Source organism: Colias croceus, chromosome 7, assembly GCF_905220415.1.
Source record: "Colias croceus chromosome 7, ilColCroc2.1".
Taxonomy (NCBI): Eukaryota; Metazoa; Arthropoda; class Insecta; order Lepidoptera; family Pieridae; genus Colias; species Colias croceus.
The window spans coordinates 4,516,693-4,588,781 of NC_059543.1; the positions used below are offsets into that span (position 1 = coordinate 4,516,693).

Below are 72,089 nucleotides of genomic sequence, written 5' to 3' on the forward strand. Positions count from 1 at the left end.
AAAAAAAAGGAGGAGGTTATCAATTCGGCCGGTATATTTTTTTTTTTTTTTTTTTATGTATGTACACCGATTACTCCGAGGTTTCTGAACCGATTTACGTGATTCTTTTTTTGTTCGATGCGGGATGGTGTCGAATTGGTCCCATAAAAATTTTATTCGGATAGGCCCAGTAGTTTTTATTTTATGAGCATTTTTGTCTGTAGGTATTTGTAAATTTTGCAAGTGCAAGTTTGAAGTCGGTTGTTTTTAACGCAGTTATCACTTGTGATTTAATATTTATGTGGATGAGTAGTAATTGTATACTATAAATTGCCGCGTTCCTTTGTCTCGTGGCGCAATCGTACGGATCGTGCCTAGGGGCTCGGACGTTGTTTATACGACGTTTGACCCAACTACCTTCACTTTGCTAATAGTCGTTGACTTGCTGCGTTTTGTTATCAACTACCTACATCGAATACGTAGCTGTGTGGAATCTCAGTACATTCTTGTTACATTCAAACTAATATTTAACCCGGTCGAAAGACCCAACTCTGTGTAACCATTAACTAAGGCCTGATAACGAAACCCAAGGCGCTTCACTTAGCAATAGTAATAGATGTTCTGCCTAGTTACCTACCAATAAACATCCCGCTCCCAAGAGAATAATGCCTACGTGTCCGATTCAGTCGTTTGTCAAATAGATCATCAATCTTCGTTCGTCAACGTATCACGCCTTGGCTGTGTAATTGTGTATATGTATAGTCAAATACATGTAATGGCAATTGTTCGATCGATAGAAAGCTCTCTGTTTAGGTTTAATTGTGTTTTGTATAACGAAAATTGAAATATTTATTTTTTCAATCCATACTTTTAATACCTAATATAGATGCGAAAGTAACTCTGTCTGTTTGTCTGTTACTCAATCACGCCTTAACTACTGAACCAATTTGCATGAAATTTGGTATAGAGATATTTTGATACCCGAGAAAGGACATAGGCTACTTTTTAACCCGGAAAATAGGATAGGTTTATCGGAAATCCCACGGGAACGGGAACTATGCGGGTTTTTCTTTGACTGCGCGGGCGAAGCTGCGGGTGGAAAGCTAGTAATACTATAATAATATATCTTTCCTATTTACTTTATTAAAGAAATCTTGATATCTAGTACCTACCTATATACATTTTATTTTTGAATAAATTATTGTATCCGCTTAAAATTTCGTTAAAAAAGCTTGAGTTATAAATACTACGATTTACAGTTTACAAAATATAATACAATAACACAATATTGGTAATGAAAAACTTATAACTTGAAAAAGAAATTGTTCCTTCTTGTTAGTGTTTAATTTTTAAGTACAGGTACTTCTTGTAAATGTGAAGAAATTTCCCTACAAGGAAAATCTTAAGATCGTTGATTTCTTATAAGATGTCAAATTAGAAGTACTTATTGTGAATGAATGAACTCAACTGCTGAGTCTCCGCCCTTCACAGGGCTTTAACACAAAAGCGATTAGAATGGAAAATAAATATACAAAAAGAAAAAGAAAATATATTATGTATTGGTGTTGTATCTATTGATATAATACATTATATCCAATAAAATGTAATTAGTATAAAAAGAGACATACGTTTTTTAAATCACTTCAATGTGAATTTATATCTAGGTAAATAAATGTTGATCTTTTTTTGTTTAGATTTAGAGAAAGCTAACAAAAAAAAAGAAACACAATTTTAAATCAATAACCAATCCTTATGGGACAAAAAAGAAGGCTCTCTCTCATTAATTGTAGAGCATCTACAATTAATGTAACAATATACTGGAGTTCTTTAACTAACTTAAAACAACAATATTTAAAAATATGACATCACGTTAGTATTCATAAATGAAAGGAACATCATTCCCTAAATGATCCTGTAATACCGGCCAATGCAAGTATTCAAAATGGATGTCATCACAAAGGATTCCAATGTTACCTCAATAGATTGCTTTGTGGATGTCAAATGCAAAATTCAAATTGCAATTTTGTCAATGCAAATCAATGCAACGGTAGGTAACATTACCAATGAAACTCGCTCTATTGTAGATTTGTTCTTTCATTTATATTTTAAACCGCGAGTTTTTGTTTGCTTTTTTGCTTAAAAATTGAAAATATTTCAAAAAGTATCAAGATTAATTTTCATCTAAATTTTCTGTTTGGAAATTATTTGTATGAATATAATATTATAATAGCTTCCCAATAGTGTATAGTCAAAGGTTGCGGTTATTTCTGACAGCGAAAATATTTTTATTTTAGATTACTTGATTGATATAATATGTATACAATAAGTTGTGTTTACAACTTAATGTATTTCATTCGCATGTAATTCTTAATTGCGAAATTTTATCTCATTATTTATCAACGGGAAGTAGCACACTTAAAGAAAGATAAATGACCGTATGTTTGGAAGAAGTAATTTTTATTCACATCACTAAGAAATAGCGGAGTTGCTTATTTTATTTTCCTTTAAACTATATAATAAAACGCAACAATTAAATACGGTTTGAAGAAAAAGGTCCTTGACAGATAGGCAGATAGAAAATTTCCTTTCTCCCCTTTCGAGGAATAGATTAACGTAAAAGCCAAAAAAGAAAAAGTTCCTTTCATTTTATTGAAAATATTATTATAAATAGGAGGTGACGTGACGAGTAATACGTGACCAAACTCGATAAAAGACCAAAATGTCGGCTTAAATCATATATTAAATAATATAATAATTCATAGAAATAATTACTTATATATTCAGTATGCTTAGCTTAAATATTCGGTATTAATTATAATTATGATATAAGTCAAGTAAAAGCTAACTTATTCACTCTGCAAAGATTTAAATACATTATAGGTATCAAGCATTGAAGTTTATACCAGTATAATAATTATTACGTACTTCTGTTTTATATACAGTCATTTAAATATCAAAGGAAAAACATCAAGGACAACAAATACGCTTATAGCTTCCAATTTTTGTGACATTAGTAATGGTAGGGATATATAATAGTATTCACAATCACAGAGTTGATAGGCTTACTGTAGGCATTTCTCTGCACTTGACTTACCAATCAGAGTGGGTATTACACACAATAATAAATTCTATCTCAATTCTATCTTGTTACCAGCTTGGACGTTATGTAGAAGTCATCGTTAATTTATGAAGATAAACTCGCTCCGGCCTTTGATTTAGTTGAGGCGGACAGTTTGTAGTTGGTAATCTTGTTAAAAGTAAATTGGTATGGTAAATTAAGTTGATTACAATATTATCATTACAGTATTTTTGATACGTTTAAAGGTAAATTTAAGGTAATTACAACAACAATTTATTAATAAATAAGTTAACAATTTATTAATTTCTTCACTGACTGATTGACGTTTAAGTGGATTGGACTTCTTAAAAGGCTCGTCATCTTGGAGCGATACATTACATACGATTCTAAAAAAAAACGTTAAAAATTTTTTTTCTTATTGATATTTTAGTAACGTATGGCAAATGATCATACACGTCGCTTCATATTAAGCGATGTCACATCCATTATGTGTCTGCAATTGAAAATTGTTGACGCGCTCCCAAGCATTGTCACTGGGGAATATTTGCTCACGTACTGAAAGTATGCTATACTACTTATAAGTAATATTTCTTTCACCTTATATCGGGAAGTTACCTCAGAATATTATGTCGAAATTGTAAGTGGCATAAAATAAAATATAGATAGTTAGGGCCGTTCTCAGAGCTACTGCTTATAATCTGTTGAGATTACCTGTCAGTTAAAATGAATATTATTCAATGTAGGAAAATGGACATCAAAAAGTATTAATCATCTGCCCATCAATCAACTAGCAGGGACATTATCAGCAAATAGAGCCGCGCAAATAAAAATACTGGTCAAGTCAACAATATTGAACAAGTGTCGCAAACCCAATAAAAAGGCACACGTAAAACATAAGGCACTATAACATGAATACGTTTTGGTATAATCTGAGAAAATGGGAAAACAAAGAACAAAGAAGGTTGCGTAAACCGTTTTAGTGTTCCTGTAGATTGAGTGTCTGAGCAATATTGTTACTTGCGGGATGTTTGTTTGATCTGCCTGTTTGTTGAGGTTTGGGACACGGTTGTGTACGAGCTTTTCATTGGTCAATCATTTTAAGAAACCTTGTAGACGCCGTTTGGTATGACGATTGATTGTTGTAGTCTTAGACAAATAATATGTTAGAATGAATTGTTCAGTGGCTAATAAATTATGAAATGTAATTGAACTATGCAGTTATGCGGTTTTTTTAACATGTAATTGAATAACAATGAAATAAAGAACTGCGTGAGCTTTTTTAACTTCATTTTAACACCGATTAATTACTTTAAATGACGGTTCTTAAAAAATACATCCCCAAACCACAAATCTTTACATTATTCATTAGCCATTAGATGAGGTATGATGGTTAATAATACATCTATTGATCCAAAGAATAAAACTTTAATTCATGCATAATTCTCTCTTTAATTCTTTTAATTCATTTTTCTCTCCTAATCTCAGCCAAGCTAATCTTATACAACAGTAAAAACCGCTCGTTTGCCCATGTAAAGGTTTACGACACTACTAGAACAAATAGTGGCCAGATCGATGTTTATTCGGGACACTTGTGCACCCCTTGTCCGTTGTTACAACATGAGGGACGAAGTTAAGCTGTGCAAATATTAAATTGACTTCTTGTGAGTTCGTTAGTTGACCAAACTTTCAAGTGCCAATCTGTTTTGATTTTTCATAAAATGGCGAATTGTTTAATATTATAATATTATAATTGTCAAGGCTTAATTTGGTATTTCATCAATTTTCTTTCGGTGAGTGCACTATTATCCAGATTATTGACGCGTAATACGAAACGAATCGCAGTTTGAAATGCTTTACATGACCAATGTGCTTGCATTTTATTATTTGCGCACGTTAAAGCATTAAGTTTTTTTGAATAATTTATTTCTTCAACGCAGTTGATCCTGCGAATGTGTGTGCGTGCTCTCCTGAACTTTATTAGGCGCGTTCGGCTCGGATATGTGTGTGTTTACTTTTTAAGCTTTAGCAAAATCGCGCAAATCTGAAATACTTTCGTATTACTTTCAGCTGACAAATGTGTATTTAAAACACTCTATAGGCATTAAATAAACGGGATATAATTGAAAACACGGTTTAATCTTTTAATCGCATCAAAAGGGTTCATAAGTCGCGGCTGAGAAAGTAATAAAGTGTAGCCCTTTAGTGTAAAAGTTATAACGGAATAAGTACAATGCCCAAGGTTAGATTTGTGTTGGAACAGGGCAGTTATTAGCTAATAAATTTACCCTGTTTACTTTTGAACTGAGGCGAAAGATTAAGGAAACTTTTGAAGTGATTTCAGAATTGTTTGCTTGTAAATATTTGAGTTGATTCATTTTATAACTCTTTATTTCCTCATTTTGTTTATATTTTATAAAAATTTAAGGTTTCTTTTACAGATTGCATATAACTTTAGATTCATTGTTAATTTTTATTAATTTATGTTCATAATAAATTAGGAAATAAAGAATTGACAGGTATTCAAGTTTACGAGTACCCGAGAGTTTACTCACATATGTACAGAAATAAAATTTTGCAACTAAATTGAAATACTGAGAACAACTGAGAAGAAATAATGTACAAATGATTTCACATTACGCTGTCAAACGTAGACGCCATTGTTGTAAAAAATTAAAATGTACATTTTATTTTGCTCAGCGAGTAAAAAGAAATGAACACAATGAAGATGTTCTATTCACTTGGAAAACAAAGAGCCTGTTAATTCAATGAAAAATCCGGAAATCGGATTCTTAATGAAGTGCTTAAATGTTCTATTGTTTTTACAAGTGAAGCTTTTTCTTTATAGCTTTTCCAATGAATCAAATATAGAACAAGGAATTTACGTTATAATTAATGGCTTCGTAAATATTTAAATAAAGTTAAACAGAAACTGTGATCTAAACTCTAAAGTTCATTCAGGGGTTTAAATGATACACGAATATATTTATTGCGTTTCTTTTTACCAATTTTCTTATATATAGCGGATGCAGAAATGCGTAGAAGACTATGATACCAGTACAGTATAAAATATACAGTATAAAAATAACAGCCTACAAATATACTGTTCCAATTATATGCCTTAAAAAGTGTTCCCTGTGTTCCCTGTGTTCCCCGACGAGTACAATATGGGGGTCTTCAAGCGTAGAGTGAACAGGTACCTTCTAGGGAAGCGCGTTCCATCTAACACCACATCTCAGCTTAACATCAGGCGAGATTGTGGTCAAGCGCTTCCCTATTCCCAATTAAAAAAAAATACGTGTGGCACTCGGGGACTGCCGCGGTAAAGCTATTATTGCCACACCTCCGTGCCTGTCGGAGTGGGGAGCGTGAGGTTTTTCGTTACGCAATTTCTGGATTCGGTCCCCGCGCTCAAGGCCCGCGATAGAAGCTATGCAATTGCTTAAAAAAAAAGAAGTAAAACACAAGCTCTATTGATTTCTAGCGTGCGAGTATATTAGCTATACTGTGGCATTACCTATCTCATTGATATGCTAATGTAGGTATAATATTATGCAGGTCACACCTGACGTCCACTATCACAAATATTTTGCTCGAAATTTCCAAACCGCTTTATGTCTAAATTATGAAAACTTTATCGTTTGATTTGATACGTAACTTCACAATAATTTCATTATTTTACAGATTAGATAAAGGTATCAGCTTTTAATATATTATTATAAACAAAAAAGATTTTATTCATATTTATACTTTTTGTTTCAACGAACTAAACTCAGGAACTACTGGGGCCGTAGACAAAGTAACAATTACAAAACGATAACGAAGTTAGAAATCGCAAAAATGTATGGGATTGACATACGCCGCGTTAGATCACGTAGTCTATCTAATGAAAAATGTCAGATTTGAAAAATTCTTTCAGTGTTAGATAGCCTATTTATTGAGGGAGACTGTAGGCTATATATAATCAGGCATAGACTTAAAAGGAAGAATAGGAATGAGAGCAATGCATGTTTAACAGCGGGGCACAGCTAGTATATATTTTTAAGAAATAGGTAGTTAGGTATCCCTACGTATAACGTTATGAATAAATTTATTTCTAAAAACACAAACTGCAGCTTTCAATGGGAAACCCTTTTGCCTGGTTTATCAACTACAATTACTGTCTATTTTGTATTTATATAAACTAGGTCGTGCTACAGTATGTAGATAACTTACGCATGGTCTTAAAGAAAATGGAAACGTAAGTAATAACAATGCGTGTTGTGTGAATGATATAGTGATTACTAACGGCCTATAGCAGTTTATTTTATTTTACTTTACCGATGTAAAAACAATCCTGATGCTATTAAAAAAGTTCATAAACATACAAAGTGACAAAATCTTTTATTGAATATAATATACGACTAAATCACAACCTATTATAAAAAATCATCCGTAAGTCTGTTCGCAATAAACTCAAAAACTGATGCATCGATTTTCATTCCGATTTCACTAATGGATAGCGTGTTTCTTGAAATAAGTTTTAGTATAATAATTATAATTTGTTAAGTTTTGAGCACGCAGGTGAAGCTGCGGGCGAAAGCTAGTACACATTAAAATTGAAAGCAACGCGTAGTAAATCCAACAAATATTTAATAATTAAATAAAAAAATTAAATAAAATAAATAAATAATTTCATAAAAAATATATCAAAAATACTAATAAAATAAATATTATGATACATGACGAGGGAGCTTATTCATGGAGAAACGATAATTGCCTATCACATATAATCAACCAATCAATGTTATGTCAACAATTACTAGAGCATACAGTCTGCTCTAATATTAATGATTTGGTAGTTATTCCAGTTGCCTTCTTCATTTATTACTGTATATCTCCTTAGTATTTGTAAGAAATAATAACAAAAATGGTAACTTGTAACACGTCAATATTTTAGATCGATATTATTATTTATTTTTATTTATTTATTTATAATTCTTTATTGTGCAAAATATGTGAAAACAATAGTATGCAAAAGGAAGTAATAATACAAAAGCATAATTTGCCCAAAAGGCGGCCTTATTGCTAAACAGCAATCTCTACCAGGCAACTTGGCGGGAGAGGAAATGCAAAAACCAGCTGTTGGCAATATATTTCTTTATTAGATTTATATTATAATGCATTACTCACTGTTTCTTCCCTTCTATATAATATATTATCAGTATTTTTAATGAAATAAATGAGATAATAATTAATACAATATGCTCTACATGAAAGAAAAGGCTCTTCAAAAGTTTAGTGGTATACGACTAGATTGAATTTATTGAGCTTTTACTTACAATTAATTATTTTTGTACATTTTCTTTATAATAATTATGATATTTACTCATAATGTACATACATATATTATATTTTATCAATAAAAAGCTGTTATTCTTACTTTACAAACAATAAATAGTTGTTAATTGAACATTACGGAGTTAACATTATAACTATTCATTGACTTAAATATTAAGTACAGGAAACAGCCGGCTTTAAATCGTCTGTTTAATAAACAGTTAAAACGGATTTCTACCTCATAATATACATTATTCACTTGCATTCGGATATCGAATTCAAACCGCTAGGGTCAGAACGGACATATAAATTATCCCAACCTAACATAGGTAACCTTTACTCTAACATAAATTCTTGATAAATAATACCCCCTTTTAACTAATGTAAGTTTGAGGTATGAGATTTTTTTATTTGGAAAATGTATTAGTTTTTCGTTCTGAGGATATAATAAAGTTAAGGTAAACGCAGGTATTAACGACCCCTCTAAGGCAATTTCAAAATCAATCATATTTTTTAAGTATACTGGTTCTTCTAAAGATTTATAATTTCATTTTATATGCTAGTGTTATGTATAAAAAATGTATTTATTGAAGCAAATACATTCTAATAAAGGATTATCTTGTAAAAAATAATTTACAATGTGACTTAGTCGATTGTTGCTATTACCGACCCATAAAAACGGCTGTGAAGCTATTAACGATTTTTATGCAGCTATTCCCGATCGTATGTGAGAGGAAGCCTTTTTCCAGCAATGGAATGTATAGAAGCTAGTGATGATGATGATTACCGATCTTAATAAAATGAAATAAAAATGCAAATATATTCGTATTTTTTAATTGTAGTTATTTTTAATAAAACAAATGAGTACTTTTTAGTAATGAACTAAATAATTATAAACTTTTAAATTAATCAACATAATACTATTAATATATGTACATATATATTAAATTAAGGATTTCAAACTCTAGGATATTTCGTTATGCTATTAGATTGATTGCTTCGGCGAGTTGTGTTTTACTGAATACTTTTCGCCGCTTTCGTGGCTCCATATTTCTGGAAAAAATATACCTAATTATATGTTTTATGTTAATTTAACCTAAAAACCTAAAAATATAATTTTTTTTAATTTTTTAAATTTAACCTAAAAATATAATTTTTAATAGGCACCTATTATGTCATAAAAGTAATAAAAATATATTTGCACGCTCAATTACGAGCAGAATGTTTAAGGATCAATATAATCTGTATATACAAACATCTTTATTCTACATTCTGCAAATAAAGCAATTTGAATTTGAATTTGTAGATGAGAAACTAAACAATCTATATTCGATCGGTAATAGCTTCCTATAGTTGCTATTGCCGACCCACATGGGTCGGTATTAAAGTATGTAAGTATAACCCTAAATTGTATTACCGACCCATAAAAAAATGGTTATTTTAATTCATTTGATCATCAGACTATAAAATAGATTATAATTGATTAATGTCATACAAAATATGAACAAATGCATATTGTTTAAACAAAAAAAAAACAATGATTTACTTCTGTAACTATTCGATAGGGATCCTCGAAAATATCATAACTTTGTATAAATTGACAACGCTAAAAGACACAACACTAGACAAAAAAGTTTAGTCGCTAATAGATTTTTATGAAGACTCATAGCTTAGATTTAAACTGGTCCATAAAACCACTTGTGTTAGTGTGATATAATAACATAAAAGAAAATAAAACAAAAAGTTACGTTGCTGCCATTGCCGACTTACGGGTCGTTGATACCTGCCGCGGCTTAAACTGGTGAAGCTAACACCGTCCCATTTTAATTTTAAGTTTTATCGTTTCAAATTACTTTTTATTAATAAAATGTTGTAAGAAATGAAAAGTTGACACTTAAATGCATTGACATTTAGTAATATAAATTAAAGTATAGATGTCATTTGTTTGTAAATGTCTTAAAAAGATACTCACAGTACTTACCCGAAGGAACAACGGAACAGTACGACACGTCCTGCTTCCACGCTACCCCGCAGCAACTTACGCATTTTAACTCTTTTTTGCTCAGTTACTCACTCTAACGTTAAAGTATACGATGCTCAAGTAATACATTCGTGTATAACTTTGCCTACCTATAGCTAGAATAGTTCTGGAAACGTTTAAATTTCGAATTACTTTTATAGGTCGGTAATACCTTCAGATTTTCGATGGGTCGTTGATAGCTGCGTTTACCCTAAACGATGTAGCAAATATTTACGTATTAAGTAAATGGATTTTTTTATTTTTAAGGACTTTATTCCATTTACCAGATATTTAAGATAAATCTATAATATAAAAATGAATCCCAAAATGTGTTGGTAAGCGCATAACTTTAGAACAGCTGAACCGATTTCTTTAATGCTTTTTTTATTATATTCCTTGAAGTACAAGGATGGTTCTTATGTAGAGAAAACGTGAATATGTACTACGGGCGAAGCCGGGGCGGACCGCTAGTAATCTATATTTTTAGAATCACCCCAGACAGAGCCAGGATTAAGAGATAGTATCATATATTCAAAATGAATATTGAATAACACTTATTTTTAAGATAAAATTTAATAGTAATTAGTGTGAAAGTAATTACTATTTTTTTGTATGTATACTTGCAGTAAATGAAAGAATTTACATTAATTGATTTATTACTGCGTGACTGCAATTAACGGCAGGTGCAATTCTTATAAATTACTGAATTCATACTACTTTAACGATAAAATTAAAAATATAAAGCATATTTCGCTGGTTAATGAATATTTACTCATATTATAAAGCTAAATAGTTCGTTTGCTTGTTTGCTTAAACGCGCTTATCTCAGGAACCACTGGTCAGTTTTGAAAAATTATTTCATTGTTAGATAGTAATTTATCGAGGAAGGCTATTTATATCATTGCGCTGAGGCCAATTATAGGAACTTTTTATTTATAAATACAGATATAATAACATGCAATGCAGTTTTAAAACATACTTATAATATTGTAGATCATACGTATTATCTATGTTCAATCCATTACACTAACAAAATATTATCATCTCTTTGTAGGTTATCAATTATATTATTGACTTCTATCTTAATTTATATGACGATATTAAATCCATTCGGATATCCAATTTTAGCATTATTGAACCCGCAACCTATATTTAACATATAAAGAGGAACACTCATTACACTGTCGTTATAAAGGATTGAATGAAACATTGAATCCATAAATCAGGGAAAGGCACGATAAAGAATTTTACAAATAAATACGGTTCAGTGAGCTACCTATATCATGAAAGGTACCAAGCCTTTTATACTCAATGCGGGCCGTAGAACGTTTGCTTTCAATTTATTAGCATCTGTGCATTATTATATTGACTGGAATAAATGCATATTAGTTCATTTTAATGCTTCACATAATGTGGTTAAAGTACCACTAGACTACGTTTTATTACTGTTTACTTAAAGTTTTTTATATTGTAAGAAAAACATACACTTCGTTAACAAGGTTGCATCTTTTTTATGCGTCTTATCGACGCCTGAAGTACGTAATCCATACTAATATTATATGTAAATGCGAAAGTAACACTGTCTGTATGTCTGTTACTCGATCACGCCTAAACTACTAAACCAATTTTGATGAAATTTGGTATGGAGATATTTTGATACCCGAGAAAGGACATGGGCTACTTTTTACCCGGGGAAAATGTCGCGATCCCGGAAATCCCACGGGAACGGGAACTATGCGGGTTTTTGATTGCGTGGGCGAAGCCGGGGCGTACCGCTAGTAGCCAATAACTTTTAATTTTCTAATATTATTACAAAATTTATTTCAATATTGATAGTAGATATTCTAATTATTATAATATTCCAATTAGACAAACTTATAACGACTTGTGACATTTGTTAAAGAACGCCACGGGATTCACTAGTATTCATATAAAATCTCACGTGCTATCAAAACGTGAGCATTTCTAAAGGGTATCCTGATTTCAGATATATTCAATCCCTTTGTTATGTTCAATATTAGATGGATAAATCTATTTCTGAAGAGTATTGTTAAATGTTATCGTATATGAATATATTATTAATATTAAACTTTTGTAAGCTTCGATAACTTGTATCTATTTAATATACATTATTTTTTTGGAACTATCTGTATTCATATACTTACTAGCTGCCCCAACAAAGACAGTTGTTTTGCCCTAATGCCCTTTTTTATTTAACTCCATAAGAACCTTCCTTGTGTATTAAAAAATACTTTTAAGAATTAGGTAAGCTGAATTAAATCGAGCTTTTTCGAGATTTTCACTTACCAACACATTTGTGGTTCATATGTATACATTTTATATAATAAAAGAATTTACGAAATCGGTTCATCATTTCTCGAGTTTTGCGCTGACCAACACATAATTTTTCATATTGAAGCTTAATGTCAGAATGGTTTCAATTTATCAATATTACTTGAGCTTTATGCAAACAAACCTATATCCGAAACAAAACGAATGTAAAAATGCAAATTAAGCACAATGCAAAGTGTCCCTTTCATTTTTGTGTTAACGGTTTTTTAACTTGTGGCTTATATTTTATTCCTAAAGAAAATCGATCAGTGAAACAGATGTATCTGCCCCTTACCCCACTAAGGGGACACGGGACTTCACTTTATTTATTTCAGATAATAAAATGCTTAATGGTTTGCTATGAAACAATTATTATTAAGAAACAGAAATAAGAAATTGATATGCTTTTTATTAATTTTGTTCAAGTAATAACATCGTTACGTAATTCACTTAAATTTACTAATTCTTCATTTATCCATCCATTGTCTGGAGGACTGTAAATGCTTGGTAACTTATTTTTAAAACCTGAAAACAAAGTGCGTAATAAACTAAATAAAACGACAATTGACTTTTCTTCTTCTTCTTCTCTTAAATAATGGCTTCATCCAATAAAAAGGGACTTCGCCAATGTCCAGTATATACGACAATTGACATTATACATTATAGTAAAAGTCCAGTGAATGCTTTTTCCGGTAAATTGCAAGAAAATCATTATCCATTCGTCATAATATTTAAAAGTTTAATGCTTGTTGTAACAAACCAGATTAGGACGGCAATGAAACTTGACAAAAAGGCCGAAAAAATAGAAAACATTTTTAACACGCAACACCTGTTCCTAATTCTTATCATCGGACATTAGTAGATTTTTCAATAACGTTTAATATAATTGTTATAATAAAATTTCACAATTTCACAATAATTTATACTCATGTAAAAATATATACGGCCATATTGAATAGTCGGTAAATATAACAGGATGGGATTACACGGATACAAAGTTTTTTAACAATCTGTCGCCATCGGTTATTAAACTTGTCTTTTGGTCGTAACTCTTAATTCCTCTTCGTTTAACTTTAAATGATTTTAAAGAAGGAAAACAGAAAATCAATCATCAATTTAAACTCTCACGCAATAAATCAAAAATCTAGACAACATATTACAGATCATTTTAAAAATTTTTGAGGATATAGTTTGTTATGAACACGGAAAAATAAATTATTTAAACCCAACACTTACAGCAGTCATAGTAATTAAAGACAAATCCTTTCCACTTATAGTCTTGATACCAAAATCTTTCGTCATATACGTCACTATAATATAGTATGATTTCTTGTCCTTAGCCTTTAAATTAGTCCAATCGAAGTATAATAATGCCAACCGCACATCGTTCATCTGTATTAGATAATCAGGATTAATATTAGTTTAAAAAATATTTTTAAACGGGTTTTAAACGCAATCTATTCACTATATTCTTCATTACAGACTTACCGTAACAACACTCGCTGTAAAAACTGTACGAAACGTCCTACATAAACAAAGTCGCTTTCTCTGTCCCTATGTCCCTATATATGCTTAAATCTTTTAAACTACGCAACGGATTTGGATGCGTTTTTGTAATAGATAGAGTGGTTGAAGAGGAAGGTTTTAGTATGTTTATAATTTATTAGGTTTTAGTCAAGGCGGGCGAAGCCGCGGGCGGAAAGCTAGTTTAATAATAAAATGAATAAATCACATTTAAAATCCGTTAATAAGGCTAATTTCTAAATGTATGCTCGCGTAATATCAAACAAGAATATACAATTAATATTACTTAATTAATATCGATATTCATACAGTAAATTCGAAAACCGACCTTCGTTTTAATCTGTTCCCCAAACCAGTTGTAAGCGAAAATTTCCGCAAACATTGGCAGCATATGAGGCGCAAATCGCCAATTTACTTCCTGAAATAATAACAACGTATTAAATTGTTAAGGGTAGGCGAATTCGCCGTTAATTTTCAATAGAGTGTATTATTATTTTACATCCGCTTATTGCGTTGTAAAATAGGCAAGTAATGAAGGTAGTTCAACAAAGGCTTAGTACTTACCACTAGGTATATTATAGTTATTAATTATTATATCAAAACCATAATAATGTAGTATGTACCTATGTGAACAATACATAATATGGTACACTGATACAGGTAAAAAATTATATACTCTTTGTATTTATGATAATAATTAAAACTGTATACCTACTGTAAGACATCATTATAATATTATACTCTAGACGAAATATAATATTGTTGATCTTTATCAATAACTTTAATTACCACATTACTTACCTTGCTCATGAGCAACAAAATCAAACAAATACAGATAGCCGCATTGCATAAAGGTATAAATGCGGAAACTTTATACATTTCACATAATGTTATCAAGAACCTGTAAATGAATATCCTCTTACATATTTAGTATTTAAGTAAGTACATAAAGCGTTACTCAATCAGGCCAGAAAAAGCCTTATGTTATTTGAAAAGATATAAAATGTTTTTATATTCATCCTATGAAGCACGCTTTATGCTTGATAGGTTTTAGATATTTTCACCTCACCATATTATTATCAAGGATTAAAAAGTTAATTAGAATATAACGAAATGTTTTATTAATTATTGCTAATTAAAAATTGAGGATGCTAATAAATTAATATAACTCTCAAGACTTATTATTTAAAATATAATATTATGAAGTTATACATACTTGTTCAACTTCAAATGAGTCCTGTTAAAAGTCCGTAGCGCATTTTCCAATCGATCAGCATAGTCTTCATTACTCTCCTGATAACGTTTTTGCTCAATTTTTAACATATTAGCTAAGCTCTTTAAAGCAGAGCACATGAAATAGATCAAAACTACAAACCACATGTCCAGTATTATCGTACTGCTAATTTCAAATAAAAATATCGTATGTAAGAACCAAGCGATTTCGAAGTATGGCGTAGTCATTGGCATTAAAATCATTGTCGATCTTGAAAGTAGTGTTCGATTTCCAGATATGTAATTCCATAAAGTAGTCAACTCATATACGCAACAAGGCGTTATAACCATACAAAATAATGTTAAAACAATTTTATTCCCATATCTTAGTATACCATTTATATCTACACTACTATCGCTGCGTATTACATTTATAAGGGTAGTTTTTGTAGAAACGTAGAGACTGCGAAATATCAACCTATTCTTTATAAAAAGCCCCATTTTTACGGGAAATATTACGATCATTATAATAGTGTAACAGGCTTCGGCTAGCAATTCCGCATCGTTATTTATTTTCAAACATTGTAACGTGCCTAAAAAAACATAAATGAACAGAAACAACATGAGTAGTTGGCGAACGAAATATTTCTTCCAAGTCCAATTAGGATCTAATATTTGCTGTCCAAATATTTGTTGGTAAAATAAAGCCGAAGTAAATATGTCGTCCACAACATTGTTTTTCCCAACGGTTTTAATGTGTTTTTTGATAATGTTTTCGAATTTCATATTTACTGTATGTTTATTCTTATATTTACACAGGATACTTTTAATCAATTTCTCACTGAAACATTGTCTTATATCGTTTGATCGTATCATTGCGAGCAAAAGTTGTTTCATTCAGGCGTACATTATGTAATATTGTTGTTTATATAAACGCAGAGATATTAATATGACATTCATTTTGAAAATGAATTTATTAGTACGAATTGTTGTTTAAAGCTAATATTCCATTCGGTAATAGAGTTATATTTAGATAAAATTCCCTTGAATTCGAAGATTAAATCGCGAGCAAATCTCAATAAAGCTTTTTGTGGAACATAAATGTTCTTCTAATTAACGTAACGTAAAATATATGTTTATATGAGAATATATTATAATGATAAACATAATATAATGAATAAATTAACTTATCTTCACTGAGAGCTTTAAATAATTCCATTTTAAACCTTTATTTTTCATCAACAGTAATTCGTAGTAGAAGTTATCTGCTCCTGTTCTTGACTGTACTTATTAACCGAGCGTTATAATTATTGGATAAGACTAATTAAACTTTTCCCGCCTTGTCGCTGTTACAAAACGATGAAAGAGTCACCTATTACAATTATGTAATTAACGTTTTTGTGACAAAATTCATTCAAAAACTGCTCTTATTCTTAAGCCAATAAGAACGATGTTTTGTATATATTTCATAACTTTTTAATACGAAAGAAATTAAAATCTATTCCACTAATTGAACGCTACCGTTTAAGTTCTGCAATGATATTTTATGGCCAATAAAATACTCATTTGCAAAAGTGATTTATGAAAGGCGAGTGCTTTCAAAGTCATTTGGGAAATTGTTTTTCGTTAAAAGGCTACAGTTTTTAAATAACCTTTACGATCAACGTATATTAAATAGTATAATCTTTAGGTAGAAAATTATACTATTATCTACTATTTTGGGCGAAGTTAGTATTAAGTACGTATTATTTTTAAAACTAGTTATAGGACCGCTTTGGTATTATTATATAATAAATCTCGTCGATATTATTTTTTATTTCCTTTTTATAATTATTTACCTTCAGCTTCTTTTCAATTTATGATCTTACAGTAGTAAAAAGTAGCCTTCACCATTCTCTAGCCTCCCGACCTATTTCCAGATATAAAAATCACGAAATCAGCCTTGCATCGTAAAAAAAGACAAACAAACAAACACATTGTCACAATCATATTAGTATTATAGGTATAACTGAGATTTATTTAATATCACAGCTATGAGTTACTAGCAACTTTCTCGGAATGTTAAATATGTGATTGCTACATACATCTCGTTTACAAATTATTTTACATATTACAACCCGCAAAAACATATCCCCCTTAATAAATAAAATGGTTCCAAATCATTAAAGAGCCTTTTCCATTTGAGTCCTTAAATCTGTACAGTAATTATTATTTGAATATTGTTATTGGCTCGTATTTGTTTCTTACTTCGCTTTTATTTTACCTGCAGCATAATACGTATAATATACTTACATTTCGTTATTCTGTCTTTGTTCTTTATTTAAGTGAATAAAAGGGATAAGATTCTTACTGATTAAATAAAACACGTTTCAGAAGTATAATAAAAGTTTATATAAGTAAATCATAGCATTTCGTAGATATATAACTAGCACAGTGTTCGAAGTATATAATTTTATTGTGAGCATATTATAAAGGTACATCTAGCTTATTATTTTATTACCAAAATGAATTTATGATTTATATGTACGGCCGATATGTCAATTCTTCCCCTTATTGACGCATCGGCCGTACGCGATGACACGATGTTCCACATTTATCAGTTCAAGTTCATTAAAAATATTCATTACAATAAATATCTAATTTGTTTTCAAAGTCGCTTGTGCGTCTGCGAATTTTTCTAAGCTCCCAATGTGCAACAAAGCCTTATCTTACGATGTGTAAATTTCCCCAATTTTACACATTACATTAAAAGTAGAGAGATTGAAGAAAAGACTAAACCCTTACCATCGATCACAACTCTCCCACACTATTTCAAAACATTCTAATTTAAATTTATTATCTATTATTATTCTACGTTTGAAAGCGGATAGCAGCTTTCTCTATTTCGATCGAATTCATTCCACAAAAAGTAAAATTCAGATCACTCCTGAAAGGAGGTGGTCCCCATAAATTAGTAAAGATCTATGTATCCACGAGTAACCGTGAGCTAAATATAGAACTCTAAGGCATGTCACAAAATCTAGCGTACACTTATGAGAGATTCAAAGATTCATATTTCTGGTACTTAAATATTTTTATCCTATTAACTAATAATAGACTTTATTCAAACTATAATTATATTTAACTACGTAAAATGCTAAAAAGCGATAACCTTTACGCTAAAAAAGCTAAAACATTAATCTAATTCTATAATACCATCGGATAATATGTTCGTGCTCTACGCATACTTATAAAGTGATATTTAAATTGTAAATGTGTTTATAATAATTTATTAAATACTTTATTTATATTATTGTGTGCTAAATCTTATTTTGTATCATATTTATCAGAGACTTTAAGCTTTTCTTTAGAGGCACTTTATAGAGCTGATTCATCGAGTCATTATCAGTGCAGATATTATTGCTACGGATGCAAATCTTAATTTTAGAGACACATTTAAATAGCTTTATATAAATTTAAGCATCTGATAAATTTTATCACAAACATTGAATATCATGGACATATATTTTAATAAATTGATGTGTACGACATCATTTCATTATTGCGATTAGCAGTTTGTACTAAGTGTTTGTAATAAACTTCGAATTGTTGTATAAATTGTGTTTATTATACTAAGGTTTACGCGTCCGGGGGGCGTATTTCGACAGTGACCGATGTCGGCCCCGGAGCATTCGGCGAACGAAGCGTGGCAGATCTCAAAGAGGTACCAGAGTGACCACTGCTGGCCTTCGATCCCCGCCGAGAACCTATTTTAGAAAACCATCATGTTAATACACATTACATAACATTCGTACCAGTTCATGCCAAAACTTCAAAATGTTCAAAAAGAAAACCTTATCATGCAGTGTTATCCTTGCAGTTTTTACTTTCCTACTATTTACATGTTTTCTAGTAATTTTATTCTCTATTTTTAGATCATAAGATTAGTCTATAAAGCAAGCAATTTCAGTTGGCAGTCATAGTTGTATCCTAGAAAAATTATTATTGAAGCTATATGTTACCAGACAAATTTAATTTAAAGAGAAAAGTCATTTTACAATAGTGGATAAATATGTGATTTTTCTACTTGTCTAAGTTTTATCATACATTTCATATTATCAATCAAAATTTCAGAACGAGCACTAAGTAAATCAATACTTTATTATTTGAAAAAGTTGCTACCTACCTACATATTTGTGTTAACATGCCAGTCGATAGGTAGTATAACTAAAATTTCTGTAATACTTCGAAATTATCTTTAACAAAGTATGGATTCGGCCTCAACTGAATTTTGATTCTGCGTTAATTCAATCAGTGAAAATAATACTTATCTTAGAGAAGCTTCAAATTTGTATGTGTATGCACTCTTGCACATCTACCTCTCCATGCCTGTCTATGTGTCTAGCAAAATTGTCTCTATTAAGAAGCCAAAAGTTTTAATATATTTCAAAGTAACCTGAGTGTTTTCGGTGTAGCTGATGGCTTTGGTGAGGGCGTGCTGTTGGTAGATGAAATAATGTATGAATTTCATAATGACACCAATGATCGCCAATAGTGTTGGAGAAAGAAAGAGAAAGGTGCGGTTAGACAAAGAAGGAATACATGTACTGAGCAAAGCGAACAAGGTAATTATTAGAAATGAAAGGCAGCGGAAGAGAATTGAGTATGTATATCGTCATTTTAAATAATTTTAATTTACAATTACATTCTCTACCACATTTTGCTTTAACTGTTAATATATTATGGCAATTAAAACTAAACAATTGTAACTTTAAAACTGACACTGTTCTAGAAAAATCACAAGAACCATTTTTTAACACTCGTCATCTATTTTTATATGAAGCTATTTACTTTTTCTCTTTTTAAGTAAATCTCTATATTACTAAGCACTCTACAACTATTCCAATTTATTTTTAACTATTCATTATATAATATCTAGACTTTGTTCATAATTTTTGTATCTTCTAATAACACAACAGCAATATCTAGTAAGGGCACGTAAGGGGCTAACATTTAAGGCGTTGAAGCATACAGCAAGATGAAAATAGGGAAACATCGAGAACAGAAGGAATAATTAGTATAGAATCATAATTACTTAATTGTTACCTGGACTTGGTGAGTGTGGTCTGAGTTCTTGTTGACTCGCTTGTCGTGAAGGGGGTCGAACGCTTACTCGAGATCCACGACGATCCTAAATATTTATCAAATTTTTTTATTGTAAATTATTTAGAAATTTATATCGTGTGGTAAATTAATTAGAATTCAGATACGGTGATAGAATTTGCTGATTACAAAATTCATCAATGTTATCAAAATTTTTCCGCTTTCCGTTGCCATACGTTTTAAGAAATATCAAAAAAATAAATAAAAAAAAATGTTCCCTAAAATACCATCATACTAAAGTGTTGTATTGTTTATAAAACCGTAAAAGTTTTATTAAAAGATAATGTGTGCTGTGATTTTTAAATATTTTTTTTTTATATAGCGCCATCTAGTATTGTGCGTCAAATTGTACACAACAATTACTTGTTCACTACCCGCCACAGTGGCGATCGATAGCATCTAAAACACGCACAAACTATATAGCTGTTCTAGACGCAATTTGTTAAATACATGATAAACAAGCTAAATGGCCACTTTTTATTTAATTGAATCGAAAAGAAAGTGTAAAAACTACTCTACAAAAGTGATTATAATTTAGTCCTTTGCTTAAGCCGCAAAACCACAATTATTTGATGATATTTCCGGACACTTTACTATGTTATGTATGTTATCTATTTATTCAAAAATAATAATTTTAATTTACTGAAAGTCACATGAAGTTTACCTGCGAATGCAAAAGTTTGGAATCTCGGAGTAGAGACACATTCATCAATCGAGGATTGGGCGTGTTGAAGATGGTTCTATTTTCCCTCCATCGTGCTCTGAAAGATTTTATCAAATTTTTTATTATTTTAAATAATATTATATATTAAGACCATGTGTTGTATAAATCGTTTAAGTTAAGCAGAATTCACTACAAATTGGATCAATCTTTTTATTTTTTATTTGTTGTAATATGTATGGATCAAACTAATGCATTTAACTTGTCTGAAATTACAAGTGAAATGCATTAGTTTGATCCATCCCCATAAATTATATTTAATCATTATTCATTGCGTAATAATTTGCATAAAAACAAAAAAAACCTTATAACTATAATTTATTTGTTAATAATTTGTTATCAGTGTCGGGCAAATATTAGCAGTATTGACAATGATGTTTTTCTAAGGAGATTTAATTAATATTCTTGGTTATAACTAACCTGCTAAACAAACGCAAAACAACACAGATGATGACGAACATCAGAGCCATGCCAACCAACACGCCTATCATTGCCGGGTCCAAGGTTTTGGTCGAGATTTCTACTTCTTTTTCGGCTGAAATCATTATAAAAGTTGGTATTAATTTTGTGTAAGTATTACAATTTAATGTATTACCTATTCCTCTATCACTAATATCACTAATCGATGTTAATAAATCGTCCATTTTTATAACACTCACTATCCCTGTAAGTATGACATTTAAAAAATTCAGGATTCACAATTTCTGAGATATTTCCTGAAACAGGAACGGCTTGCTGGCAACGTCATTAGATATTTGATGATAAACACATTATTAATTATGCATTATAAGCCATTTTATCTTACAGATTACAAATATTGCCCAGAAGCTGCACCACTCTCACTTTAATATCTTATTAGTTATTACTTGCTTACCGCCCGCGGCTTCGCCCGCTTTGTCTAAAACCTAATAAGTAAATTATATACTAAAACCTTCCTCTTGAATCACTATCTATTAAAAAAACCGCATCAAAATCAAGATTTAAGCATACAAATGGACATAGGGACAGAGAAAGCGACTTTGTTCTATACTATGTAGTTATTAACGATAAATTATAATTACTTACGATTGCAAACAATTCCCCCGTCCACGGACACCTCTGCGACCAACTCATACTTGCAGACGCACCGCTCGTTCCGACATTCTGTTTTGAAAACAACATCTTCGCATTGTTCATTAAATGAACAGGTCTCGTTGATTCCCGCAGCTGAAATTATTAAGAAAATTGTATTTAGATACTTATACTTTTAAAATAGAGGTCTTACTATTGTAATTGATGAGAGAGTAAGTCTGTCTGGGTATTAGGCATTTAGGTAAGCCTTAACCAATAAATTGATGTAGATTTTATAGTGTTTTTGATTTTAGTACTATATTCATTAAATGTGATATTTAATGATAAAATATTTGTATAAATCGCGTTAAGAATTCAAGAAAAATGTCTTTTTTGTCGAAATTGATTTTGATGTAATTTCAATCAAAGACACAGACAAGAAATGTCGATTTATCACGCGATAACTATAAAAATGTGAAGCAAGTCGCGGGCGTAAATCGCTTTTGTAAGCTTCAAAATTATACCTATATAAGAACTTAATTCAAAAAGTTTTGTGTCGATTAATCCAATTTTTTCACGATACATGCAACCTTTTTCATCCTTTAAAAGTTTTTATATTTTCTTCATTACTCATGCATGAAACAACAATATGCCACAGTGAAGCGTAGCAAAGTATAGTTAGCTATTTATAACATAAAAAACGAAGTTTAAAATATGTATTTCGATCAGAAATTATAGCTGATTCTACTGAAAATTTATCTTGAAAGAACAGAGTTATGATTTCGTAATTTATATTTTATATATTAAAATGTATAAAAACTTCTCTATTTACTTTTACGACTTAACTTGTGCACAATCTACGCATTTCATTCAACTTTCTTATAATTTGTCAAGCCTCTTATGAAGTGAAAAATTAGGGAAACAGCGCAGAAAATTGGATATTTTCAGAGAAATAAGGCTATCAAAATGTTCGCGAGAAGAGGCTTACGAGTTAAAGTATTCCATTAAGGTAAAAACGACCCTATAGATAATAACTTTAGTGTCTTAAATGCATGACGTAGTGACTAAAAAAAAAAATATTCAATACGTCATGCATATTATGGAGTTCAAGCGAACGTGAGCCAATTTTAGTTTTTCCTCTATTTGTTTATTTTAATAGCTAAATTAATAGCATAATTACGTGTACAACACTATAATGCATTTCCAGTATACAGCCCTGTGCATGTAATTAATTGTCCAAACGCTGGTGGTGACGACACGCGATTTCAAACTTTGGGGCTCATCGATCCAATGCAGTCACGTCCCTTGGGCCGTGAAAATTAATATTATATACTAACGCAAACAAAGGAAATTGCTTTATTGCATACTATGCTTTCTATTTTTAATTATGCAGGCGTGCCGAGTCATCTTTAGCCTTTAAATAGTGTGTTTGAGCTATTTAAAGACTATGTAATGTCATGTAATGTCATGTATGTTATGTATTAAGGCTAACTTACTTATCAATTCCACAATCAATCAAATCAAATAATTTATCCCAGATACTTTTCATTAATTATAACCTTTCATAAACAATGTAAATTTATTTGTGAGTTATTCGGGATTGTCTATGTGAGACATGTGAAGACGAAGGTTGAATTTTAAAATATCTGACTCCATACGATCCCTCGTACAAGAGTTTCGATCATATAAACATCAATCTAAATTCAAAATAACTTCTAAGTAATCAAAATATCATAATTAAATTTTGGAGTTATGAGAATAACGTGAAAATTAAAGGCTTCTTACGTATATTACTGAAATATCCAGAAAAACTTTACTCGTGATAATAACAAGATACTTTGCAATTTGTATGTAAAATTGCGGATACGTCAAGAGAAAGAAGGAGTTATATGAAATTTAAAGTTAGAACTGACGTGAATTATAATGGTATCACGTCTTCAGAGCGAAAACTTTAACGTAGAATTTAGTTAAAGACTGTTTTTGCCATTTTCATAATACAGAATGTATTTTATTGTACACAAATTTTATAAAATTATTGTTAACTTCGTTATCTTTATTACCATGTGACGTATTAACTTAAAGGAAAGTTGAAAGCATTGCAAGCTTCAGCGATATCCAACCATTAGCATAAAAATTATAGAGGTCAATAAAATGTAAGTTGCTCAATAACTATTAATTTTTCATAACTTCTATTTACTGTATAACGTAGATATTCTTTTCTTTTATGTTTTTCATTAGTACCACGAAAGAATATAATCCTGCTTTCATTAGCCAGAACATAATCTAATAGATTTACGGTCTACAAAACTTGTATAGAAAAAGCTGATACAATCAAAAGAAATGTTTTCAACTTATACGTGCATTGCGTCGAAAATGATCTATTAGCATTTACGCTATCAGTAGAAGCACTCTATTCACGATTGAATAGCAACAACCACATAAATTACTCATAGATTTATATTCGTATTGCTTTTCACAATGTACTAAATACGTTTTGGTTCTTCTGGAATATCATGAGATTATTATACACAATACAGCCTGGATTGGGGGTTTTTTTTGTGACTTCCTACTAGAAAATATTGAGCAAATATAAATCTTCAGAATCTACGTGGCTGTTTAAAATGCTTCATCGCTGCATAGTATTAAATTGTCTGTCCGTTCCGTATGCTTAAATCTTAAAAATTAGTCAAATAATTTTGAAGCGTTGTTTTTATAAGATGGAGTGATTCAAGAGGAAGGTTTTAGTAAGTATATAATTTGTTAAGGCTTACACAACGCGAGTGAAGTCGCGGGTGGAAAGCTAAAATACAACCTAATATTCTATAGACGTGCAGGGTTACATTATTTTTACGTATGACAATTCTATCATTTTACCTTTTTTGAAATAAAAATGGTCCCACTAGAGTACCTCTATTATTTAGAAACATATTTGGCTTCGCCTTTTCCAACTTGAATTGAATTATTTATTTGGGGTTCGACTTCAACTGTATATGCAATTGCTCACCTGAGGTTTCCTTGTTTTTTTTACGTTTTCCTCTATAAATATTGTATGTACTAAATGCGACTGGCAGTATAAGAATGCAAGGGAAAGGAAAATGTAAGTTGATAGCTGAATTTATTTTTGTCCAATTTCAAACAAAAATAAACAGAAAGTAAGAATTCTTTTCGTTTGAAATTGGACAAAAATAAACGTAAACGATCATTTCATAAATTATCCCTGCTACATTAAAAATACTAAATCTGTCGAAAACAAGAACTATTTTAAATATAATATTATGCATTGTTTTCGTAGACTGCATTGCAGTGTTTACGATAGTCGGAACTAATTGTGCAATATCTTATTTAAATTGTTTCTTGATATTGAATTAATGAACACATAAACTAAGATACTTACAACAAATTACTTACTAAATCACAAAACATATATCAATAATATTACAAAAGGATGAAATTAGATATTTATCTAGGTTTAAACCAGTTTGTACTAGGTTGAATATACCGGCTGTTTGAATGAAATTGAATTAAAAATCGTGTACCAATTGGAAAAAGTTCAACAATATACTTATAGCATTATAACAAACTAGCGGTCCGCCCCGGCTTCGCCCGTGGTACATATTTCGCAATAAAAGGTAGCCTATGTTCTTCCTCAGGATCTAAAGATTGTCTGTGCCAAATTTCATCAAAATCGGTCCAGTAGTTTATGAGCCTATTCATTACAATCAAACAAACACACAAAGTTTTCCTCTTTATAATATTAGTGTAGATAAAGTTTGAACTGTAAACTATCCTAATGGATTTGAGACAGAAAGTTCCTGGTGTGGCTCCATTTATCCAATTTGGACCCGAAATCTGATATATTTGACAACCCTCTACACAACTCAAACAATGTTCGGATACATTGATCAAAAGCCCGAACAAAAACATTTAGTCCAACATTGATTATTTTTGATTCTTAGTTTGTGTACTTTGTCAGATAGTTCTGTATAAAGATGAATCTTTGTTATCGCTAATACCGTAATTATCACGATCAACGAACATACAAATATTGTATAGGTAATAGTCCTATACTGTATAACCTATTGAGCCTCGAGCGGCCCGATCTGACCTCGACACAATAGATTTTCTACTGTGTCTGTGATTCCGGGGGCTGAGTTAATAATAATTTAAGTCATAGAAAGATGAAATTATAAGTTTATAAGTTTGTTATCTTCTCCGTTACTATAAAACAAATTTGAAAACGTTTTTAATATTCGTGCTGTTCCAGTTTTTCAACATTTTGGGACGTGAAGGGCAGTTTATCTTACGTTTATTATTATTTTTCCATTAAAGAGCTGGAAGCCAACAGTTTTAATTAGAGTGAAACTGAAAACCTGCGGCGTTTTACCCCCTTCGCAGGTCAGTGAACTAATGTAACAACTAACAAGCTATGTTAGTCTCTAAGGAGATGTCGGAAAAAGATATACTGAGCTAAAACATGACCAAGATATAGGTACATCATTAATTAAAGTCATGTATTTAATATGATATTTTTCTATGATGACTTGGTGAAATCAGATACTAATTTCCTTGCACAGCCTTTTTTTCAATGTAATTTATCTAATCTAATATTCATCATTTATGTTCATATTGAATTTCATGTATTGTCCTTTATCTAGCCCAAAAGACTATTGCCTGCCCCAATCTTCCAGAAAAAAAAACTTTTATGAATAGTTTTCTAAACGTACATTTGTTATTCAAAGTTGTTACAAAGTAAACATGATTATGGCTTAACAAATTTCAATTTGTAAGTAAAACGTACGTCGTGTACGTCTTACAGGTACGTACGTTCGTACAGATATAGCTATATAGATATAGCAACAACTAAAAATAGATTAAAGAAAACATCAACCATCCTCCTCCATATTAGGATCAGAAACATACTTTGACACAGGGTAGCGTAAATAAATAATGGCTTGCCCAAATAATTGTAACGCCATTATCCAAAAAGAATCTAAAAATAGGAACACATGGAAGTTATTTCCTCAAGGAAGAAATAACAATGAAGCAGAAAAAAGAAACAAACAAAGCAGATAGATAGATATCTATCTATCTATCTATCTAACTATCTAGATAACATTTAGGCGTAGAATGGAACTCCATCCCTTCACAGTCGATATACCGCACACACGCACTTAGTGTTATGCGAATGCATTTTTTATTCGAACTGCGAAGGTGTGGAATTCTCTTCCATCGTCGGTATTCCCGGACAATTATAATCTGCAGCTCTTCAAGTCTAGAGTGAATAGGCTTCTTCTAGGCAGACGTGCTCCTTTATATATCTCATCACCGCTTTAAATCAGGCGGGATAGTGGTCAAACGCCTGCCTATCATGTATAAAAAAAAGATAGAAGAATCAAAGGAAAAAGAAAGGATGATTTTAGGACGATGGGACAAGAAAGAACGAATAAGAAGACTTAATTCGCTAACGTATTACACAATTATCCACATGGGTAATAATTACTGGAACATCGGAGGGAACATAATATGAAAAGTTCATAAATAAGAAGAAAGAAAGAAAGCAGAAAGAAGATGCAAGAAAAATAACGTTAAATTTACTTACGTTTGCCACACTTATCAACATGGTTAGTAACTGGCACATCAGGATGACACCGGCAGATCTTATGCACCTCGTCGCACACGGAGTCCGGGTACCCACACTCCATCACCGTGGAACATGTGTCCCCGTACATCATCTTACCCCGCTTCGAAGGATCTGAAATGTTTTAGAAATTATATTAAACACTGTCTGACGTTTATGCGGCGTGTAACTAGCGCCAGTTAAAAATGTTTCTGTAAACAAAATTTGGAATATTTTCACCCGTACAAACAGTTTAGGAGTACAAGTATAAATCACGTTTAAAGTTTTGTTTAAATCTGTTACTGTTTTAAAATATTTAATTCATTATAATTACTATAATGGGAATGGTTTCATGTAGGAACTAGAAAAGAAGAAGTACAAAATCACAAAACAAACAAGTATGTGGAAGCATAAACATGTTGAAGTAGACAAAGTGAAGATTTTATAAGAAATTGCTACCACATTAAAATCACAATGGAGTCGTTTAAAATAATTTTATTTTAATGCATGTGAACAACTGAGTCATTAAAATGCATGCAGCACAGATCGCATTAATTCATTAAAATGAACATGCAAGCATTCGGGTTCAATTAACGAGAAAACTGATCCGAGAATTTTATTAAAATATTTCTGCGCTGTTGTTTTACATTTCTGCAATGTTTTTAAAAACTCAAATAGGAGTGATAAAAACATTTATAAAACATATTTCTTGGTGAGCCACATTGCGAAATTTTCTAAAGAAATAATGTTATTTAATATCAAATGTATTTGAAAAGACGAGTGATAAAGACATAATATTTTATAAGACGTCTTTCTCGGTGAGCCACATTGCAAAAGTTTCTGAAGAAATTGCTAGAATTGACATTGTCAGGGATTGCGCACAAACCGCACCTTTATAGAGAAACCCAATAAATTTAAGCCCGAGAATACCGTAATGTCCACAGACCAGAAAATAACAAACTGTTGTTTTTCATTTTGGCCCGTCGACCTATGTTGGCTTTGCCAAATTTTAATTGAACCTATCTGTAACTGTGAAAAAATTGACCGACTACCGAATGCAATTACATTTATAACAGAAAGCTAAATTACTCCCACAAACATTGAAAGATGAAATTTTACGTAAAGGTACACGTACTAAAAATAATACAAATTATAATATTATTATGTTTGCAAATAATAAGATGGTGAAAAATTGGAACATGTGCTGAAAATAAGATAACACAAATAACAATATTAAAGCGAAGAAGAACCAAATGTCACAAGGCAATAAGCTCTTATCTAAAGCATTCACGCTGTGTGCCAAGACGCTTACAATAAAGATTGTACAGCGTAATTATCACATATCGAAAATGTACTATAGAGATAATAAAGGTATTTAGGCAATAACAAGCTTTTTATAATAGTGGCTGAATTATTTCTTATATTCATCAGTTATTTGTTTAGCCTTCACGCATACTTACCTTATACCTATATAATATGTTGCAAATACATAAATCGCTCTTTAAACAAATAATTTTTCACAATTATTTGTCGTGCTGAAGAGGAGAGTTGAGGTGCTTGATCGAGAGGTGAAACGACGAGCACTTTAATTGACTCTGAAGCACCGCACGAACGAGCGAAGCGAACATGCGGCGTAGCGGCCGGCGAGTACCAAATTCGACTTTTGTATGTACATCTAAATTTCATTATAGAAAGTAGATCATAGTTACCGAAGGTAGCGGTAGTAGTAACATCTTGCTCCGCCAGTGAGGGCGCGAGTGCCAGCAGCGCCGTGAGCGCGGCGAGCGTCGCCCGCCGACAGCGCTCGGCCCGCATGCCGCCCGCTGCGCCCCCGTCACATGCCAACCCTGTACATGGAAAATATATTTAGGTGAAATTTGTATGTAGCAAACTAGCAGTCTGCCTCGGTTTCGCTTTCACTTCATACATATTATAATATAGCCTATAGACATTCAGGGATCAAGTGTATAGGTACTCAATTGTAAATTAATTTTTGAAATCGTTTCAATATTTCCCGAGATGAGCACGTTCAAACAGAGAAACAAACTCTAGCTTTATATTATTAGTGTAGGAGTATAAAATTTAATCAACAAATGGGTAGCTAAGCGCGAACCTTGAGAGCGCTTCGACTAATTCACAGAATTAAATTTACCGAATTAAGCCCATCTTTATCACAATAATTTTTCTTTATGTAGTGTTTATGGTACGAAAGGGTCTTAGAAAATATACGTAAATATAATTGAGTAAAAAAAAGTACCTAATGTTAAGAAAAATAAATGATAATAATTATATTTTCGCGTGTTGAACAGTTCGCGCGACACACCAAAGTCTTTTTATCACTTTTCATAAAACACTATAAATACCTACATATTGTGTTATTAAAATTATATTGTAATGATAATTATTAGTATTTAGGATGTTTTAATATTATCATATTCATCCCGGATGTGGGATTGTCCCGCATGCTGCATGCAGAAAATTGTTGTTGTTGTTATCGCCTCAAAAAGCAAGTGTTTCTGCTATATTTCTATTAATACAATAAGTGCTTGTATGAAATGGGCTCTTGCAGATAATATGAGTGTGGGAAACTTGCATTATGAAATCCGTACAAAATTCAAAATCAACTCTCTAAAATATGGCATGTACACCCTTCCTACTAGATATTAGAGTAAATGTGAAAAAAGTTATATTATAATTTATAATATTTCAAATATACTCCTCAAAAATTAAATATTAGTTATTTTTTCTATTGTCTGCAGTATGTACAAAGTATTTTCCAATTTAATAGTTGTTTTTTTATAAAAAAGGAAATCAATCGGAAAAGAAAAGAACGGTTGAGTATAAAATATTAATTACGAAAAAAAATGCAGTTTTATTTCAAAGATTGTAGAGAGTAAAAAAGGAGAATATAATGAATAGATTCGTAGATAATACTTAACACACTTAACATTTACTGTTGTAGTTGTAGTTCGGCGAGCTTCATCAAAGCTAATAGAGATCGTGAAAAATAATAAATAAAAATAAGTTTCTTCTAATATTCTCGTAATCTTTAAAGTGCTACGAGCTTAAAAAGTATGAAACATTTTTCCAATGCTTTATTACGTTGTTAAAACGTAACATTCTACTATTCATAAATAGTATATTATTGTACATAGCACTGTATATTATTATATTTTAACATAATAGGTATGCTATCATAACATTTATAAACATTTATTAAAAATATAGTATTAACCTTTACAAATATTTTTATTTATTGGCTGTATTGAGAGTATTGTAGATAAAGTTTTTCGACCATCTATTTTTTATTCATAACAAGTTATGAATTCATAGTAATTGCTCATACATTATACAATCAATTTAATACATCAATCCTTTGTAACATAAAAACTACTAAAGTATACTGATTCATTATCAATTCGTTTGATGGTTATTATGACCTTGTAGTTATACCAGACAGTAGTTTATAGTAATAAAACTAATACTAGGTAGTTCATTAATGTCCAAACTCCACAAAGGCATCTCTTCAATAGACTAGTTTCAAATAATATTTAACCCTTTCCTTCTATGCTGTTTGTTAATTTTTCACAACAAAAACCACTGGCAGTTCTTATCAAATAAAGGGTCTGTGCCGAGCAGACACATGACAGAAGTGAAACTACTTTGGCAAGCTTCAAAGATAATAAAATCGTCGGCTTACTCCATGACGTGACAAAGTTGCTATAACTCGACCCTGAAATTTTACTCTCAACGCGCCTAAAGAAGTTTCTCTTCAAAAATTATGGAAAATCAAACTTATTGTATTTCGGCGGAAAACTGCAACCGGAGAACTGTGTCATAAACCTTTCACCCTCTAATAAATCAAACAACATAAATCAGAAATCTTGGTCAACAAAACTTAAACTTTTCTTGGTACGCTGACGTCTGAAGTGAAACAAATTCTTAATTTTAAAATAAATTTTGCTCTTATAAATATTTTCAATAATCTATAATATAAAAATGAATCGCAAAATGTGTTGGTAAGCGCATAACTCGAGAACAACTGAACCGATTTCGTTAATTCTTTTTTTATTACATTTCTTGAAGTACGAGGATAGTTCTTATGGAGAGAAAACGTAAAAATGTACCACGGGCGAAGCCGGGGTGGACCGCTAGTAAAATAATAATTTCATCATACGACGCTTAGAATGTGACTGTATATTTTCTTGTATATTTTCTCCATTAAATAAGAGAAGTAATATTTTATAGTAAGGTTGGAAAGGGTTAAGTTTATGAAGCAACCGCAAATTAAGTCACGTGGCATCCTTCGAGAACCTTCCAACTATTTGCAATATTCGATAGAAACTTTAAATTATAATTCTGGAAGGTCCTCGTCATTCCATTATGTTCTTGATTAATATTAATGTCTAGTAATATATTCAGTTCTTTTGAATACTAACGTTACAGTGAAGGAAAAAGTAATAATAACCCTTAATTATATAATTATGCCCAGTAATATTATTACAGCTCTATTATAATTTACCAAACCTTGAATAGCGTTAAAGAAATGTAGATGTAAGCCCCCAATTTGAAACCCTACTGCATAAGTTTATTTGTGTACAAAATAATTAGCTAAAAATGTTAAGCATATTTGGGTAATTTACCTCGCCACCGGCGAAAAGCAGAAAAATACCTGTCAAAAGTCGTAATCATGTTACGAATACGGCAACTGAGTGTTTTTAATATCATTATTTTCTGCTGATTTACAAAAAACTGAGTAAATTGCCTCATCAATCATGCTGCTAAGAAGGCGTTAGGGCCAATACAAACTACGAAAATTTTACGGAAACAGTTGAATGCGTTCATAATCGAAACGGGCTACACGATTAAAATTTCACAAACCGCTGTTTGAATCGTGCATTGTTTAGTGCAGGGTTTAATTAGTGGCGAACCAAGCTAGTTGAAAATTATTATACCCCAAATAATTATTAAAAATGTAGTGCGTGAGTCACGCTCTTAAAATCCCAGCCAGTTTAATCATTGCGTATTGTAGTAATAACAATACCGCTTATTTAAAACGCAGAACATATTTGGAAATTTTAAAATCCAAACAAAGAATGTGGTTGAAATTAAAATCTCGAAGCTCAGTAATTACTGTATGGGCGATGTATTGTGATGAAATAAAGACCTTGAAAGATGCTGAATAGCAAGGATAGCTGATAGCTATTTTGAGAATCGTTAAAATGCTCTATATACATATTTTTTAAATCATAATGTAGTGCATAGTATAATGCAATTGCACACCTTTTAAAAGATCAATAGCAAAGAGTATTACGAGACTTCAGTTGTAATATTATTTTTATAAATCTTTCAAATTTTGTAAGAAGTTGTTTCAGCGGGAGTTTTTTGTTGTTTCAAAATAAAACAATTTTTATTATGTTAAAACAAAGTTTTAATTCAGTGAATTTAATACTTAACGATTGATCAATATTGTTAAATTAAAAAGCAATTACAACTTTTTGCACAACTTTCTTGAGTAAAATTATGATGACTAGTTTCTTATGATGATATCAACTTTAGTCAGCAACTATTATTATAGACTTACTAAAGTTATGATTCATATAGAAGTTCATGTTTAACTTAAAAGCATTTTATCGTTTCGATCATTAAGGGTTATGGAGTATTTTCAAGGTTGTTTGGTAAAATAGGTGTAAAATCAGATCGTTATATATCATCCACACGATATTTCAATTATACGATGAAGAGCAATAATTAAAAACACACTACGGTTGAAATCACAAAATAAAACACTTTAAGAACTCCTTTCTATTATATTTTAGTTTATATACAAAAACAACTTCAAGAGTTTACCGAACGCTGCATTCAGTGAGTTTACCCGGACTCTTCAGAGCAAATTACTTTCAGCGACATTTTTGCAAAACGTCAAAACAAAACCATATCTTAATGCATAGTCTCAAAGTTGCATTTAGTCTGTTCCAGTCACGCATGCGTGGTCAGGATACCGCAGTGCGCGGCGCCTTCCCGACTAGCTTAAGCGTGAGCTTCCACCATTAAAAACGTAAAGTTGTGACGTATGAACAAATGTTTGAGCAATGTTACAAACGTTTGATCCAGCTCTGCATTACAAAGGCCTGCATCGTACGTGTAATTGACCGGGTGACCTAATATCCTTATAGTTTTCACATAAAATGCACGCTCTCTATGGCTATACAGTATACAGTATACATTTTGTGAGCTCGTTTTCAAGATATCCACATTCATTGTTATTCTTGCTTCAATTCTTGTGCAACTTTGTTTGGCTTCTCTTTGGAAAACAAACTTGAAGTAGGTCTGTGCTTGTGGTAAAAGTATTAACATAATACTATTACTCATTCCCGGTCATTATAAGTTTGCCTGGTACTGTTCGTAGAATTACAGGTATTAAAGTTTTCTGGACTAATAACACTGCGTTACAATTAGCTTGTAGCATATTTTTTGTACTTATAACCTTCTGTGACCCTTTTCAATGTAGCACTCCAGCAATTATTTAAACATTACACAGGTAGTACTGGGAAAACTTACATTTTACAAAATATAATTTCTAATGATTTGTAATATTCAGACCAAATAAAAATAAAAATAGATAGATATTGATACGATCATAGATACAAGACTAGCAATTATTATAAATAAGTAAGTAATCATCATTTATATTCCAGAAGCGCAATATTTACGCGTAGCGAGCAGTTATACCCTCGTCATAAAAATGAAGCCATCAATAGCAATTTCTCCCTCCCTTCTGTATTGGTAATTAGATCCTGTAGATGCCAAAAAAATCTCAAACATTTTCGTCAGTTGGTGATTTATTTCATTACAAGCGAGGAAAATTAGGTATTGATTTATCTATACATATAATAAATCTGTAGAAGGGTCAATTCTGTACATTGAAAATATTGAAAAAATAAATAGCAGGGGGTGTTACTGGATCGATACCAAACCCAAATATGTGATTAAAATTTTTTGTCTGTCTGTCTGTCTGTCTGTCTGTCTGTCTGTATGTGAAGGCATCACGTGAAAACTAACGGTTCGATTTCGATGAAACTTGGTATAATTATACCTTATTATCCTGGGCATAAAATAGGATACTTTTTATCCCGGAAAAATACGTAGAAAAATAAATAAATCTTATTTTTTCTTAATTTTCCTGCGCGGACGGAGTCGCGGGCGGAAGCTAGTCATAAATAAAGTAAAACATGTTGTTCATAAAAACCTTATCGATCTAATCAGGATTTTTTCCATTTGGTCTGCAAAAAATTGGGCAATCAATCTTCAATCAATCTTTCTCATACGCTTTCAAATAAACCTCACGTCTGAGATTTTTAGTAATGCTGTAAGTCTTGTAGTTAGATATTCACGCTGTATAAAACACAATATGAATCGTACCTAAACACCCTCAGAAGCGTCGAGTCATAAAAATCGGAAGAGGCAGGGCCGAGAAAGCTGTCAACTTGACTAAATGAAGAACCAAAGTGAAGACCCAATCTTTTCGATTGTTATTCATGACGCTTGGAGTCAAGTTTCGCTGAAATTAGCGAACATTTCTAAAGCTCTCTTTAGTTATCTCGACCGAGAGAGTAATTATCTTTTGTCGTGGAAAATCTCAAGTGCCGCTCATCATTGTCTTTTTATGTTAACACAAGCACATTCTGAACCGAAGTCTCTTGTGTAAATGTCACATTTATTTATAAACACCAGTGAACAAAAGCCAATTGACTTACCTATGTGTTGCGTTTACCTTTAAATATTTTTTTTATATATTTACAAGACAAATATTTTTAAATGTCTTTATTCTTATATTCAATTCTTTGTAAACCGTTTTTTTAAGATACACATTATCCAAACACCGGTTTATTTTGATTTCAAATATAGATAATATCTAAAACCTTAGTAATAATACTTCATATCAAGATAGATTTCAACGTCCTTGTTAAAACTTGGCTAGATCCGATGCAATGCGTATATCCTTGCGCAAGTAATGACCCAGAATTATCTTTCTAAGCTTTCCTATTCCCTTTTTATCTTCAATTATTTGATAAGAAAATCTGTTGATTGCTACCATTCGAAATATACTACTTGATTACCACTTCATGATAAGTTGATTGAATTCACTTTGATCTTTCTAAATCAGAGATATGTGACAAAGTACAATATACTATGGAAAATATTATTCATGTTAGCTTAAATATAAATTGTAAGCTTTGTCTATTCAATTAATATTCACACAGAAACTATAATTTCAAAGAACAACCCGGTTCATGAAACAATTGAACGGTTTCTAGGTAGCCCAGTCCACTATCGATTCTGGCGACAGGCCTTTCCACTGGGAAAGTCCTAGATCAAAAATAAACCGCTGTAATCAATACTAGGTATACGCTGTCTGCACAATTTATTCGCGTGGAATGAGCCGGGTCACGAAGGTTATATTGATAAGATGACGACGTAATGAAATTTCTTCAATATTATAATGGGATTCTCACCTTTTGACTGTACTAGGGAGAGTAAAATTCCTGGGTTCTTTATTAAATGGAAGTGGGTCGCGTTCTTTTGAATATAATGAACATTGCGCTGTGTTTGCTTTGCATTTGTTAAGTAATTCTTTAGTTGTTTATATAAAATTGTTTCTGTTTTAATTTTTTATTTATTAACGTTTGTGCATACATAATATTGTTTAAGTAAAATTGAAACAATCACGATGGTGAGTTAAAGTTTATAGTTGTTTTCGCTATAACATAGTTCACACAAAGTTTCAAATTTATGATTAAACATCGACGATAAAATGTAGGTAGGTATAGATATATATCATCAAAGACAACCTACCCTTATCGTACAGGGGGTCGGTGTAGCTTCCGCCTCAAGATAACGTAATATCCGCCTAGTTACAACTTCCGACAGAACTGCCTTTTTAGCGCCAAAATAGATACTTCAACTATTAAACACGTTATTAAAAAATAATGGGTCCATCACAGCTTTAACAGTCGTTAAATTATTCAGAAAAAAAAAACATCCAAAAGAAATTTTATGTAAGTTCTGGAAAGGCCGAATTAAAAAGTTTTCGGGATCAAAAAATGTTTGAGTTGAAGTTTAGTTTTGAATAAGAAATGGGGACTTTGCTTGAAAAATATCTATCAGGTTTGAAGCAAAAATTTCCATTTGGATTCACATTTGATATTCTATGTGGATATTTTACCTATATATAAGGATATAAGTAAATAAGACATTAATTTTAATCTATATAGTTTCCTCACATGTATTGTTCTCTACTGGTCTACGTCTGTTTTAAATATAGTTTTGATATTTTGGGATGTAAATATTGTTCAAAGGCTGAAAGATATATGGCCAAGGTATGGCCTTGTAAGCTTTCAATGAGTCGGCTTGCAACAGAGACGCTCCCAGAGGTCAAGGCTTACACGATTGCGGTTTCTATAACAGTAGATAATTCTGAACCATTTATTTTCGGTTTTGTAAAGTTTTCATGGCAATAAAAAGTTATTTTATACATAAGTAACATGAGATTTGTACACAAGATGTAAAATTTTAGATTTTTTATAGATTCAATTCGATATTTTTTCGAACGAATAGAAAAAATAATACGATTTAAAGGTTGTACTGCAAAAAGCTTATACTAGACTTGGAATGTAAATTTCAAACAAAAGGACCGAAAATGCAACCATGCATGTAACTCGAAATGCAGTGCAGTACCAAATATATGCGCAAAATTTTACGATAAAACTTACATGCTGGAAATTGTAAAATTAGCAAGTCTTTTCGTGTTTTGTCTATAAATACAATTTAAAATATACCCCAGTCCACATCGTGTAAAGGTTATTACCTATAATATTATTATGATAATTTAATTGCCCGTAAGTTAAACGTAGGTTTTTTTTTAGAAATCCAAAAATTAACTGATTTATCTAGAAATATTACCTACTATGTTAAAAGTTGGCTGACACCAAACACATAATTAAAACACTTTTTTTTGATTTTTCTGCTCCCATAATTCTAATAATATATATAAAAAAATTCACTCTTTCTATGCACGAGGCATAGGCATGCTCATGAAAATTTATTTTTTAAACCGTTGAAATACATGAATACTTTGGTTAAAGCAAATATAAAAAACGTACAGTAGGACCTACGTATTCAGTTTTCCGTGACTCTAAAACAAAAGAGATACTACGAACGTACGTAATGAACTCTTTAATGCTTAGAGCAGGTAAACAGAATTTTTTCAAAGGCTTTGAAGTAGTTCTCATCTCTTTAATATTTATATTTTCATTACTGTGCATATAAGACTTCCATCTTGCTACTTCTTAATAAAATCTTGTTAATATTAAATTAATGCATACGTTTTTAGTTCTTTTTAAACAAACTTACAAAATATTATGTACTTTACTAGATTTTATGAATACGAGACAGTTCAGAAGTTATAAACATAAATATGAATTAAGCTCGTTGGTCGTGAAAATATAAAATGTATAATATCCATAATCTAAATGCATCTTTAATTTTACAAGATTAAGTACCTAATAAAAATAAAAACGTGTACTTTACGTAAAGCAAATAAGTAGGTATCATAACCGAAGGGTTTAAATAGTTTTAATAATTTGTTACAAGCCTCTTATCTGTTCCAAGCAAGGTTTATTATTCAGAATTCATTAAAATTTAAGCTTTTTGTCTTATTACTATCGTGCCTGATACGAACCGGTACGAAAGGTTCCAAGTATTAAAATATTCACACTGACAAAGGTTTATAATCTTAGTCAGCGTTTTACTGTGACAGTAACATGAATACTGATTTCACTTACATATTTGAATATCATATTTCACACAAAACTATCGTATCAATATTAATAAAACTTGTGCTACATATATTTTTGGCTTTTAATAAATTCAATTAAAAGTTGTACCTAATTAAATGGGGCGGCTGTAAAACAGCGCTGTGTGATACGTATGAGTTTTGACAGCAATAGCTGAGACGCAGCTTTTTGTTTCTTTTTAATAAGAAATATAATAATTTCTCTACTATGTACACTCTGATATTGTGCGAGAAACAATAGGATTTTTATTTATTTATATATTTTTTTATTAGTAGATTAGATTTTTTAAGTTGGGGGTAATCACAGAACAGTAGGGGTAATGGTCCCTCCCATAATGGTCCCTTTATTTCCATTATGCTACAATTTATTTATGAATTGTTGAACCCGGAAGAAGCCGTATCAAAGTACTATGTGTGTTAGTTCCGCATTTCCATTAAACAAGTATGCTATTATCTGTGGAAGGCTTCATTGTTAAGCTTTTTACATCAATTATTCTGTCAAAGAACCCGCTTAGAGTAACCCGGCTTGATCTATTTTATAAGTAGTAGTTAGTAAGCTCTTTTGATAGTAAATGCAAAGTTAAAATATTTTATTTTTAATAATATTCCGCAATTTTAAAAATATTACACATTTTATTTTAAAAAGGTTTCGTTGCATATAATTTTCAGTTACATTTATCTACTTGAAAGCCTCGCTTGCGTCGGAAAAACGTATTTTATATTATAAACGTAATCGCTAAGAAGTAATTTTAGCTAAAACCGTTTTAAAAGTACTCTATGAATTGATGAGTCTATAAACGTTATATATAGAACCATTTTATACTTCCATGTTGCTCACCTCCAATCTATCTAGGTAAACATTTTTAGACCCATATAAATAATGTGCCATTTCGAAGAGTTTTTTAACCCAATTTTATGATAAATAATTACATAAATTACAAACCAAGAGAGCTTTATTACAAGATTTCCATATAATCACGTCTCTAGAACTTTGAAGATAAGATATGAAGCAATCTGCATAGCGATGGTCATCAAGCCAGCTAATTGCTAACATTCAGTCAATTAATAGCCTAATTTAGTAAATTACATAGGCCACATATTGATCTGTTTAACAGACGTTGCTTAATATACTACACAATTCAAATCAGGTGTATATCCAAACAAGTGGTGCATACCAATAGGAATAATATCTGGAGCGGAGAGACATTAGCTATGAAATTACTGTTTCATAATGTTGTACACATAATTAAAGCGGTTAAATTATGCCACAATTAGGTAAATATATCCTTAGAGAATATTACACTGCTTGTTTCTGTATCAACAGAAAAATTATGATGTAGTAACCTTTTAAAATTGTCTGTAGATACGTAATATTATAAATAAAATAAAAAAGAGTGTGTGTATCGAGCACATATGTCAGAAGTGAAACTTCTTTGGCAAGATTCAAAGATATCAAAATCACTTGAAAATGATTTTTATTTTATAAAAGTAGACAGTATGATAATAATCAAATTGAATACAAATTCCTCAGCCTCCCCCGTCTCAGGTGGTAGATATTTTCTACAAAACGCAATCAGTGTTATTTGATACAATTTGTAGCTTTCAATAATAAGTAATGGGGAGGACGAAAAGCAATTTCTGTCACCATTTAAAAGTTTAAATGGCGCTGGTTTGTACCTCTGTTACAATAATTATTACTAGATCTTGGGACGGTACAGATACAAATAAATATAAAGCCAAGTCGTACAAACGACTAACGTTAAGATCAAAGAATTAGAAAGAGATTAGAGAAAGTTTGACTACGTTGGCGTTGGTATGCGTAATAGCAATAATGTTAATGAACCGTTGATAATAACATAAAACATGACAACGTCCATCAAAAGCAAGATTCTTTACATATTTCAAAGTGCAGCAAGAAAAATTAATCTAACCACTCAAACCATTAACCCATAGATTATAAACACCGAGCCGCAATTTTGAGCATTATTACGACCCCTGTATAACATTTTAATCTCCACAAGGGTTCTAATCGTATTCCTTGCCAGCTTTACTCGGGTTTGTACAAATCTATGTAACAATATAAATATTCGCTAATCTCCTTGTACCCAAATAAAGCGGTGAGTTACCCGCGCAACCTTTTATGAATAAATAATTAAGAGCACTCGAGTCAACGTACTTCGGAGCAAGCAATCCGTGTAAGAAGAAAAGTTAATGAATTATTGATCGGTTTTTGTAAGGAATTGGAATTGGAAGTTATTACAAGTAAAATAAGCATTGGATTTTTTTACCCGGAAAATTGATCGAAAGTTTAATTAATTTGTGAGATTTCTAATGTAATGCCTTTTTCAAAATAAAAAGATTTTTGTAATTTACGACATTATAAAGTATAGTCGAAGAAAATTAAATTTTAAATTTATGCTTATGCTAGAAGTAATACTTCATGTCCTCTTACAATTTTATGGGTATTAGGCAGAAAATCAATAAACGATCAACGATGTCATTTAGTACGTCTACAAACTGAAACTAGTAATATATGCATGAACTTTGGCATAGTGATAACTGATAACATTTACAAGATTACCCTGACGATTTACAATGTAAAATAAATAATTCAGAAGCTTGGTTTAGTGTCTCCTTTGGTAATTGATTCACATCACACATATAAAGCGTGCCGTAACCATCTAGATCTTAGATCTAGATTAACTCATTGACGTTACAATCGAATTCCGATTTCGAATTTACAATTATAAGTGTACAATATTTTATAGGGATGGGCGATGATCAGTTTAAAATATAAAATCTGAACGGAAATATAAATATTAATATATTTTACAACTCTGAAATCTAACGTCGGTACGTTAATTAAAATGTTGTTCAGGAGCTCCGACAGTTCAATTAAAACTCAAATGAATTTAGTTTAATATGGACTTATTCAAAATAAGTTAATGACCCCTAATTTTCTAATAAGGTTCGCATGTCGATTCCGCTTTTATACTAGCCTAAAGCAGTATTAAAATAACCCTACAATGCCCATAAAACAGACGAAATATTATGATTAATTGTATGTATAAATCTTGTCGTTATGTGAATTTACCTAGTTGCTTTTTACTCAATTACTTACAGAATTTGTTGTATTTGTAAGGAATATTTTAAAAACTTACGAATTGTTATTTTCAACTTTACTATAACTACAACACAACCATAAGTTGTACTTATTATAAATTTAAAATAGTTGTTGGATAGGTATCGTTTCTTCTTATAGCTGATTAATTAAAAATCGAATTGAGAAAGATTTCATTTAAAATAATACTACTGCGTATTATTATGTATCTACTTCACAAAGATATCACTATAAAATTCGCTTTCGAACAAAAATAAACCATATTAAAATCTCAGTATTTCTCTGAAAATGGTGTTAAAATAAAAACTGATTATTTCTCTGTTTTATAAAGTATTTTTACAACGCAAATTTAATGAATTGATAACAATGTAAACACAATCCCCGATGTACATTCGATATTTCAGTATAAATATACGACTTTTCAGTAAAATGTATAATTTGCAAAAGCACATTTTCGGTGACTGTTTTCGAAATGAAAACATTGCATTTAAAGCCAAATTCGAGCGTTTCATGTTTTTGCAGTGGCGTTTATACTCTGTAATATTGGATTTTGAATTATGCTTTCATTTAACCCTGTTTATCTCACGAGCTTTAATTGCTGTTTTGTCGCTCCGCTAACATTCATAACATGAATTTTGTACGAGATATGACCGCACACATATACTAATATTACGCAAACTAATATTTAATGAGTAGTAATTAAATGCTTTATGGTTATTTAAATAGAACTGTTTTTTTCTTGTAGAGTTGAAATATTCGACTGTAAAGACGCTATATATTACACCTAAAGCTAAAATAACATTAAATACATGTGGTAAACATACAATTTATTATTAATTTAGCTCACAAATTCCTTCTGAATGTTAACGCACATTTCAGCCGAGTTCCTACATATTCGCACGTGAAGGAATTTAACGTATGGAATAATATCGTATTACCTTCTATTTGTTTTAGTATTACATAATATTATGATTATTATAATAAATTAACATATTATGACTAATTTTATTGCGTAATTAAATATTATTATTGAAGAATATAAAATATAGAATTAAGAAGTAGGCACAGTATATTTTCGCGTGGGAAAGAAATATTTATCAAAACAGAAGTTACATACCTACGTAATGATGGTCAACCACAAAATAATGTGTATTGCATTTTATAGAGCTTTTCATAAACAAATAATATGCAAATTTATCATAAAAGTTCAACAAGTTCACAATAATGAAATAATATTATTGTAATACAATTTAAAAACAACTAGCTATTCCAGCGCATATTTTAACTTTGAAATGAATTAAGCAATCTATTTTACTGTTTATTATTTTGCTATCTTTAAACTGAATTGGGTAAATTAATACAATACAGGTAGGTATATCTTTGTTAATTACAACAGTATTTATAAAGCGTTAAATATAAAATCTAGGTGCCGCTTGCGTGTCCAAATAATCAATAATTTTAAATTAAACAGGCACTTTTACATTCAAGTAAACTTTGAACCGATCGTAAAACCTTTTAGCTCTTTTTGAATTTTGTACGAAGCAAAACTCAATGCGTGACCCGAATACACAATATGAATGGAGATGTTCTCTGTTGGCATTCGTTAGATGAAATACATAAAATATAAAGGAGTAGAGAATTTCAGCACGATCTTATATTATCATCTATGATATTATATGAGCCATCGTTTAAAATGTAAGAAAAATTTAAAACGAATCGAGTATGACATAAGTTGCTTCTCCAGACCTAGGTATATATTATGGGAACTTGGAAAGTTAAAAATGAATTACAACTAACCTGTTCAAAACATAACTACTGTTATGTACCAATTTAGCAAATACAATAGATTGTTTACTATTTCATAAAAAAGCGATAACGGTCAATGGCATAAACAATCCCTACAAGAAAATATTACGTGACTGAAAAATGCACACAGAATACAACTATGTACAACCATGATTTAGAAGATTTTAGTTGATTTAATCGTACTATTTAATTCGTACACTTGTTATATAAACATTAAACAACTTGAACATAATATCTACATAAATTTAACACTAATCCTATACTTACACAAGCAGTGTAAAAACATAGTCCAAAAGTTCTTAATGCCGGTACTTAAGCCTAGTGGATGTGCTAAAGTCGAAGAAGATTTTCAGATGGGTGAATTAAAGGCACTTTTCCGCGGGGTTAATCTTTTTTTGTAGAGCGGATTGAGCTTTTATGGAATGAGTTATTAAGTAAATCCGATGTATTGACAGTAAACAAGACAGCGTTTGATGCAAGACTAGATAAAATAATCGCAACTTGAACCGGAGTGCTCCGGAGTGTATTTCGTGATAAAAAATCACTTTAGTGGTGACGCAGGCTAATCTCACGAGGAACTATTACTATGCTTAATATTTTAAACGAATACATATTTTTATCAAACATTTATTCATTTAAAATATTTATAAGTAACGATTGAGGGTCAAATGGCAAGCGGTATTTATCCTTGATTCGCCGCCGCGCTTTCGATAACTGCAAGTGCGTAGGAGTCATATCAGTCACATGACTTTGGGATTAGACCATTGCAATTGGACTTATTTAAAACATAAATCAACCTTGAACCCAAACTCAAATATTTACCTATTAAATTAAACTTCTTCTAGAAGAACAAGCAATTAGCTTAACGTGTAAGTTTTAAATTTTACTTGTAAGTAATCGACTTTTTTACACTTGATTTTCACCAACTCTTAACGAACAGATTTAATTCAAACTTTGAACGCTTACCCAGGATCGGTGACCATAGAATAATTTCAAGAGTTTATCTTAATAAAGCATGCTGTTTATTTTATTGTAACCTTAATTTACCTATTTTATTTCTAATAATACTATTTACGCGCTTCAGGCCGTTGCGTTGGGATCTCTCTTTATAAATGTTTCAATTCAGTTAACTCCATATTTTATCTGCGTTGACACATCATTAATTCATCAACAAACCACTTTCCAAATCATTCTTTGAGTGAATCAATCTTGCAAGAGACGACAAGGGTCGACGTAAGGACTACATTATTTATGTTTCTTTATTTTATCCGACGTTTCGAAAAACGAGAGAAGGTTCTTATTTTATTAGTATATGTCGAAATTATATCTTAACCTGCGTCACACCCCGGACACTCCATACAAAATTATAGTTTTGACAGTCACACTGTAGAGACTGCAAATGTGTGTGTAAACTCTTTATGGTTGGCACATTTGTGACTAGCGTAAAAAAAAATTCGCGTTTTTCTGATGAAATACATCCGTAAACAGCACAATATCTAACCATTTTCTACGAAAAACGATAATCACAAATCCAAAATAATAAAATTGCTTTAAGTCAATTTGATTAATGTTGTCAATCTTCGTTGCGTTTCGTCTAAAGACGTCGTTGGTATCGTCCTTGCGGGGAAATGTGTACCATAACATGTCTGATCGTGCGGGGTGAGGTAAGTGTTTAATTTTGGCGGGAGGCGGAGAGTGTCCGTTCTGTAGCGTTTAGCTACTATTATGTATTCTGTGCCTGCGTTTATCCTCGTATACCTCGCAGGGGCTCATTCTGACGGTGGTAATAACATCAGCCCCCGGAATCACAAACACAATAGAAAATCTGTTGTGTCGTGGACCGATCGGGCCGCTGGGGCTCATATATAATTATTATGTATAAACATTTTACTACAAAGAAAAATATTTTTTTTATGCTGCGATAGGGGAGCGCTGGGCCTCGATCTGATGGTGAGCTGAGATGTGGCCTAAGATGGAGCGTGCTTCCCTAGAAATATTTACAGTTCTACAGAACCAGGACCAAAGTTACCACTTTAGAGAAATAAATCATGAACCATAACGACATGTTTTGCTCCTTTTAACATGTCTAGACTAATTTATCTTAGTATATAGGCCACTAACACTCTTATATCTTATGTGGCGTTGCATCAAGTGCATTGGCATCATTTCGCTTATACTAGTCCTCAATTTGGCATCCGTGCAAGTATGTTCAGCCAAACGACCCTTTTGTGCAATTTAAATAAAACCCCAGAAATTAACACAAACACGGACATAAAAGGCGATTGTAATTATGTTAAACTGATTTCAAAAAACAAGAAGATAAAAATAATAAGAATAAGATGCTTTTTCTCATAATATCATAAGAAAATAGAGCTTCTTAGATCAATACTAGATTTGATTGTTTACATAGTAAACAAAGCGTCTTTTGTAGGTTTTTTTTATATTTTGAATATGGAGCTGATATTATTATGAATAAAAACAAATAATGACACCTATTACAAAAGGCAGAGAATTAAACAAAATGAAAGGAAAAATAATTTGCACGTGAGTCGAGGTTGGAAAGTGGAAGTCGTATGATTTTAAGGAAAAAAGACAATTTTCCTCGATTTCCGGCAACTATCAAGCCCCATGGAAAAGGTATGGTCCAAATCATTTCTAAAAAAGCTGAAATCTAAGATTATTTTCACGATTGATCTGTGTCAGGAACTTTTAAGTTCAATAAATTCACACTTTTTGTACTGATTTCAACTCAAATAATATTGCGATAAAAGTCTTTTTCTGAGACTTATTTTTACCCAAAACAGATTGGTAGTTTACAGTAATCTCACAAGGCGAGGATTTATTCGTGGATATCCTCCGCGCAAGAAGGGATTGTGTGAAGCTTGAGAGAAATTTGCGCTCGAATTAATTTTATTCTCATTCTTATTTTATTCGAGGTACATTGTTAGATATTTCTTTGCGGGATAAGCCAATAAAGTTGGACGGGTTTTTTCCAGTACTCTTGGTTTGATGTTATATTTTTAGACTAAAATAGAACTTTTTTGCCACAAAGAATTATATTAGAAATATGTATACGCCTTCTACCATAGTAATATATTATCATATAAACTCAAGCTCAAACATTTATTTATAAAATTGGACTTCTTTTAGAAGCACTGTCAAATCGTCATTACATATTTTTAACATTTACCGCTGATTCGGAAAGCAGTATCTATGGAGAAGATATTATGTATGATTTGAAGTCAGTCATCTTTGCAAGTAAATATTGTAATTCATCTGAAACTCTTTAAAATTCAGTTTTTAGGTTTAATATTCACTATTATTTAATATTTTATATTCTTAACACGTCTTGATGTGTTTGATGCATTTGTAAATTGCAGAAAATCCTCTTGAAATTAAACGCGTTTAGTATAACAGCTACTAATTTATCACAAGAACTGAGCATGAACGACGCAATTGAGTTCAAAGCTTCGGTTTGAAAGAACTGGCGACGATCCAGTGAAATGAATACATTAGGCGCTGTTTATACTGGGGAATCGTGAACTTTGGTATATCCTCGAATTATGTTTATTTAAAACAACATTTTACGTATGAATGATTAATAATTTTGATTGAAGATTTCCTCATTAGTGGATCTTACATTTCGATTTTCTATCTAATATATTCTAATGTACATTCATTTTTTTGTTTAAAAAACATTTTTAAACACTGAAGTTGTGTTGTTAATTAATGATTTTGAAAAAATCATTCAATTGATTCATAAATGAGATCGCAGATGCATTTTGTGTTTCGAGTATATTTTTTACAATGTGTACACTCCGAATATACAAATAAAAAATTGTATTTCAGAAACCACTAAATTCTTATTATAAAAATAGTTTTATTAAAACTCCGTTAGTATAAAGTGCGCCTTACAACTTGACACAAACGAACATTGTATATAAGAAGGTATTGATTTCTAGATTGCTAAAAACGAAGAAAAGGTAAAAGGAAATGCGAATAAAAATAATCTAATATTAATACAAAGAGTATAACCATAGGGACAGGGTGATAAAGTAAGGTAGGGCTTCTGCCATGCATAAAATTTCCATTCGGAAGACACTATTTGTTACTAGATAATAAGTTTTCTTGTAGATATTCATTATTTAATATCTAAAAAGAATAAAGTAATCTTTTATACAATTTGGGAATTATTGAATACCACAGACATAGATAATCACATCCACAATCAATAATGCATATTTTTCCTCTTTGTTCCTTTTTGAAATTTACATCAAGCAATAGGTACTAATTTTTATTACAATTTATTATCAAACAATTTTGTATAATTAATTATTGATTATAATAATAATTATGTTTGCAAATAATTATACTTTAGGAAATTACATTTAAGATCAACAATCTCCAAACACAAAATAAAGTTTTAAAACAATGAAAAAAGTTTTAAAACATTAATCAAATCGACAACCGTTTCTTCCTTGAATAAGTAATTAGAATGAATTGACATAAGAAATTGGAAGTAAACTGTCGCTAAATTGCGTGCTTATCTGTATACAAAATCGAGCTTTCCCGGAAGCTTTAGTGCCCCGCAGAAAGGGGTTCTTTAGTAATCAATAATCTTGAATGAAACTCCTTAGCAATGTGATTATTGTTGTATATTTTTTGTTGCAATATGAAACTTTACTTATCTCATGTTTAGAGAGAATATTCATTACTGTGTGATCAATGATTTTACCGATTTTATACAAAAGCTTTCCATCATAATAGCTTTTTATCAAAGCTGGTAAAAAAATATAATATGATTTTTTTATTGAATTAAAACAACGACAATTGTGATAACCGTAATAATATAATATATAGTTTAGGTATCTCTATTATTATTCTTTATTAAAAATGTACTTGGCTTTAGAACAAAGCTTATAATATCATACGGCGTCTCAATGTATACAGTCGTAGACATTTCATTGTTTTATAATAATAGAAGAAAACTACAAAGCTATTTTCAACGTTACTCTGATAAATAAAGAATTATGCGAATATTTTTTTTCTTTGTTAAATTAATGGTAATTGTGATACGACGCTATAAAGTGGCGCATAAAATTATCCACTGAATTAATTAAGAGCAATATATCTCAGATGACTCTCACACTTAGCTGTATTCAGGAAACAAACAATAAAGTCCTTGTTAAAAATTAGGTCGCTTATGCTTGCCCCGGTTCTCCGAAAGATCGCTACTAGGCAACATAAAATGGGCTTGTTACAGTAAATTATACCCAAAAAAATACTCACCGTGTCATTTTGACGCACAAAGAACCAAACACGAACTAGCCAGGCTTATGCCACGCTGTATCGAACCTTATACCTCTTTGCCACATGTGTCAAAATCCTCCCGCGCCTATGCTTCACAGGAATACAATGTTTTAATTCATTAGAAGCCCATTGTAATTAAAAATTACATATAAAACAGTTCATATAGTATAAATGTTTTGTTCTAAACGTCTAACAGAGGTGGCACGGGCGTAGCCGCATAGCGTCGACTACAGACTACGGAGACTTGGCGCTTAGTGTTGCTACGAAAATTGTATATCGATTCGATGTTTATGTAATGTTTGAGTTCATAGTTTACGTGTTTCGTGCTTTTATAATTTTCGTCTGATGCGTTTTTGTATGTTAAAAGTAATGAGAGATATATTATTTGATTTAATTTTTGCAAAAGTATTGTAACTTTCTGTTGGATAAATGTTTATGATAAAAGCTCGCCATGAAATACTTTACTTTTCATAAAATATTACATTACTTTCCCCAAACTAATATGTACTAAAATGATTATTATCATGATTTTTATTTTATTTACCTCTTAGTTATATCGAACTCTTTAATGATCTAACTTAATAGAAAAATAAAGGAAAATTGAGTATTTTAAGCAAAAGCAAAAATATTGTGTGTCTACAGAGTTTGTCGATACACTGTAACCTGTTGGACATCACTAGATATCTACAGCACATGCGCTTTAAATTTCGTACTCGGCAAAATAAAATTTTACAAGTTACATCAGATTTTTGAGTTTTTAATATTTGTATCGTAGTGGAAACAAATAGTTTTATTGGAAACGTGGGTATATAAGTTTTTGTTTTTAATAAAAGAATCGTAGAATTTTCATTTGCATGCATATAATTGAAATAATGGGTGGGTAGTTCATTCTCTGCGATTCGAATAATTAAAAGTACTTTAATTTTAGGTTGTATACTTGTATAGTACTTCTAAGTATTTTATTTCATAGAGTTTTTTGGTGTTATGATTTTTGAAACAACTGAGTATTTTTCGGTGAAATGCATTCTATTTTAAGAGGCTATATACGAGATGCAATCCAAAGTAAAACAAAAAACATACGCTACGAAGTAATCTTCTACCTTGTTTTAGCATGTAAAGGACATTCTGCTAAAAAAAGCTCTAATTACCTACGCCTTTTTAAGAGAAAATATTTTAAGAAAACTTTGAAAAAGACTCTAGTTTAAGAAAAGTAGAGCATGTGGGATTCCTAGCTACTAACACCTTTTCGGTGGCTAAATCCAAAGAATAAGTAGCAGGAACTCCGGAATTTACCTACGTCTACAGCGTATGTATATTTGACTACGAAACATAAAACCAATACCCATTACATTTTTTCGAAAAGACAAGTTATTTTTCATCAAAAAAGAACCATCGGAATGTCAACTAGATGAGACTCTTGTAAATCCTAAACGAATGTAATAAATGATTGCGTTTGTAAGAAATGTCACAACTTTAAAGGTGTTTCTTTTGTATAGAAAAAAGAAAGTCTCCTACGAAATATACTAAATAAATATTAAACTCTGATGACAACCCAGGACCGACAGTCCAGGACCCTATCAAATATTATTTTTTTTATATATTTGTATAATTTATGACTCGATACGTTATATTGATAGTAATAAAGGATTAATGATAGAGCAGAAAATAGAAAATGGACAACCATGTTATTTGGGGTTGTATAAAATTATCAATTTGTTCATATTTACCTTTCTATATATTGTATCTTTAGTTTGTTTATTGCACGTAAATTATATTTGTACAGCAGTATTTGCCTTGTTTATTATCTCTGCATCATAGATGAGTAAACTTGAAATGTCAGATCTAAATAAGGAGTAGGTACGGTCTATAATAAGTAATATGGATACGTACACTAATATTTTTTTAATATATATTTTATTCTTATCGACAACAATGTCGGCTTATAAATTTCATACTTTAACATCATATCTAGCTAAATAGATAAAAATTATCAATCATGATTCATAGACATGCAAAAAAGACAGTGAACTAAGAACTAAATAATACCTAAAAGTTGTCTTAACATTAAACAAAATACTGTTCATAATTAACTAACATAATTTGAAATTTAGTTCTTTCCGCAAATCGATAAAATACTACTGCAATACGAAAGCTTTGTAGCATAATTGCTACATACGATAAGTAAGGAAATTAGGGATCAGTACAAAATGCGTACAAAGTAATGTTATTTTTTCTATAATATGCGGCAGTACTAATAATAGTATAGGTACTTCTTTATTTTAGCCACACGGGCTCACTTGTTAGTTACATGACTGAAAAACTATGTTAGAAAATACAATTAAGAATCACAATAATTTATTAGGTACCTATGCATTATTCTAATAATAAAAAATAGTATCTATATTTTTAAAAGTTCCTTATTTATTCCAATATCAATAACCAGTTCTTTAACGCAATTTGACCAATTTTTTGCCTACTTAACTAACAGATTTCAACCTTTTTCCCGCTATTTGATAGAGGTTAAAATCTACATACATATGAATTGAAATGGAGCGCCAATTCAATATTACATCGATACAGGACAGATCAAATCATACCTTGGAATCGAGAACGTTGGAGTTATATACGTAGGAGGCAGGTAAAATAGTAGAATGACATTTAAGCGCGTCACACACGGTGAAGATACTATAATATTTTATGTTAAGATTCTCTAATATAAAACGTTATAGTATCATAAGGTATCCGGTATCAGCGTTCTGACCATAATTTTTCTTTTTGTCATTGCGTACTAAGAACCCTGTAGAACCGCCATCCTGTTACAAATGACCCACAAAATTATAGTATCATCAACGTGTGTGACGCGCTTATAAACTTTATTGAAAATATACCAATATTGTTAAATATTATTTAAAGTTATAATTTAAATATATACATCTTGTGTGTGTGTGATTTAACACACTCTACAAAACAGTGAAGCAACAACAGTAATTTGTTCCATCTAAATAGTTAAAAATACAAATTCATGGAATATCTCCTCCCATTGACCACCGAGCGGCCCGATCGGGAATAGACACAATAGATTTTCTATTATGTCTGTGATTCCGGGGGCTGTGGCATACGTAATATTTAATCCTAAACTGAATTACTTTTATATTATATACTTATAAGTACTTATACATGTGTCTGTATTTCAACTGTTTCAATTAAGTGAATCTTCAATTTTTAAGGTTCAATACACATGGTGGTAACTTTCTTATATTTTATATTAGCTGTACAAATTTCAGATAAATAAATTATTTATTACTAGGAATATATTAGAAAACCTATTATAGTTATTATAATAGTTTGCACTTGATCTTGATTAAAATACTTTTTTAATAGCTACTATTTAGTTATTAAAATTCCCTATACAGTAATTCTCTATACAGGGTGTATGACACTCAAGTCGGTTTTTATCTCTCCTTATGTGTGTAGCGCGTTTTATGTAAATCACATTCAGATGGAAATTTCGATGCTCCATGTGGTCTATTTCAGGCCCCTACTTCAATGCTCCCCTTATTCCCATTATAAGTAATCGAAAGCATGATTTATATACTTATTCTTATGTGATAGACATAGAAAACTTGGTGTTTTCTTACTATTGGGATAATATGGAAACATACAATAATTTTTAATAAAATAAGCCTTTGAAGTTTCTAAAAAAGATAATAAGTAAAAAAAATCATTCTAAACAATTATATAGATGCTATGCAATTTTAAATGTAAAATACTAGATCCTACAACTTTATTTATTCGTAGTTTCACGCTTGACTCTATCAATACAACTTTATTTCTTCGTAGTTTCACGCTTGACTCTATCAATACTTGATTCCTTCGGCCACAAAGGAAAATTTCCCATGGGATCTAAACATTAAATGCGGTAACTTATTACAATCTGGTTCTTGTAATTATCTTTTTCTATGAATAATAGTCGAGGTATCACAATAAAGAAACTTGAATTTTTATGACCATTTATTTTACTTGATATTTTACCACGGCGATTCTTAACAACACAAACATAATAATATAAACATTAAACACTAACTGTCTTACCACAAAAAGCTTTAACAGAGTTTAACTTTAAACCAGGGATCTGTCACTTTACTTAATAGTTGTCTATGTGAAATACGACATAATCAGATTGAAGAGTAACCAAGTGTCAAAGTTAAACTCTGTCTAAAGTTTTTTGTGGTAAAACAGTAAATTTCCAGTCGTGTTGCCATACGCAAAAGCATCTTGGATTTATGTGTAAGAAAAATCTATAAATGTGTAAGTAATTCTGGGGAGGATTTCTAAAAATAGATGCTCCATAAAGAATCTACCTTTTCTCTAAGCGAGGGAGATTTCTGATTTAATAAACACAACGGGTAACTGCGTATAGTAAAAAATATAGCCTGTAAAGTGTTACAGGCTATATTTTTTACTATACGCAGCATTGCTCACACTCGTAGTGACGAGTGTGAGCAAATTATGCACTATGCCGACGCTGATATAACTCCAAAATCTAAGTAGCTACACTGCAAGCATATGATGTGCAGTAATAAAGACCAATAAAAAAGTTTCACTTCAAAACTGAATGGTTTATACTGTTACTAGCTACTAGCTTACCGCCCGCAGCATCGCCCGCTTTGTCTAAAACCTAATAAATTATATACTAAAACCTTCCTCTTGAATCACTCTATCTATTAAAAAAACGGCATCAAAATCCGTTGCGTAGTTTTAAAGATTTAAGCATACAAAGGGACAGAGAAAGTGACTTTGTTTTATTGTTTTATTTATGTAGTGATGATACCTACTGTGTTTAAACAGATCGCTTAGTGGTAAGTAAAGAAAATGCAAGGGAAATAAAAACTTTATTGCCTATCTTCTGTCTATGTGTTTTTGTCTCCCTATGTGTTAATGTGTATACATAACTTCTCATGATATAATATACGTGACCCAATTATTGTTCATGCCAATTAACGATAGACATTACTTACGCTAAACTACATAAATCTTCAAAGATAACACAATTATTGGTGACGTTTGTACGATAATATCAAATAGGTACCTACCTACGATCCATTTGATTGATATAAAAATAAATAACCAGTCTTTATCTTAACACATTTAATCATCTTAGGCTAAAGATACTTGTAAATAATCATAAATAAACAAACATAACAATTTACGTGATTTTACATTGATTTTATTTTGTAAGTATTAACAATTATTTAACATTATATAAAAAATCTCAATAATTTAAATTTAAGCATGCTCATTACAATATTTTTAAACTTCTAGAACGTGTGTATGTATGTATTTTATTTTCTTGTTTCTACATATTGTTATTACAAAAATTATATTAATAAAAATCTTCTCCATCAATTATTTATTAACTTTGTAGCATTAAGATATTTTAATATTAAGCTATTCGAAGCGGGTGGTGTAGAACTATTTGAAATTCTCTTCACCTGTGAGTTGACGACCTGGATACGAATTCGTATGCACCAAAGAGGAATCCGATCCTCGTCTTCAACCAAGAAGTCGACTGATACGGTAATCTTAAAAAAAAAAGAAAAAAAAAAACATTAGCTGACATGACATAGCCCATAAGTTTTCTTTTTTAAATATTATAAATATATTTTGTAAATAAAGCTTATCTTCGAACACTATACCGTATCAGAGGGAAATATGAGTACACATTGGCTTGGCTTACAATAGGTACCATAATTATTATTGTAAAGAACGAACATTATAAATGATAAATACTTTGCCCTTATGGAAAAGCAAAATCAGCTTCACAATTTATAATGAATAAGGTCTCAAAAGTGCAAGAAAGGTTCTATTTTCTTCTTTGAATAATAATAAGTAGGTAGCAAAAAGTGATGCTTAAAATCGTCGCTAGACTCATGGGTGAATGATCGTCTGATCAAACTGCGTGCTGCTAGCTGACTGATGTCTGATGTGGCTTTTCTTGCAAGTTAGATTGACACGCTGAATGATTGTTTAACAGATGTATAATGCACCTACCCCATACCCAGGGACACGGGACTTCACACAATGTCAAAGACAAAATTAATAGGCGTATATATACATTTCTAAGATTGTGGCATAGTATAGACAAAAAATAACCTCATATGAGGCCCATGACCCAGCAGTGGGAACGTAAGTATACAGGGTTACTTGTAAAACACCAGCAACCTCGCAGGACAAGATAGCTAACATCTTAAGTAACAAAATTTGTTCTACGACTTTTGGCATAACGCAATAAATTATTTTTAAATGATTTTTTAAACTTTTATTGTACTCTCCTAACATTTGTAAGTCTATGTTCTATTCATTATCGGATGGACGACGCGACACCCCCTTCCCCCTCTCGTTCGCTTCTTGTTTACGTAATTTTTGGGAGGCGTAGAGTTAATAATATTCAAACGGAAAATTAAATGAATATTTATTTTTGTATGAAAATAAAATCTAACTAATTATCAAAAGTCGTAGAACAAATGTTGTTGCTTATGATGTTAGCTATCTTGTCCTGCGAGGTTGCCGGTGTTTTACAAGTAACCCTGTATAGGTGGATGATGATGATTGATAAAAAGTAAACTTACTGTTGGAAACACAGGTTCTATGAACATTCGAAGCGTATATTGCACAATTTCACCTTTCTGCAGAGGACAATATGTGTTTTCAAGATGATTACAAGTCACTTCATTCTCTCCTAGGGTGTAATTGATAGTTAGAGGACCGAGTGAAGCACGAGCGACCGTTTTCATACTTCGGATTGTACGCGCTGAAAACAAGAAAATTTCATTTTAATTTTATTACAAGAATTTTTAGCTCGCGGTTCCATTCGCGTAGTAGGTACGATGGGCGTGTATGGTGACATCTGTGTTCTAATTGCCATCTTCTTTATCACAAAAGAACTTCCAAAATTTTTTTATCCAATTAGAGGTTGTTTAGACGCGTTTTCAAATCTATACTAATACTATAAAGCTGAATAGTTTGTTTGTTTGAACGCGCCAATCTCAGAAACTACTGGTCCGATTTGAAAAATTATTTCGGCGTTTGATAGCCCATTTATCGTATCGTTTTATCAGTAGAAACGGCAAAAATCCGTAATTGCTGTTTTGAAATCCATGTTAATATTTTACATTTACATAATAATGATGCCAGAAAACTAGTCAGTGATCCAGTCAACTGTCTGCATGAAAGAGTAACAAACCACTCTTTGTATATCTCTTCGATTAATTTAATTATTCAGCCATTTACTTACGAGATTCAAATACGACGTTTATAACTGCATCTTCCCCAAGCTGTACTCTGCAGGGCATTGTAGTGCATCCTTCTAGGTATGCGTTAATTGGTGTATCTCCATAACCCCTGTTACCTGAAAATTGTAAGATAAAATATGAATATATGAAAGTAGCGTTACCTACTATTAGGTATACTGTGGTATAGGTGTAAAGTGAGAGGAAGGTCAAGGTTAGGCGAACCTTACTTTTTCTAAGAGACAAAATATGGTGGTAATGTGTGTATTGAATAAACTATAGCCCGCGACATAATTGTACAATCTATTAATACATTCATATTATGTAAATACAAGAAAATCACAAAAGATTTAGTTTAATAACATAACCGTTTAGTCTTCCGTTTAGTATAAGGGTCATTGTCAAATTTTGCGCAGGTAAACGTAACCGCAGATTTCAAAAATGTGAAAAAGAAAATATTTTAAAATTGAACTTTTCTTTATGCCCGTGCCTGTTAAAATAACTGAAGTATCTGTAATTCAAGTTGGCCGCGATGTTTAGCTAATAATTTAAGATTTATTTCAGATTTAGTGCGTCAGGGTGGAGAAAAAATACAACTCTGTTATTATTACACTTTACCTTTTATCATTAAATTAAATAAACCAGTCGCACATATTTTGGCTTTTATATTAATTACAGTCTTATATCTTATAATCACAGAAGCACAAGCTTTTTTTTAAGTTTTACAGTAATTTATTTAAAATTTTAGTCAACTCTGTTACTTTATGAATAATAACAAACCTTAAATTCTACACAACTCCATGAAATATCTGTAAATTAACAGCTAATTACAACATATAACCGCTTCATTAACTGACAAATTAACCTATTGTAATATAGCAGTATTATTTTGAATAGCTTTTCCTAAATTTCGTAACTAAGTTCTTTAATCTTCGGGACACGAAAGTAACAGAGTTGTAACACAGTAACTTAGTTGTTCTTTTTGTACTAAAAGTGAATAAATTGCATACTCTTGATATGTCGTCACGTTCGAAAAGATTGATTTTGGTTCTAAAAACATTTTTCTTACATGTGGGCTGATTTTTTTCATATGAAAATTTGACACTCTTGTATAATTTGTATTTCCTGCCTAGACATTTTAACGGCCTTCTTGTCGAATATTTTATCAATAGCATACTTTTCCTTCCGATTCTTAACTTTTTCATGGCGTTTTTTAATAGCATTTACTGGATTTACTGGATTGCCGTCCTTATTTTTAGACTTCTTTCGTTTTTCTCTGTTGCATTGTTTTTAATACGTCTCCTATCTCTTGTTAACTGTTTCTAATTATTTCTTAAATTTTATATAATTTATAATAACTTCGATCTGTTTCTATTAACTTGCTTGCTTCTCAGCTGGCGTGAGAGGCATTTTAAGGGCGTTAATAACGGCAGAATATCCTGTAACAATATCTTCAAGGTTACATTTAATTAAATATGATTTATTTACATATAACAACTCAAAATTACTTAAGGAAACCGATTCATGAAAAAAAAAATATTACAAATATAAAATTTCAAACAAAAGTTACAGAATACATGCTTACTCAACTCTGTTACCATGAGCTAAGTAACAGAATGATGATAACAGAGTTGTAAATTTTACATTCTAAAAGACATAAATCATAGAATAATGCATTTAGTTATTTTTTTATTTCAAATTGAGCATAATTACCTCTTAAATAATAAAGTGAACGTAAGTTAATAGAAAAAAACGGTTTTACTTACTTTAATAGGTAGGTAACAATGTTGATGCGGAATAAAAACACGCGGCATGTTCAACGCCACGCGCTCGACTGAGATTCAATGTACCCCTCCCCCCGACCTAACGAACGACCACAATGGCTGCAGAAACCTCGCTGAAGCTAATAGAAAGTCGAAAACAGCACCACCTCTATTTTGAGTAATGATTTATTTAGTAACATAGTAGTGCACACGATTCCAAACACTACGTGGGACAAAGTTAAAAATTTTTTTATAAAATATATTTTAGCACTGATCGGTTTTAAAATCTACTTTTAGAAATATTCACAATATTCTATTTATAGTAATATTTTAATTGATGTGGGTTGGTATATTGGAAATTGTAGTTATTTTATATTTTCTGTAACGAAGTGCTACTTGGGACAGGTCAAATTTGTATGGAAAACCCTTCTGTTACCAGAAAAAACCACAATGTTACTTTAAAAAATAAAATAAAAAATGAAAACTAAGTCTTTATTTTATTAATATATGTTTAGTAATACGATTAAGTTTGTATTTTCTGTAAGTTTTTAGTGATAGTTAACTTTTTAATGGTATAGAAGTCAAAAAGTTTTGAGGGACAAGTTAACCTGCGCAAAATTTGACAATGACCCATAAAAGAGCTCTCAAAAAGGCGTATTTTATAGCAGTAGCATGTTGTTATATACCCCATAGCCTTTCCCGAAAATTTTTATACATCTAGGTATCCCAAAAAAGATTATTATAGGTTTTATTTAACTTTTAACATTGGTGCGTATTTGAAAGCGTTATGATAATTGATAAATATTGTAATATTATTCAAAGAGAAGGTTCTGTCTATAAAATTTTAGGATATCAAAATAAAAAAGTATAAAGTTACTTACATTGTTCAACTGGCGTGGATTGCCCCTTAGCCAAAGCGAGAACAGCACAGAAAAATATCACACCAAACATTTTGATAAAAAAACTCCGATACCATGATTCAGAAGTATTTATACGCAATTCCTTATCACACAGGTGCAAGCAAATTATCTTTTTATATCAAAAATTAATACGATTATTTATCACAAATCAATTTTATTGAATAAGAATTTTTAAATTGGTAAACTATCTTTATTTAGACAAAGTCCTTAAGGATAAACTTACTTATAAATATTAAGGAACTATTATAATAACAACTAGATCCATTAATACTTGAATACATGATAATGAAAAAAAAAATATAAGAAAGGGTTGCTTTATAAACACAAAATAAAACAAAGTTTATAGCAATATTGGTTATTTATCTATACGATTCATAAATTCTTAAAAAATTTAAATTATAATTCGACGCGGGCAAAGTCCAGAAAGAATGGAAATTAACAATATTCTCATGAAGGGACAATCACTGAACAGCGAACATTAGTTACAAGAAAAATACTATGATATTAAAAATTAAAATGCTAATGTGACTATAATATCTAGTAACATGGACTGTGTTATGTGTATTTGTATTAAATATGATACATAACAGAGTAGACATTTTTTTAATGAGCTGCTCCTCAAAAAGTATATTTTAGAATTTTTTGCAGTAGCTTGGTTTTATTTTAAGGGTTCTCTACCGGACCGGACCCTATTACTGAGACTTCGTTGTCTGTGTGTCTGTTCGACCGTCTGTCATCAGGCTGTATCTCATCACTCATGATAGGTACTTAGACATTCGAAATTTTTAGAGAATGTGTATTTGTGTTGTCAATCGCTTGAAATATCATTTTATTGTGTTTAGTGACATCTATTGGTATGAACTGACATAAACTTGAATATAATTATTTATTAACCGTTATTTAAATTCACTACCTACTAATTTCATATAAAAATAGTATACCTACGATAGAGGGTAATTATCACAATCATTATGATCATAATACAAGCTTAAAACAAGAGTAAAAATTCAGAAGAATTCTGACGCGAGTGCAACTCGCACTTAACCGATTTTTCGCAACTTATTCGTCCAATTTCGATTAAAACAACAATTATTTCAAACACAAAAGTGTTATACCTAATATTGTATTTTGCGTAATTATAGTGTACAAGTACCCATAAGTAATATATTGTGTACTATATTCAACGGATAAGTTTAAAAATTATAAACACTTAAGTAAATTCATCAACTAGCTGTTTGTTTTTAATTGCAAATCATAATATGTATTAGTAAGAACATAATATAACTAGATGTTACTAAAAAATAATATTTTTATACGGATATTACAATAAAATACGTTAACGGAATGCCTACTATAAAGAAAATTATGTCAAAAAACTAGAAATAAATTTAAAGACAAACAACCAAAATATCAACTCCTACGAAATACTAGACAGCTATGAAAATTTGCAACTCTCCCGATCCAGGCTTAGATTTATATACTTCAATGCGCGAAGCATAAGAAAAAAAGGTAAACTAGATGAAGCAAAATGTATCCTGAGCTCATTAATAAAACCTATCCACGTAATTCTAATTACTGAAACTTGGATAAATTCTGATGCGCAAGCTTCAGAATTAAATATTGATAATTACACACATTATTTTAACTACCGGACTGACGCAAGAGGAGGTGGAGTCTCAGCATACATCCACAACGATTTAAAACACAATCTTATTGAATCACGATACGAGGAAGGGAACAATTACTTATGGATAAGTTTAGAACGATGTAAAATTGATGTAGGCGTTATCTATAAACCGGGCTATACTAACTGTCAAAAATTCCTTGAAATGTATGAATCGCAATTACAACAAAGGCACAGAGCTATTATTTTTGGAGATTTTAATATCGACTTGTTAACAAAAGATAAAAATACCAAACTATACAAATATACTCTTAAGTGTAATGGACATATATTACTCAATAAACTAACTAAAAAATACAGCAGAAGAGACTCTTCAAAAAAATCTATCATTGACCATGTAGGGCAAGTGACCCGGTTGTGGCCACCGACCCCTTTGTGGCCATTTAGAACTTCAAATCGTTATAACTAAGGCAAAGACAAATATTTTTCTCTATTGTTTACGGGAATAAAAAGATCTATTATTAGCAGCACTGATAGCGTTGAAAGCTCTGATGTTTCAAACTTCACTTCAATCCAACAAGTCGTTAGTTTTTGAAGAGCGTCAATTGTTCTAAGTCTTAGCAAAACGGGTAAGGCGAGCGGGTGAGTAATCAATAATTATTTTTTAAATCATTCTTATTTTTTTAATGTTTATGTTAATTCTTCATAAAGAATACACTGTCTAATAACACACTAATGTTATTTTATCGCTATTTGTTTATTAAGTGAGGTTATGAGAGGTGGCCACTAATGGAGCCAAAATGAATGAATTTTCTCATCTTTGGCCACATGATTGGCCAAAAGTGGTGCACGTAGAACCCCACTTTTGGCCATTTAGTTTTTATCGTGATTTTTCAACTTAATTACTAAGCTATTTTGATATAAGTAATCTATTCATTTTCAGAGTTACAATAATTATAATGCCTCCATCGAAACCAAATACTAAAAAAAATCGGTGTCGTGAAAAGAAAATTGTTCCAGTACTCACCGCATAAAATAAAATATCATTACTATTGAACGCAATAAAGAATGGAATGCCCGTTGCCACTGCTAGTAGAGATTTTAATGTACCTCGAACGACATTGCGTCACAAAATTTCTGGAAAAGCACCTGAAACTTCTGGACATGTAGGGCCCCAGTCAGTTCTTGGAATACAAATAGAAAACGAACTTGTCATATGGATCAAAGATTGCGCTCGCGCTGGATTTCCTATTAACAAGGAAGGTTTACTGGATTCTGTTAAGAAATTTGTTGTGTAGGGCAAAATTGCTACACCTTTTATAAATGCGATAGACTTCAAGATCCTGGTTCGATGGATTTATGGTGAGACATCCTGATTTGAGCCAAAAACATGCCGAGTATATTGATAAAGCTCGTGCCTTACTAACTGAAGAGAAAATTCGGAACTCTGTCCAAGAAATTTCTTCATTGCTCGGTGATGAAAATTTAAAGATTCTAGAAAACCCTGCGAGAGTTTGGAACTGTGATGAAACAGCTTTTTTTCTAGCTCCAAAAGGATCTCATGTGTTAGCTGAAAAGGGACATGTTTACGATACACCAAAAAACAGCGATAAAGAAAATATAACTACTATAATATAATATTATAGATATCTACCTCGTATAGATTAATGTTGATATCCTTAATTGTTATTTTAATTCAAGCTGAGATATTATATTTCATATATGTCGTCAATATTATGTTAGCTATTTTCTCTAAATAAATATTGTTGGTCGTAAAATATGCGATTTTGCGATGCGTAAAATATGAATTTGATGATGGCCAGAACTGGCACATGACATGGCCAGAAATAGGGTAAATCTGCCCAAAAATGGCACAAACTCCCATTTATTTTTCTTTCCTACAGGATTATTTTTCCATTGAATCCTTTTGAATAAAAATATATGTTTAGGCTAGATTTATACATATTTAATCACTATTTACAAGAAATATGTCCGTCATAACAAAAACTGTAAAATTATATAGCCTCAAAGTCTACAAAATTCTTAAAATGGCCAAAATCGGGTCACCTGCCCTAAGTACGAACCTTCAAAATGATAATTTTAATTTCGCAATAATAAACTCATGTATTTCTGACCATAAGCACATATACGTAGAATTAAAAAAATATTTACCCCCAAAAAGTGTTAAAACTCAATATAAAGCAATTAATTACGAAAGATTATCATCCCTGTCTGACTCCATAGTTGATACTGAAATAAACAAAGATTATACAATATTAGAAAATAAAATTAAATCTATTATAGATAAAAGTAAGATTACTAAAACTAAATTTCTAAATCTGCCCCGAAAAGACTGGATAAACAAAGCAATTTTAACAGAAATTAACGAAAGAAATTTATTATGGTCTCAACTAAAAAACAACCCTAAAAATAAAAACCTTCAAATAAAATTTAACACTCAAAAAATAAAGGTAAAAAAAAATATTCAAGACACAAAAGATTCTTACTATTACCAAAAATTTACAAGGAATATAAAAAAACCCAAGAAATTATGGACTTTAGTAAATAAATTAGCTAATAACAAAACTGTAAAATGTACTTTACCTACTAAATTACTTATGAATTCTGAATATATTACCGAGCCAAATGAAATATGCCAGATATTTAATCAATATTTTTCTACAATAGGATCTCGTCTAGCAAATTTAATACCCCTACAATATCAAACCAACTCTTCCTCAACCTTACCTAAATCACCATCCAAAAAAGTACGAATTATCCACTTTTGATCCGTGTACACCTAATGAAATTTTAAAAATTATAAATAACCTTAATTCAAACTGTAGTACAGGTCTTGATGGTATTACCACAAAAGCAATTAAATGCATTAAAGAAAAATTGAATCATACCTTAAGCGATTGTTTCAACCAAGCTATAAGTCAAGGACGTTTTCCGGATTCGTTAAAAATAGCGAAGGTAACTCCTATCTATAAGAGTGGCTCAAAATTTGAACCTGGTAACTATAGGCCAATTTCGGTGTTGCCAGTGTTGTCAAAAATATTAGAGAAAATTTTACACACGAGATTAGAAAAATATTTAGACTCATTTAATTTTATTTCAGTGCGTCAATACGGTTTTAAGCCAAAAAGTAACACTCTGTCAGCGACTATAGACCTGACTACTAAAATAAAACAGAACATTGACGCAAAAAATTTAGTTTTGGGAGTATTTATTGACCTACAAAAGGCCTTCGATACCGTTTCTCACGAACTTTTAATAAAGAAATTAGCATCCATTAACATTACTGGTAAAGCACTAGACATGCTGAAATCATATTTAAAAAATCGATCACAAATCGTTAAAATAGATAACTACAATAGCATTCCCTTACCAATTACGTGTGGCATACCACAAGGTTCGATTTTAGGCCCATTGCTTTTTTTAATTTATATTAATAATTTACAAGATTTAAAACTAAATGGTCATCTACACTTTATGCGGATGACACCTGTCTGTTTTATTTTGGTCCCTCTATACATGACATGATAAAGCAAGCACAAAATGATTTAAATAAATTAAATAAATGGTTTCAATACAATCTACTAACAATAATTAATATATCTAAAATGTGTTATATTAAATTCAAAGCTCAGAACAAAATTATTCCACCACACGCTCCACTTAAAATTAACGGTGTTGTATTAGAACATAAAACCCACGAGAAATACCTAGGTTTGCGAATCGACAGCTCTCTAAAATGGAATTATCACATCGACCACCTAAAAAATAAATTATCAGCACTTCTTAGATCTCTGCGTAATATCACTTCTTGCATTCCTCATAAATTACGCCACACCATCTACAACACGTTAGTCAAACCTCACCTAATGTATTTAATAGAAGTATGGGGTAGCGCTTACAAAAATAAATTAGCGCCACTACAAATTTTACAAAATAAAATTATTAAAACCATTTTTAAATATCCTTTTTTAACTTCTACAAATAAAATCTACGACGATACTAAAATAATGAATTTAATGTCTTAAGGGGAATAAATGTCTTTAAACCTTTTTATATTGTTATAGTGACATCTAGTAATAAACAATGGAACTATCGCAACTAATGTGTTGTCATAATAAACAAGGATTGATACACTTTTCAGAGATGGCATTGTTCATATTTTTATAATTTTATGATATACTAGGTTTCCGCCCGCGGCTTCGCCCGCACAGTCAAAGAAAAACCTGCATAGTTCCCGTTCCCGTGGGATTTCCGGGATTGCGTTATTTTCCCGGGATAAAAAGTAGCCTATGTCCTTTCTCGGGTATCAAAATATCTCTATACCAAATTTCATGCAAATTGGTTCAATAGTTAAGGCGTGATTGAGTAACAGACAGACAGACAGAGTTAGGTACTTTCGCATTTATAATATTAGTATGGATTATTATGTCTATGTTTATTTCGATAAATACTACTAATAAAGGAGAATGGCAAACTCCCATAGGACTCTGGGCCTGATCGTTACACTGATGATTTATGGGTGATTAAATAGATAAAAATATACAGACTCTATGAATATAATAATTATAGATCTTTTCTATGGGATAGCAGAGATATTGGGATATTGATTAAGATCAATTTTGAATATAACGCTACTAAGGCCCTTCTGCCATTAGGTACGATACTTCTAGAATACGATACTCGCGTAGAATACTACTTAGATATTTGCTGGCTACCCGATGCTCGCATATTATGCGACTGAAAAATGACTAAATTCATCATTATTGTGCCTCCTTTTTGTGGACCGACGTTATAATAATAATAATTCATTTATTTATTGCAACAACAGTTACGTCGTTATGTCGAGCAATCAGCAATTCCAGTGACGAAGAAGCTCTTGCAGTTTTTCTTTTTTATAGAAATAGAAGACGCCAACGTAAGAGTAAGAAGTACTGGATTCATCCATATATTGAAAGAAACATAAATTGTAGAGTTTTTGTAGCCGAACGAGAACTACAACATGATGATTAGATATTTTTATCTTTCTAACGAAGAGATACGCGCGAGAGTAGAGACGCGATGCAAAAGCGACCGACACGGTGAGTAGTGCTATACTAGTCGCGGACGTGTAGGATACCAGTAGCGTAGTGTGCGAGCCTACATAAAAATGTATGTGAGATACTCCGCGGCGACTAGTCTCCGAGACTTGCAGGATACTTGAATCGCCTATGCGTATCGTAATGGGAGAAGGGCCTAAAACTTCACTCAAATGTCAAACAAGAAACATAAACAAATCACTCATCACTGACACAATAATAATTATGATTAATAATTTGACATTTTATTAATGGCCAGCTACCTAAATAAAAATGTTATAATTATTATTGATTAAGTAAAACATGTTTTTATTTTATAGAATGATCTAAATAAATTAAGATATGTGTTAAAAATAAGTTAAGTTTTGCTTCTGATTTATAAAGCATTTGAATTCAATAAAATTAAAAATAAAATATAGACATTCATTCGTATTAATCGATATATTCGACTTTTTTACTCCTGACAACACTGACAATATCTGCTTGATAAGACCGGTAGTCATAGAAATCTAAATAACAATGCCGGTAGTGAACACATTATCTTTTTTTTCAAAGATTTGTTTTCCCATAGAATCAGAAGTAAATATTTTACCAAGAATTACTAAAAATAACATAATGAATTTTAAATATATGTGGGGATGGTGTAAATGAAAAGCCAAATTCGCCCAATCGATTTATTTCCCAGACACCGGTTACATATCAAAAATACATTTCAACAGCCCTCCATTACCTCGTACCAAAAAAACACAAAGTCAAGTCATAGACAACCAAAAATCTACAGTCTACAGATAACATGTCCACAGATTAAATAATAGAAAAACACAGACTAAAAATAAAACTAGTAATCATGAAATACATCTTAATATTTTATCCTATTCCCACACGGTCATCCTGCAGAATCATCTGTCCCAGATGAGTCAACAGTCGTAGATGATCAATATGGTAAGTAGACAATGGTAAATCACCTTTATCTATTACATGTAGAAATCCTTCCTTCTTTCCTCTTTTATTTGAATTAAGTATACATTCCACGCAATTATCAATGTTTGTTTTAATCTTTTCTTTTAAATTCTCCATATAATAATTTCTATTTATTAATTCCTCAGTCTTAACACAACCAAAATGTCCGTTTTCATGATGTTTTCTTATAATTTCATTTTGCATTTTCTTAGGTACAACCATTAATTTATTTCCATCCTTAATCTTCCATAACATTCCATTCTTCTTTTTTGCAAGCACTATTGGACTAGCATAATCAGACTTACTTGTTTTTATTATTCCTTCATCAAGCCATTCTTTAATCTGTTTGTCAACAATGTTAAGCTCCAAAGGTGACAATCGTCGTGGATTCTGATAAACTGGTACATCATCGGTTAATAATATTTTAAGTTTTACATTTGATGCTTTAGTACATCTTTTGGGGTTATATTCTTTTATAATATTCTGTATTTTATTCTTATATTCTTTGTTTTCAATATTTGTGATATCTTCATTTTCATTCTCTAGCATTGTAAGGTGTAATATTCTTGTTGCAGTGATAGTTCCAGATTTAAAATTGATTTCTACTTCTTTCAGTACAGGATTTCCTAATATAATGTTGACAGGGATAGCGCCATCATTAACAACATAAAATAAAGTTTCAAAATAACAATCATCAATTTCAATTTTTGCTGTGAAAGATCCTTTTGTATAAATTTCCTTTTCAGCTATTCCAGTTAAAGTTTCTGTGGTTCCTGAACTATAAGATAACAATTTTTCACCTTGAATCTTCCTAAAATAAGACATAATTATTAAATTAGCATCGCTTCCGGTATCAATCAGGGCTTCTACATCAATATTATTTATTTTCAGCTTCTTGAAAGGTCTCACATCAATATTATTTTTAGTTGACATAATTTCCAAACTCTTTTTTATACTTTTAGAACATTCAGTTGATTTATGGCCAAACAAGTTGCATTTAAAACATTTAATGCCTTTAGTACAATTAGGCGACTCATGATCTAAATCTCCACAATTGAAACATCTCTTTACTCGTAGTGTTTTTTGAATTTTCATGCCAATGGACTTTAATACTGAATTACTTTGAATCTTATTAGGTGAATATGATTTTTTCTTAATTTCTGAATAAATGTCTAATTTCTTTCTGAATTCTTTAATGTTACAAGCGCCATATAAAATATTTTTGTTGGACTCACTGTCTTTAATACCGTCGATGACATATTCCATCAGGGCTTCATCTTCAACATTCCCAAGTACTGCAAGTTCCTTCATATGTAAAAAATATTGCTGATGAGTCTCATTCATCTTCATCCGGCGAGTTGAAAGTCTCTTGTGAACAGTTGCACTGTTCAACTTCTTACCAAATTCCTCACGGAGCTCAGACTTAAGTGTATCCCACGTGGTGGTCCCACTTAGTGAACGTAAAAATAGCTTGGCGGTTCCCGCGAGAAGCCGCTTCGAAAATATGAGTTTTTCTATTTCGCCCCATTGCATTAAAGAGGAAATATCTTCAAAATCTTTTACGAATGTTTCGATGCCATAGGCATCATCACCCGAAAATGGCGTCATTGATTTCTCTAAGTCATTGAAGGAAATACGCGGCGATGGTTCACCACAATCATCATCATCTTTTACTCGTTTCGGCGGCATGTTGAATAATGTAAATAAAAAGTTTTATATTCTTCAAGTCGTAATCGTATAATCATAAGCTTCTTTAAATCTTAGTCTTCGTTCGTAATTCGTAAATTCTTAATCAGGTTAAATCACCGGCATCATAGTCTTCGTCTGTTTTTTCTTTATTCCACCATCCCGTATCCCGGACGAGCCCCCAAATTATGTGGGGATGGTGTAAATGAAAAGCCAAATTCGCCCAATCGATTTATTTCCCAGACACCGGTTACATATCAAAAATACATTTCAACAGCCCTCCATTACCTCGTACCAAAAAAACACAAAGTCAAGTCATAGACAACCAAAAATCTACAGTCTACAGATAACATGTCCACAGATTAAATAATAGAAAAACACAGACTAAAAATAAAACTAGTAATCATGAAATACATCTTAATATTTTATCCTATTCCCACATATATTATGATTTCTGTAACAGTTAGGCCCAGTTTCGCCATTCTCCTTTAACCTTTATTTCTCATAAATAATCTGTCACATATTCTTGCCTCACTACACAGATCTAGTCCTCACTACAATACTACAGAATGTAAATCCTCTTATAATATTTCCTTTAGTGACACGTTCTTGTCGACAGTCAGGAATCTAACTGATGCATGCCAATTATTAATGGTAATATTCTTAGCAAAATCCTTCACAAAGAAATCCACGGATACTGGAAACTAAAAAAAAAAAATTAAATACACCTAAACATGGGTATTATAATGCGCGTGGTGTAATATCTATACTTTTTCTTGTAACTTTGCTCTCGTCATTCTCGGTATAATAATACAGGGTTAGTTTTCAATGACCGGCCAAATTTTCAGAAATGGTTCAGAATCGATAACATTGTAGATCTAATGAGAAAAAAAACCTTTTTGTTTTAAATTAGATTTCATTCCTGTCTGCCACTAAAAAGCGAACGTGTGGACATTACAAAAGCACAATTCAGTTCAACAACCTAGATAGGTAGAAGTTAGCACACACATAAATTTGGCGATGCGCGCACGCACACAAGTGCATTGATTCTGGCGGTGTTTACGATTTAGGAATTTTTATTCGACAATAATGTTTCAAATGTACCTTTGGTTTAATATCTAGATCTTAATTTTAAATTTTGGCTGGTCATTGAAAACTAACCCTGTATAGGTATTATTACAGTAAAAAAAAAAATATATCACCATTCGATAGCCATTTGATAAAAAGACTATAAAGTCCTAGATCTGGGCATAATTTTAATATGAATATGTGTTAAGTGAAACAAGTCTTTAGCTTCAGAACCTATTCTAAAATATAGTATTTTTCACCATACTTTATAACTGATCAATAAAAAACGTAAATAAATTAAAATGTAATCTTACAAATGTAATAAAATAACATTCGAAGCTGATATTGGACTACCTATAACTTCTTCTTTCTGACGCACAGTGTGTGTTTTGGAGAAGATTGCAAGTCGCTGCATTTTCACCAAGAGGGTAGCTTGAAATATTGAAGTAAGGGCGCGAGCAAAATATGTTGTCATACTATGGATTGTGCGAGCTGTAAATTTAAATAAAGGTTAAATTTATTCTAAACGTAATGCTGTTATATTATTAACAGTAATATAATATAGGTTAATATATAGGTTAATAAAATATATAGATAATAAAATATGTTTTTGTATATGTATATTGGTCGTAATTTAATTGAGTCCGCGGTTTGGAAGCGTCTTTGTTGTTAATTATAGCAATTAAATCCATATTATCATCTTTTTCAACAAAAGATTGTCGCGCGTGGATCATTTCATCTAACGAAATACAAAAATCAAACCCTGACTATTACCTATAAAAGTCGAATACTGAGCTACGTCTATTATAATGTATTCAATACTAATACTTACGAGCTGTAAGCACGACGTTAATATTATTAATACGACGTTAATAACTTCGTAATAAAATCAAATTTTAGTGAAATACGAATAACTCGAGAACGTATAGATAAATTAGATACAACCAATATATTTTGTGATTTCATACCAGAAAGGAGATATTACATAAAACTCAATGAGTAAATATGTATGAAAAAACATATAATAAAAAAATATTTTTTGTGGTTTAGCTATAATGGTAACTTATTGAATTTGCTATTACAAAACACTTAACATTGTTTAAGGCAGATTAAAGCGGTGTGTTACGTAATTTTAACGTATGTTATGAAGCTATTTTCTTAAGATTACAACATAATACATAATATATTATCTATAACTGAACAAAATAAATGATACCTAATTGACATTCAAATTCTTTTTGTTTAATATGAGAAAAAAAATAGAAAACACTCGATTTTGAGGTGGGATTCCAATTGCGTCTTTAGACAATCCTGGTGCAACGCCTCATCTCTCAGCCACCTTCAACATTTCTACTTTTTCTGGAGAAAGATATTTCCAAATCGCTTTAGTACTTATTTAAATATTTATCCAACATGTACAATTTTACATTATAAATACCACAATCTTTCTTAACACTTACAGTGGAGAACTGAAAAAATAAATCCTTTATTGTTAAATAATTAGACAGAGAAAAGTCACTAAATTTTAACGTACCTACAGCGAATACAGTAGTAGCGTCACAATTGAATTAAGGAACAATACGCGTGCTGAAATTAAAATTCCTATAGGCACAAGTCTTCGTATGTAATGAGTTCAACTGCTCGCCTAGATTCCCTTCACAGAGCTTGTCTTAATTAACATAACCATCCTCCAGAGTAGAGTAAATGGAACATTCTAGATATACGTGACTCATTAGATTTGTATCAGCGTTTTCCATGAATCGGGATTTTAGTCATTAATTTTGAACATTAGTAGAAAAGATTCGTTTCTCCGACCTTAAAATAAAAATGTATAAATGCGTTTCACAAGAATACTGATAGGTACGTTTTAATATGAGTGGCTACAAAGACACAATATTAGAAGAAATTATACGCGAGGCCGAGTTAAATATTAGTTTGAATGTAATAAGAATGTACTGCGATTCTACACAGCTAGGTAGCTAAATTAGGTAATTTATGTTCGTAGATGATAACAAATCGCAGCAAGCCAACTACTATTGGCAAAGTGAGGGTAGTTGGGTCAAACGTCGTATAAACAACGTCCGAACCCTTAGGCACGATTCGTACGAATGCGCCCAGCGCCACGAGACAAAGGAAAGCGGCTTTTTACAGTATTCGACAGCTATAGTCGAGCCAATTTAATAGGCAACATTTGACGTCTATCAATTTTATCTTCATAGGGTGGTAACCTGCTTAAAAACATCGATTAAAGTGAATTAATCGATACGGACTTGAAACATTTGTCAATCGAACTTGAAACATTTGTCAATCGAACTTGAAACACATGTCAATAATTTATGATAATTTTTATTCACAATTAATCAATGCATTCGATTCTAGATGTCAGATTTCGATTTTTAGAGTAACGTCTCTGGTATTTAAAAAGAAAAAAGGTTTATTGACACAAAATTGTAGCGACGTCAGTTCTTTAAATCAGAAATTGTTTATTATGTTTAGAATGGTTTATCAGTAAAATCAAATCCTAAAATTACTTGTATCGGTCATTATTATTATAAATATGTAATCGTAATTCAAAAAAGTTAAGCAAATGTGCAGTTCTA

General features: G+C 31.0%; 3 protein-coding genes across 6 annotated transcripts; all 3 read right to left on the bottom strand.

Moving 5' to 3' along the window:
• Positions 1-13,196: 13,196 nt before the first annotated feature.
• Positions 13,197-16,247, bottom strand: LOC123693218. Its single transcript, XM_045638218.1, has 5 exons — positions 15,466-16,247; positions 15,051-15,150; positions 14,578-14,667; positions 13,962-14,117; positions 13,197-13,250 (listed from the first exon to the last, which is right to left on the bottom strand). The coding sequence occupies exons 1-5, from the start codon at positions 16,245-16,247 to the stop codon at positions 13,197-13,199; spliced, it is 1,182 nt and encodes a 393-aa protein (XP_045494174.1).
• Positions 16,248-17,828: 1,581 nt separating this feature from the next.
• Positions 17,829-49,321, bottom strand: LOC123693282. 4 transcript variants are annotated; one of them, XM_045638293.1, is made up of 9 exons: positions 49,063-49,321; positions 29,701-29,838; positions 27,974-28,126; positions 22,390-22,530; positions 21,745-21,859; positions 21,268-21,364; positions 20,547-20,631; positions 19,897-19,938; positions 17,829-19,207 (listed from the first exon to the last, which is right to left on the bottom strand). In XM_045638293.1, the coding sequence occupies exons 2-9, from the start codon at positions 29,804-29,806 to the stop codon at positions 19,080-19,082; spliced, it is 867 nt and encodes a 288-aa protein (XP_045494249.1). In that variant the 5' UTR covers positions 29,807-29,838; positions 49,063-49,321; the 3' UTR covers positions 17,829-19,079. The 4 variants fall into 4 exon arrangements, with proteins under 4 accessions (XP_045494249.1, XP_045494250.1, XP_045494252.1 ...); XM_045638294.1 differs by lacking the exon at positions 19,897-19,938; XM_045638296.1 differs by lacking the exon at positions 19,897-19,938 and having other exon boundaries at positions 19,078-19,207; positions 20,536-20,631.
• A 4,305-nt stretch (positions 49,322-53,626) lies between these two features.
• Positions 53,627-59,066, bottom strand: LOC123693219 (NPC intracellular cholesterol transporter 2-like). Its single transcript, XM_045638219.1, has 5 exons — positions 59,017-59,066; positions 56,378-56,491; positions 55,713-55,894; positions 54,502-54,665; positions 53,627-53,639 (listed from the first exon to the last, which is right to left on the bottom strand). The coding sequence occupies exons 2-5, from the start codon at positions 56,433-56,435 to the stop codon at positions 53,627-53,629; spliced, it is 417 nt and encodes a 138-aa protein (XP_045494175.1). The 5' UTR covers positions 56,436-56,491; positions 59,017-59,066.
• Positions 59,067-72,089: the final 13,023 nt, after the last annotated feature.

Coding starts and splice junctions, on each gene's coding strand:
- LOC123693218 (XM_045638218.1), bottom strand. CDS start 16,247: ATGAAATTCGAAAACATTATCAAAAAACACATTAAAACCGTTGGGAAA. Junction 14,668..15,050: donor TTTTGTTGCTCATGAGCAAG/GTAAGTAATGTG, acceptor TTATTATTTCAG/GAAGTAAATTGGCGATTTGC. Junction 14,118..14,577: donor GGGAACAGATTAAAACGAAG/GTCGGTTTTCGA, acceptor TATCTAATACAG/ATGAACGATGTGCGGTTGGC.
- LOC123693282 (XM_045638293.1), bottom strand. CDS start 29,806: ATGCGGGCCGAGCGCTGTCGGCGGGCGACGCTCGCCGCGCTCACGGCG. Junction 28,127..29,700: donor TACTACTACCGCTACCTTCG/GTAACTATGATC, acceptor AAAACATTTCAG/ATCCTTCGAAGCGGGGTAAG. Junction 22,531..27,973: donor TGTTGATAAGTGTGGCAAAC/GTAAGTAAATTT, acceptor TAATAATTTCAG/CTGCGGGAATCAACGAGACC.
- LOC123693219 (XM_045638219.1), bottom strand. CDS start 56,435: ATGCCCTGCAGAGTACAGCTTGGGGAAGATGCAGTTATAAACGTCGTA. Junction 55,895..56,377: donor AAACGTCGTATTTGAATCTC/GTAAGTAAATGG, acceptor TCTTGTTTTCAG/CGCGTACAATCCGAAGTATG. Junction 54,666..55,712: donor TAGAACCTGTGTTTCCAACA/GTAAGTTTACTT, acceptor TTTTTTTTTAAG/ATTACCGTATCAGTCGACTT.